General features: G+C 41.2%; 3 protein-coding genes across 13 annotated transcripts; 2 read left to right on the forward strand and 1 right to left on the reverse strand.

Moving 5' to 3' along the window:
• Positions 1-12793: 12793 nt before the first annotated feature.
• On the forward strand, positions 12794-49615 carry MLH3 (mutL homolog 3). 2 transcript variants are annotated; one of them, XM_078596252.1, is made up of 14 exons: positions 12794-12853; positions 35710-35875; positions 37640-41261; positions 41785-41991; positions 43250-43326; positions 43425-43529; positions 44098-44167; positions 44812-44883; positions 45977-46091; positions 46453-46606; positions 47043-47066; positions 47910-47988; positions 48174-48331; positions 48765-49615. In XM_078596252.1, the coding sequence occupies exons 2-14, from the start codon at positions 35717-35719 to the stop codon at positions 48837-48839; spliced, it is 4917 nt and encodes a 1638-aa protein (XP_078452378.1). In that variant the 5' UTR covers positions 12794-12853; positions 35710-35716; the 3' UTR covers positions 48840-49615. The 2 variants fall into 2 exon arrangements, with proteins under 2 accessions (XP_078452378.1, XP_078452379.1); XM_078596253.1 differs by lacking the exon at positions 12794-12853 and adding an exon at positions 33074-33203.
• On the reverse strand, positions 25705-32876 carry LOC144719922 (uncharacterized). Its single transcript, XM_078596254.1, has 3 exons — positions 32646-32876; positions 29453-30907; positions 25705-28268 (listed from the first exon to the last, which is right to left on the reverse strand). The coding sequence occupies exons 2-3, from the start codon at positions 30890-30892 to the stop codon at positions 28032-28034; spliced, it is 1677 nt and encodes a 558-aa protein (XP_078452380.1). The 5' UTR covers positions 30893-30907; positions 32646-32876; the 3' UTR covers positions 25705-28031.
• Positions 49616-53150: 3535 nt separating the features above from the next.
• Positions 53151-59288, forward strand: SUPT7L (SPT7 like, STAGA complex subunit gamma). 10 transcript variants are annotated; one of them, XM_078596257.1, is made up of 6 exons: positions 53151-53263; positions 54965-55042; positions 55474-55966; positions 56135-56509; positions 56742-56896; positions 57075-59288. In XM_078596257.1, the coding sequence occupies exons 3-6, from the start codon at positions 55482-55484 to the stop codon at positions 57347-57349; spliced, it is 1290 nt and encodes a 429-aa protein (XP_078452383.1). In that variant the 5' UTR covers positions 53151-53263; positions 54965-55042; positions 55474-55481; the 3' UTR covers positions 57350-59288. The 10 variants fall into 10 exon arrangements, with proteins under 10 accessions (XP_078452383.1, XP_078452387.1, XP_078452388.1 ...); XM_078596264.1 differs by having other exon boundaries at positions 53164-53463; XM_078596256.1 differs by having other exon boundaries at positions 53165-53313.
• The last annotated feature ends 12801 nt before the right edge of the window (positions 59289-72089 follow it).

Raw genomic sequence — 72089 nt, forward strand, 5'->3', positions numbered from 1 at the left:
CTCGAGCCCACCTGCGCAACCAACCCATCATCCCCAGGGACCTGCGCCGCGTGAGCCAGCACGGTGCCCTGCGGAATGACAGCTGGTCGCGACCCCGCGTTCAAAACCATCACAAACGGATCCCTGTCAGCCCGCACCAAAGTGTGAGCCACCGATAAATCAAGACCCCCGACAGCCTTGTTAGAAGGACCCAAAAGCATACTCTGTCCCGAAGCCTCCCTCACCCATGGTTTCCGCAACCGGAGGGGAATCAACATCTGTGAACCCGGGGGCACTTGCACTGTCTGCGTCGCCACCGCTTGTATCGTAGCGCACGCCGTCCGAATGTCAGTAGGGCCCGTCAAAAATGAAATCCGGCGACCCGATGGCAGTTCAATGCATCGTTGATCGATAAGAATTTTAATGGGCATTTTAGCCAAAAAGTCAGTGCCCAAAAGACACGGAACTGCCAAAGAAGACGAAACGAAAACGGGTCCCGACAATTTGATATCTCCAATGCAAATGGACGCCCTAACCTGACCGATAATGCCCAACGATCCCCCATTAGCGGCGTAAAATGGCACATCCACTGGAAGCAGCGGACAACATTGGACCGGAAGAATATTATAAATGAGGTCCGATATAATAGTTGCCGATGCCCCCGTGTCCACTAACACCCTAATCTCAACCCCATCAATAGATCCCGTAACAACGGACGAACCCGCCGAAGCAGCCACAATTCTATGCCCCAATTCCGCCCATTCAATGTCTCCCTGGTCCCCGCCGAACCCCCCTCGCCGAACCGAATCCCCGAACCTTAACCGGCCCTCCTCCGCCGCAACGCGGCGTCCCATGTGTGCCGAATAAACAGGCCGAGCGTGTGAGGTGCCGCGACTTGCCGGGGATTGTAGAGATGACTTGGGCTCTCGGTCGTCGTCCAGCCGAGCTCCCATGGCGCGCTGCCGCGGAGCGCGGCACCCGGACGCCACGTGGCCCCGGAGGCCGCAGTTATAGCACGTGACGAGGGTCGGAGTAGATCTTGGTTGCTCCGACTTTCGGCCCGATCGCAGAGGCGACCGGGCCCCCGGCCTCCAGTCCCCTGGTCGTCCCGTGGCGAACGCCTCCTCTCGTGGGCTGACGACTTGGGGTTCGGCGACCACCAAACCCGGGGCTGCGACGACAGCAGCGTTGCAACCAACGCCTTGCTTCCGTTGTAGGGCCTCGTGCGCTTGAATACTCGTGGCGACTCTCAAAGAAGAAATATCAATCTCGTCAGCTGTGTTGATAGGGACCCCCAGGTCCTGCGCCAACTTGAGCAGCTGCTCCAAAACCATCGCGTCTTGGCCCTCCTCGTCCATCCGAGGGAACGCAGCATCAGCAAGAGCCAGCAACGCCGTGCGATAGGCCAGCGCGGTCTCCGTGGCCGCTTTCCGTCTTGCGTAGAACTGATGGCGGCACGTAGAGGGAGGCCCGTAGACCCTGGCCAACAAACCCAGCGCATCCTTCAGCGTGGAGCGGTCCGACTTCCGTGCAGCCCTGAAGGCCGCGAGCGCATCGTCGTCCAGCATGGCGGGCAATGCCCGCAGCGCCGTAGCATCGGACCACGCTGACATCTCTTGATGCGCCAAAAACCTTCGCTGAAATTGGCCCCAGTCTCCGCCTTCCGCCTTGAAGGCTGACAACGTGGGCAGGCGCTGCTGAAAAATGAAGTCATCCGCCTCGTGGTTCCTCTCCGCCTGTCCGTCGGTGTCTAAGATGGCGGCTCCAGCAGCAGACGTAAGATGGCGGACCCCCTCGCGCGCTGATGACGTCGATGCGCGCGCTTGGGAACCCACCACCACGTGGCGCTCGCCGTTCCCGCCAAAAGTAGGCCCAGGCGCAATGGCGGGAATCCCCCATTCGTTTTGGCGGGAATCTGCGGGGCGACCTTGTAAAATGTCCCCCACCGTCCCCGCTCCTCCCGACGAGCTGATCTCCGCCAAGATGGACGCGGCGGCGAGCAGCAGCTCCGCCAGTCGGGAGTGCGCCTCACGAAGCCCGGCGTCTGTCCCCGGTCGCTCGGCCGGCGCCGTCGACGGACCCTGCAGCGTGGGCAAGTCCTCTTCCTCACCCCCCGCCACCAGCGGCCCCGAGTCGTCCAGGTCTTCCTCGCGGTCAATCCCGTGGGTCCTACGGGTCTTCCTCGTCTCCATACTTGGAAGCCCGTTTCACTTCTGACGCCAGATGAAGTATTGGAAAATGACGGCAGGAAACTCCTTGACGGGAACACACTTCTTTTATTAAATCTTGACTTGTAACAATACAACGCGTGGCCTCTCTTCTTCACAATGCGCTTCTCTTGACTCTGGATTCTGTGCTGCCGGCTCTCTGTGCCTCGTGTAGACTCCGCGCCTCGGCTACACTCCTCTCTCGCCTCGTGTAGACTCTGCGCCTCTGCTACACTCTCCACTCGCCTCGTGTAGACTTTGCATCTCTCTCTCTGGCTACACCGTATGCATACTCGGCTCGTGTAGACCTTCCTCTCTCTCTGGCTACACCGTATGCATACTCGGCTCGTGTAGACCGTTCTCTCTCGCTGGCTACACACTATACATTACTCAGCTCGTGTAGACCGTTCTCTCTCGCTGGCTACACACTATACATTACTCAGCTCGTGTAGACCGTTCTCTCTCGCTGGCTACACACTATACATTACTCAGCTCGTGTAGACCGTTCTCTCTCGCTGGCTACACACTATACATTACTCAGCTCGTGTAGACCGTTCTCTCTCTCTGGCTACACACTTATACCTTACTCTCCTCTACTCTCCATTACTCTCCTCTCCGGGCTCTATCTCTGCACCTTCGTCTTCATTCTTAGATGGTTCCACTTCTGCCCCTGCTCCTCTGTGCATCACCTTATATACCCCTTCTTTCCGGGAGACGGAGCGGATGCGGACCTCAACGTCGGCACCGCTCCTCAGTTACCCAATCCCCACGCGCTATCCCTACGATCCGGTTCCGCTCAGCGCGTGTTTCCACTCCCCGACCAATCACACCGCGCTGCTACCCGATCACTCCCTCTGGGCGCGTCACCGGCACACAGCCAATCAGCAGCACTACCCCCACCCGCGCACTGACGCCTGCTCCTCCCCGTCAGCGCGCGTCACCACACACACACCCGTACATACGCGCTGGCACACGACATATACACCCAGCGCGTATCACCACTACACATGCGATAGCATGTGGATCAGAAACACGAGCTGTTATAATTCATAAAATAAAATCTGGCACGTACCCGAGGGCACATGGTGTTCAAGACGTCCGTGTCAACCATTGGTAGCACTCTACACTCTCAGTGATGGTCAGGCAACAAATATGTTTATACAGCTCACTATAGAGCTGTTTATATATTGGCAATTAGTCATTAGGGCCACTTAAAAGGCAAAGTGCCAAGGCCCCTTACATCCAAATTGAGCTCTGTTGAGCACGCAGATACACTTATTGTGTGACGTAACACTATAAGAGTATTTTGTGTTCCGATCTAAGTTAATTCCGGTAAACTCTTTGAAAAAACAACAAATGCTATTAATTCCTACTGTAACATGGCATTATTTTAACTTAATTTACAACAGCTGTGGAAGTGTTCCAACGTGTCTAACACATTTCAATAATAATTCTCGTTCATTTCTGTATTTTTTCCGTTTCTATATTGTACTGTGTATATATAACACAGATGTGGTTGTCATAGTACACGATTATTATATATTTGCAATGTATATAACTAAAGGCAGATCACAGATATCTTAATATCACAGTTGCTTATCAGGGCTGTTTTCTTTATTGTGATGATTGTCCAATGGCAGTTTTTCAACTGTGAATATTCTCAATATTGTTTCCTAATGGAATGCATGCTGTGCAGTCTGCCTTTTGAACAATTTAGCTTCTAAGTGCTTTTAGATCCTCTAGCCCCTCTAAGAACCATTATATAAATATGGGTGGTTGCCATAAACGGAATTTCTATTTTTACTTTGATCAGCATTGTAGGAAAAATGTGCAAATGAGTCGTTGCATATTTGTGCTTGTAGAGAGAGAATAACCCTTGCGACTTCCACTAACACACATATGCCCAATAGTGTTGAAAATGCGTTTTTTGAGAAGATTTTATTCGGAGAAGAAGTCATGGTTTATGCTCCTTGACGAGAGCAGCGAGGTATTATGGTTCATTTGTGGCAACCACTTTATACTGGTAGGAACCTCCTGGTTACACCAGCCCACAGGGGATTATTGTGTCCGTCCGTCCGTCGTGCATCCAAAAATGGGAGGGGTGGGGCTGGGTGGAGAGGGGAGGGTGGGGAGGGGCTGGGTGGGGAGGGGCCGGGTGGGGAGGGGAGGGTGGGGAGGGGCTGGGTGGGGTGGGGAGGGTGGAGCTGGGTGGGGCTGGGTGGGGAGGGTCTGGTCACCCCGTGGTGCCCTTATAAAACTCAACGTTTTACCTACTCACGCCGGCTTGTGCCCACCCTCATAGTCGGGCATATTAGCGGAATACACCACGCCGCCGTTGACCCTGGCCATTGACCGAGCAACCCAACGTTCCTACCAGCTCCCTCCGCAGGAATGTGTTGTGTACTGATTGTGACCTTATAACGTATTCGCTCGGCAACCGGAAGCCAGTGCAGTTCGGCGAGCACTGAACAGGCATGGTCGGATAATTTTGCATCTTGGTAATGTTTTTTTACCCGACGTCCTGTAGAATAGTGAGTTACAATAATCAAGCCTTGTCGATGCTCTGCTACACGTGTTGGCTATGTTACAACTCAATAGTGGTCAAATGTGTTGTAGAGCCCTGATTTCAAAATTGCAGGCCCTGACTATATTTTGCACGTGGTGATCAAACGACATTCTGGTTGAGTATGGTGCAGAGGCTCTTTAGATGAAAAGGAAACTGAGGCTGCAACCGCCACACCTGATCCTCCCACAAATGTTTTCGCCTGAGCAGACAGTTTTATTTGTGCATTACATTACCTTTTCAATGGGAAGCTCAATTAGGTTTAGGTCTCCAGCATTAATTGACAGCATAACTTATGCATGTGCAATTTGACAGCTGCAGTGCTGCGGATTTGATTTTCATTAACTATCCACATTTTGAGTACTATAAATGTTGTAATTGTTCCTCATTAATGCAATCACTATTTCTGATCTTACATCAATAAGGCATAACACAACATTATCATTATTTGGTGTAATTATATATATCAGGTCCATTTAAGGAAGAGGCTAAATGTTTTAGTTCAAAGCAGTAAGGATTCAAAGCACCTAAATTTTCACTGTCAGTCCAGGAAATACAGAATAGTCTAAAAGGGATTTTAAAGTTATTGTGTACATTTGGCAATGTAAAAACATTCAGAGGGATTCCACACAGCATTGATTTTTTGTTACTATTGCTATCCTACTTACATTTAACCTGTCATATGATTCTTTTTAACAAACCATCACGAATCATTATTGAATCAATCCACAATATATAATTTTTTTCATGTTATGGAATTCCATTAAAAAAACATTTTATTAAAAAAATTTGATTTTCTGATAACAAATGATCTATCACCAACTTATGGAATGCCTGACAGATAGGACACCAGAATTTACCGATCTTTGGCTTTCATTTGATTAAAATGTCATGCTGGTTTTTACAAGATCACATAAAACAAGTGAACAGTCGCACAAATAAAGTCTTATTTATAGCAGACCACTGCATTTTTGTGTATACAGTACTTCATAGATTTGGCCTAGACTTGTATGCAGAGCACCATGGAGCAATGCCCTTCACAAAGGACATTTTAAATAGTTCATTTGTGGAAACTAAAGATCTTATGCTCCTCTCTTTATGTTGTCGAGCATTGTGGCTGGTGTCCTTGGAAAAAAGTTGTCAATGCAACATAAATGAATACAGAAAATAGTTTCACATTCCATATGAGTGTCATGACCAGTTCTTCACGCAAATGCGTTGCTATTTTAGTAAAATAGGTAATCTATTACCAACTGTGTTTGCATTAATCCTGTGGCAATGAATGAGGACGCAAATATAAACCATAACCTCCAATTAGCACGGTTGGCTACATCTGGTGCAAAACAAGTTCAACATACATACATACAATATGTTTGGAAATAGGAATTCCTTGTAGGGCTACCGCAGTTTTCAAGTCTTATTCAATACTGTTATTTTGTAACTGGATTAACTAGTATTCTTAAACGATAACTCCCATTCTGAAGATTACAGGCATCAATTTATGTCTGTAATACATTAATGCACATTATTTGGGGGATTATATGAGAATGTTAAGCTCTTGAAATGTAATTACAACATTTCACTTAAGGTGTCTTACCCTGTGACATTTCAATCATATTCAAAATGTTTAAACTTAGCTATAGGTGTCCTGAATATTCATATTAATGCTTCGTTAATGCATGTTCATAGCTTAACTATGGTGTCGTAAATTTTAAGCAAAGGAACTGGCCTGGAAAGTGTGAAGATCTCAAAGAAAATAGAATATGTATAGGCTCCTCAATAATAATGTGAATATCCTCTGTACCTCCTGTAAGACAATGTATCCATGCCATGTTTTTGTTGCATACATTTTTAGTTGAATATTATTTTGATTTTGTAGTAAAGTTGAAAAGTAAACTTGGAGACCTGTGATTATTTATGCCACTGCTGGTGGAACTACTGGAGGATGCTCTGGACAGCATCTTTAGAGGGTATTCGGCCTACTCTTTCATTCTGGCCAGACATTTTGTAAGAGGTGATAGTAATGCATATCCATGGATTGCAGTGTACTGCATTTAAAAGGGTTGAAGTACTGTACTTACAATAAAAACTCATGTTTCGAATACAAATGAAAAGTTTCCTTTTGGGAAAAAACCTGCATGTTCAGTTTTGAGTTATTCATGCTTGAAGAGTGGTAAACAGTTAACACCTCAGGGTTTCCAGCGCTTTAGCTTTTCATACAAACTTTCATTGTAGCGGTATTGCCCATGTCAGAGCGTGTCATTTATATATGAGGAATGGCATACGGTAATTCCTTTGAATAACTGTGTAATATAATCATGCAATTTACATGCAAATGTTTATTTGCTTGAGGCAATAGGCTACACACGTAAAAAAATGTTTTTTACAAACCAGGGGGTTTGTGATGTTTGCGGCAGTGTTATAGGGGCTTCTCTTCGCCAAGCAAGTAGGACATTTTTTATGATAGATTTTTACTCAGTGACTTCACTAATGAGAAACAGCCTCACCCGATGGTAAGTCAGAGAAGTGCTTTTCCACAGCACTTGCCATTTCATTTCACGGATTAGACCCTGTTCAGCGTCGTCATTAAACATTTCTGTATACACAGCAACTGGTATCTGGCAAACGTAGGAGGCGATGGAGTTTTATCTCATAAGATGTTATGTACAGTACAGTAAAACAGGACTCTCATTATATAAACGCAGATTTCAGTAGCATTTTTTACATTTAAACAAGTGTTTAAAATTGTGTTTTTGCTTCCGAGGTAAAGGCTTGTGCTAATATTCTCTGAAAACTACTGTCATGTCCTTGAATGTTTACCTTTCCATTATGTAGTGTGGTACCATTAGCTCGGTGTCTTAAAAACTAAGGCTTCTCATTCCGCCATCTAGTGGTTACGTCAATTGGTAGGCATTTCCCTCGGCCATTTGAGTCTATCAACACAATCAGTGTGGGTGGCATGGGCGTTGATCTAACGTTGGTTGGCATTTCCAGGAATATTTCAGGAATGTGAATAAAAAAATAAGATGAAGCGTGGTTAACTATTCAAAGGGAAACAAAAACACTTGTATGACCAATAATAGAAATGCTTCTATGCTTACTCCTTCACAGTCGATACCATATGTCATTCGATGGTGCAACATGTACATGCAAATACAACTCGGATACATATGATAATAACAAGTCTAATTCTTTACTCGATATGCAATGGTTACGAATGGCTCTCAAATCCATTTCCTTTTCTTGTCAACGTGATGTCTTTGAATTGCGTGTCTTCTCTGATCAATGTGATTATATATTTTTCAATCTCTCAGTGTATTTCCAAGCATGCATTTCTCCATGCCTCCTTGTGCACTTTTCAACTTTTGTTCCACAGCCAACTTAGCTTAATTGCATAAATAATTTGCTCTTTCAGTTTACTGTATATTGACAGTAAGTAGTTCCATTATGTATCATTGTTAATTAGACTATCCATATATTTTTTAGACAATATAATAATGCAGAGTGTCTATAAAACAAAGCATCCCATGCCAGGATATAAGATTGCATATTGTAACATTTCAGAGAAACCTTAACTATACAAACAGCAAGGATGTCCACTTTTATGACAATGATTTTCACATTCAGCACATTTTATGTTTTGAGATGTGTTAGCAAGTCTTGCTTTTGGGCAGAGCTCACAACCTGAATTCTCATAATGAATTAAAAACTTAAATATTGAGTACAATGATAATTTTTTTAACTGGAGCAGTATATTTAATGTCTTTTAATCTGGTTTAAATATTTTTTGTGTAATTTGCCATATTATTGAAATATCCATTGTTTCTTTCCAGTGTAATTGGTGTGTATTGCATTGTAGATAATGTATGCAACATTCCTTGGATGAGTTGACCTAAAGTGTCTAACATAATCCAGTGGCCTGAATTGGCTTCATTGTTTCAGACAACACTAACCTTTACAAATTAGTCCCTACTGTTTAAAGCCTGCATATTTGTCCATTGCTGCAAAAATATCTCACTGGTGTACCTCCAGTTCTTTGATGGGTCACAAGGTGTTTAGAGGCCTCATAATGTAGTATACAAGCCATGTGTTTTGCAAGTGTTTAGATTGACACGGATTGAAAATGCAGTTCAGCCAAGAACGGAACCCTCGTAGCCCGTGGAGTGTTGTTTTACATTCGTTGGAGTAATAAAACATTTTAATTGCACTTTTCAAATTCAATACAATTAGACCATATGGCACCAAGACGAAAATGACCTACATTTGCCAATGATGTAAGAGCATATTATATTTCATACCCACACCACAGCATGTTGGGATCTGAGAATGCTCTGCAGAAATTAAGTGTTGAGGTAGGATTCGAACCATTGAATCATCTACGATGCTACCTTAAATCCAAGAAAGTAGAGTACAGTATTAATCAAAGGAAATAAATCATTAAATAGTAGCCCTGTGAAGAGAAAGTACAAAGAAGAAGTTTAGATTCATATGCAAAACAGGTATTGCTTGCAAAGCAATAATGAAACACCTTAGGTCAAATGAAATCCATCAAAATGAAATTAATTGTATAACAACCGAGTTAATTTGATTCTTTGCCAAATATATTGATAACTCACTGCTCCCAGCAACCTTTAAAAAAAGTAGCTTTCAAGAAATGTTGTTATTCAGCTCTATAGAAGTCAATTACAATATTATTGGAATATACAGCAAGATTTCGGCATTACAGTATTCATTATTTAAACAATTGGCACAAACAATGATGTCGGCTTTAGATGTAAATGAGTTAATTAATTACGGGCGCATGTGTGTGCTTTTGAAATGGAAAATATGGGCAACTGTGCCCTGTTTTGTACAAATATATTAATAAATCTAAACAAAGTGTTATTTTCTCCGAACAAATAACATTATGCATGAAAAGAGCAATAAAAAATAACAATTGGCCATTTTTCATTTATAATTGCTTTTGCACCCATGTTGACATTTATTGCATTGCATTATTTGCATAATGAAAACATATTATTAGTTCTTCAAAGAGTATGCAACAGACATCAATAGATTATTTGAAATGACTGGTAACCCTTTTGTCTCCTTACCCAATTGACAGAGTATGACCAATAAATACATAGACGCAGAACAGTGAATTTAAAACATGTTTTGTTGAAATTTTCCTTGTGTAAATCAACATATTAATTACAAACTTAAAAGTTTATGAATACTGTCACTGAGAGGAAAGGAAGATGTCGATGTTTCAACTGACTGGCCTTTTTCAGGATGTAGAGGTTTACAGAGAGATAATCTTAAGGTCTTGGAAGGCAAAGTTTTCCTTTGCTGCATCATCACTTCATGAAAGCAGTCCAGCTGTAGTACTGATAAAATAGTTTTAAACAGCTCTTAAAAAAAAAATTCCCAGTACTAACGGTCTTGCTCCTATAATTTGAATTTAGTAAGGCATTAATCAAATTTTAACATTCATCTTTTATGCGTTATGTAATTGGCTTTTAAGACTACTGGAGTATAATAAAATATCCTCCCCATTAAAGCCTGCAAGGGATATGCCTTGGGAACTATGGCTCAGCAAACTAATACCCATACTCACAATTCACCGATGATAGGAGCGTAGGCACTCCAACCATTTGGAAGGGCCTTCATTTGTTATGCATTCTCTGAGCGCCCATTACACGTATGGAATGAAAAGGATGCCCACAGTGACAGCACTATAAAGGCATACAATTCTACGAGCCACACCTGGCCAGGATTATAGCAAGATAATGTCTCATTTTTCTACGCATCACAGAACAATGCATCCTGCGTTGCTGCGTGGTGTTGTGCTTAGGTGTCTTCTTTCTATAGGGGTTAGCTTACTATAGGTTGTCCACCATTCAGCCCCTGGCTGACATCTAACCCGGTACACCTCCATATCCGCAACAACTTAACAGCGCGGGGAAATGTCTCATTAATCATTTAGGCTTGTGAAAAATGACCACCTACTCTTCAAATTTGCATGAGAGCTTCTGCACTGTTTCACATATATATGTGAAGGTTCCATCCCCAGCATGCATTGGGACTATCAGTGGCATTTATCAGTATATACTGTAATGGGGAATCTTTGTTCATGTGCCCTTTGGTAAGGAGGCATTCCGTAATTTCAGAAATTATAATTTCTTCCGTTTTGATCTCATTATTACTGTTTTGTAGTGTTATGCTTCACGGCCATGCGTTTGTTAATGATCCCATTACAAAGTGAAATCTGCATTTGCTACAAGTCTGCGCAAGTCATACATTTTATAGTTTTATTATCGTTAAGTGATATTTCATTACATTACTGTGCAATTTTCACTATACATTTCTTCCATCATGCAAATTTTGGAGTGTGATGCAGCTGCATTTTTAATAATCATCATCATCATCATTCATGATCAATCCACTGCTGGATAAAGGCATCCCCAAGCTGTTGTCATTTTGCACGATCCTGCACTGTAATAATCTACTTAGAAACTAAACACAAGCTGATTTCACTGCTCAATCTTAGACGTGGACATTCTCTCGGACAAATTTCATCCTAGATTTGAAGTTTTCGTGACTGCAAGGATCCATACTCTTTGGTTCTTTCGGTAAAGTCACGTAGGTGGAAAATAATAATAATAAAATAACTAAAGATGGCATAAAGATGAAAATAACTAAAATTTAGTTATTTTAATTTTATTTTCATTATTATTTTTTATTTTCATATTTCATCTCTCGGCTGCCACTCTGCCCTTATTCTTAACCGTCAGCCATTGCTTTATCTAAACAGTTTGAATCGCGTCATTAACTTGCACATGTTTTCTAATCCAAGTATTCCTCATTCCCTCTCAGTATCATTCTAAGCATGCATCTCTATTTTTTGCGTGCACTTTGCCGTCGTTCCATTTATTTTGAGTTGATGACCTCGTCTCTCTGCACCATCATATCACAGAGCCAGTAGCGGGAATACATTCAAAACTTTATTCTTTGGGTCCATTGCTCTGCTTAGGGACCGTCCATAAATGACGTCACGCACCTAGGGGGGAGGAGGTCAGACACTTGTGACGATGTGTGACGTCACATCAAAATGCGTAACTTTAAATATAGACACGTTCTATTTAATTAAATAGACTTTTGAATAAATGTTTTCTCCTACATCAGAGTGCAGCGGCATATTAAATACGCACTACAATGACAATAGTTTAAAGCGATTTGAAGCATGTTTTATATATTTTTTGGGGGGGAGGGGGGGGCAGAGCTTTGTGACGTCATATTTGAGGGGGGTCTAACTTTTTGTGACGCCGTGTGACGAGGGGGGGGGGGTCAAAAATCGTCCAAATTGCGTGACGTCATTTATGGACGGCCCCTTATGATCAAGTTCAGCTTTCCAAAAAATCACCCCATTCTGTTACGATTCGTATTTTAATGTTGCACTTTTGAAAAAACTAGTAATGTCACATCATAGTGGAAAGCTGTCGTTTTTGGTGACCCAGGTTCACCCTCGTAAATTGGACTACCCTGATCGGTACGTGGCCAAACCCCAAACGCAAGCGTGGATCAGTGTATTGGCTAGGAACGCCAAAGTTGTTTTGAGACTCTTAGGTTTTTTCGGTAAAGTCACGTAGGTAAAAAATAAAAATAATAGAAGGAATAATAGAATATTTTATTTTATATAAATAATAAAAATAATAGAAGGAATAATAGAAATAATATAATATTTAATTTCTATTATTTATTTTTATTATTTATTTTTTCCTACGTGACTTTACCGAAAAAACCTAAGAGTATGAATCCTTGCAGTCACGAAAGCTTCAAATCTAGAATTGTTTTGAGACCACAAATTGAACCCGAAGACCAATTCAAACGTTTTGGGTATAATCGATTCTAACGATTAAAACCAAACCTAAAAAAATCGACATCGGATACAACGTTATGGGGTGAGGTTTTTTTTGTTTAAAAGCCAGTCGATTCTCGAATCTAATGCTGGAATCGACCGCTGTGGGCAAACCTGCACCGCAACTCAGCGTCCGTGAATCGATCGCCAATTATGAGAATCGAATCGAAGCTTCTCATCTGCTCGGCCAAGTGTCGCCATCAAACGGTAAAAACGAGCGTGCGCTTCATTTAACAAGTCGATGTTTCGGTGGCGCGGAATCGGGAGCAAATGGCATATTCTCAGCGATATAATGCATTAATCGATGCTGTTATTTCCCACAATGTTTCGCTAACGCAAGCGAAAGTGCCGTGCTAATGCAATACAGCACGCGAATTGCACTGTACAGTGCCGTACAGTGTAAATACGTTGTTTTTTAAGAGCACCGCGTAATATTCGCGTTATAAAGTCTCTGCCGTGTAGCGGTAACAGCATTGGGAACGATACCGAATAATATAAAAAGCATGCGCATCGGTGAGCTCGGAGCATCTGCGAGTCCCTAGCGGGATGAGGCTGGCCGCTGTCCAGCAGTTGATAGACTCTGGCTGGTATTGAAATTACGAGAACCCGGTTCGATAAAACTCGGGGACGTATATACTCTTAGTTTTTTCCGGTAAAGTCACGTAGGTAAAAAATGAAATGAAAATTAATAAAAAATAAAATAATAAAAATCACGACGTTTCGGAGGCAACACAAGTCTCCGTCATCAGGTGGGACCGTCACAGCCAGATTTGCTGTATCAAGTGAGGCAGGGATTCCAAGATGCAAGTTCTTAAATACAAGTTGAGGGGGGAGGAGCTTATCAGAATGTGGTAGCCAATGAATGGAACGTATTGGGAGGTAATTTGTATTGGGGACGTAATTTGTGGGATTCCAAAGAGTTTGCCGGTTCTCCTTTCCTATGATCACTGTTGCATTGCTTTTATGGATTTATTTTTGGTGATTTCGAAAACGTTTGGTTTAGCCACGTTTGTTTGGTTGAAGTGCAGAGTTAGCCTGATAACTTTCATCTAAATTGTCTCATGGTTTCATATTATTGGTTCTTTCGGTAAAGTCACGTCGTGAGAATTTTTATTGTTTTATATTTTTATTGTTTTATTATTTCCCTTCTACTTGACTTTACCGAAAGAACCAATAATATGAATCCCTGCAGTCACGAAAGCTTCATATCAAAAATGTGTCTCATGGTTGTTATTGTTTGACTTGCATCCCACTGGGATTTTTGCACACAGCGTTGGTATACAGTGGCTTTTTCTGGAAGATTTAGCTGTTTTTTTCCTTCATTGGGACCTCATTTACCAGTAGAAAACTATGATAATTGGTTTTTTACCCTTTTATCTGGCAACAATGGTGTAAATGCTTACCCCGAGCTCTCATACTCTGATGGTGCATCGTCTTTGAGTTGTGCGCCTTTTGGCGTCATCTGGTCCAACACCATGTGAGACTAGGCTCTAAGGAAAGCTGTCTCGGGTGTGGACCAATCAACTTCAAGGACTGCATGCATTATCAGAGTTATGTTTTTTGTTTGCATTCCGACTGCAGGTATTGTGGTCTATGCATACATACCAGTTTTGTTGCCAGATAAAAGGGTAAAAAAACTATTCTGTTTTTTCCTTGTTCATGTTTTTGTTTGTTGCGGTTGCACCCGAGTCAAGAGCCGCATGGCTCACAGGGCTATACCTAATACATGAAGCTGAAAACTGAAACTTTAGCGGTGACAGCGTGGAACGAGTGCTGACCCATTGTTTATTTAAGCACGGCGATACTTTTGAGGCGTTCCCAAGAGCACTCACAAAGTGGACCGACTTCTTTCACCAACCGGGAAAGTCACTTGGTCATACATTGGTCCTTCACCACATAACCGTATTGCATGCAGCGGTATTATTCGTGGTCGTGGTGGGGTTAGCGCATTGTCCTGTGTCACTTAAACTAAGTTCTACTCCTGGCCACGGCTAACATGATTGGATAGCGGTGTCTGAACTGGTCCTAGTCTCCCCCCCCCTCCACTGTTCACCAACCTGCACTGACCGGCATGACAAATTATGGTCAAACCCCCATTGACTGACACGGTATTCCAAAGGCCTTCATCATGTATATGAATGAAGATGGTTCATGCCATTGCATGCAAACTTGTTGAATTAACAACCTTGCGTGGAGTTGGTCTTAATAGGTACTCCATCGCAGCATTTTTCCTATCCATACGGTGGAAGGGAAATCGTTCTCTCATTTTGTTCAATTTGCATGAAATCTATATCCATGTACAATTATACACGAATACAGTACGTTTCCAAGAGCATCAATGATTATAATTATTGAACTTAAACTGATTTTTAAATACAGTGTATGGTGATGCAAGGAGCATGCATAGTAACAAAAATTTGATGTACAATCGGCAAGTAAAAGCAGATAATTTACCATTCACAGGAAAGCAATTAAGCAGTGGTGAATCTTCCAGTCGATTTAAACAAGGTCGTCCCCTCCATAATCTTCCCTTCTTTGCCTTTTCGCCAGTAGCGTTGTCTTTTAATAGACTTTTCCCGCATCGTGTTCCATATAAATATTTTGTCTTTCTGCATTTATTGCTGGGTTCTATGACTCATGTGTGTGTGTTTTTTTTTCAATTGCGTTATTCTTAGGATGCGTTTCACATGCCCTTTTGGTGCCCTATTTTTGTAACAATGTTATTGCCATTGATCATGTTTGTCATCCATACGTCATGGTTGGTTGGCGGTGCGAATTGATCGAAGGCCACAATCTTCAAATGCAGAAGCATTTTGTTTTTTGCACTCCCAAGTCGCTTTGATTTTCATTTTTATTTCATCACTGTGGTTCATAGTCTGTCTTGAAAAGTTGTCATAGATAGACATTTCCATGGTTATTATCATTGAGTTTGTCATGAGCTTAATCTTGATTTGAAGCTTTCGTGACTGCAGGAATCCAAAATTAAACAACTCCCTGGCTTTATTTGCATCCCATTATAGCGTTCATGATTTTGGTAGTTAACTATATTCGTATGTCTTGTGCAATTTTAATAAAATATTATATTTTGCTCAATAATTCTACTTTTCGTAAATTACTTTCAAATCTAGTATTGGAAAGCTGGAAATAGATTTTACTAAAATGATTACATTTGTTTTAAAATACATGTTTTTCAAAAATAGAGATCATGTAGATCAACATTTGACGTTGTTTTGTAGATCATTTTTGACGTTACTACAATACAATAACTTGCATTAATAGTTCATGCGTTGTGGTCCTTTATCAATACTGGGCTCGATTAAGGACACAACTATGCCATATCAGTAATGGAGGGAATGCTCATTGCAGGTTTATTAAGGGGGTGGCAGGACCGGTTCAGATATTACCACTGCTATTAGCTTTGGCAATTAATTGAACTCCAGTCATAACAAACTTCAGTGGAGGCCATGGCATAGTGCGCTAACTACTGCACCACTACTCCGACCAATAATGATTAAACGGTGACTTATTTGTGTTGGTTGTTAAACATAGAATATTACGTTTTTCCACAGCATTGTAACTAAACAGATTCATGAGTCACAATATTTGGTGCCATTTAAGTATACATTAGATTTATAAACAATACGAGAGGTCGATCTTTTCAGTTTTTGTACGTGCCAAAGATAAAATAAATTTGTGCTGTCACCTTATAACTGCTTTTAGACACAGAAGGGTTATCCTTTAAAAAACAGAAACAGACAATGTTGCCTGCAGGGACCAGGGCATATGAAAACCCCCAAGGTACTCTACAGTGCACATTCTCAATTACAATGAAAGGACAGGCACACAGGCTCTGTGTGATCAATTCACATATTCCAGTTTTTATTACACATTATGGTGAATGATAAAAAAAAATCCCTTATTTACAGTGCATGTTGAGATGTGTATATAATCTAATCTAATTTTATATTTATAGAGCGCCTTCGCTCAAGGTGCTGAACATGATAAAAAAAAAGTCAGAGAGTAGAATTATTTTGATGGCAGGGGCGTGCAAGGGTTGGGGAATGAGTGCCCGTGATAGAGGGTAATTGGGGACCACGAAAGGGTAGGGGAGGGAGGGGAAGGAGTGGAGGGGCGAGGGAAGAGGAAGAGAAATTGAGACCCTGTACATGTTTCGATTTAAAGCTTTCGTGACTGCAGGGATTCATCTTCTTGGTTCTTTCGGTAAAGTCACGTAGAAGGGAAGTAATAAAATAATAAAAATAAAACATAATAAAAAAAATTTCTCACGACGTTTCGGCCACAACGCAAGCAGCCGTCCTCAGGTGAAGACCAGGTCTGTCGGGGAGACAGCGTCATTTTATTTTTTATTATTGTATTACTTCCCTTCTACGTGACTTTACCCTGTACATGGTTCTGTTCAGAGCCTGAATGTGTGTGTATTGTAGTACTGAGGAGCGGTCATGTAGCAGATCGTGCACTGGGCCACGAGCCCAGCCGCCCGAGTTTGATTCCCACTCACGGCCAACACCGGTGACAATTATCTGAACCGGTCCTGGGTTTCCCCTAGGTTTATTTAGCCTAAAATGCGTTACTGGTGCATTGTACAATTATCACCACTCGGGAGACAAAGACGGCTTGGCGTGGTGCTGGCTACCCAACCCCCTTGTGTGCCGTGCCGGCCTTCATAGGTGCTCGCTAACAGCACTTGCCTCAAAAGCAGGGGCGGTTTCTTCATTAGGGCGATTGGGCGACGCCATTCATGTCATTCAACCACAGAGTCACGCTAGCCGTCACTGTGCCTCTGGATATAGTCCAATCAGCGTCATGTCACGTTCTGTGGAGTACCGCCTCTTTTTGGGCGATTTCACTCCGGCTGAGAATCGCCCCGAGTGGCCCCATAGACTTACATTCAAAGATGTTTTTTTTCGAACGGGGGCGCTGCAATGCATTCTCTATGGCTTCCGGGAGGGCTCGCCCTAACGTGCTTACGTCATCATACGTAAGCACGTTTCATCCAATAATATAATTTGTCGCCACCTAGTGGAATCTTTAATATAATAAACTTGAGTGGATTGTATATTAATAGTGAGTATAGAAACAAACAAGATGTATTGTAAGAGTCACTTTATTTTTCATTAATATTAAAGAAGTGAAGTTGCCTTTACATGCTTAAGCTGTTAATTTATCCATTGCATGGGTGGACCTTATCCTTATCAATCATCCAGACATTTGCCCCCCCTGAGAGATTTTGCAGGAGCCGCCACTGCTCAAAAGTCTGTTAAGGCTATACGGGGGATCTCTGTCTTTGTTGTAGTGCTGTAGAACATGTAGAGCTAAACTAATAATACAGTAATGTGGTATCAGGTTTTTTTTTTTACCTGATTTTGGTCATTAAAACCTTTGGAAAATTTGTTTCCGTCCATCATTCCAAGGATCAAGTGCGTTGGCTCAACTTAATTGCAATGGTGGTTCGTTTTTGGTAGGTGAAATGTGAGTGAGGTTGACCGGTGGAATAGTACTGTAGTTAATGCACTTTGCCATTTAGTTTGTTACCTGAATTTAATTTCCAGTCATAAGTAACTTAAGTGGAGATAGATCTCTGAACCTGTCATGGTCACCTCCCCATTCAACATTAACTTCTCAGCATGGTGAAGTATGGTCAACAACCCCAACATCATGAGGAGCCTTCATATATGTGTGTGTGTGTACAAAACAGGCAAGTGTTTTTTGCATCGTCCAGCCTGCCTGTTGAATGTTAAAGAGCAGATGCAACTCTACTGTGTAGCTTTGTGGATGTACTGTGTAGCTTTGTGGATGTGCTGCATAAGCGCTCCGATGTGTTTTTCTGGGTTGTACCGTGTATTGGGTGTGATGTCTGACGTTTTTCTCCACGTGCTGGGAGCTTCAGAAACTGAACCATTCATGTCCGTATGTATGCGTTTACAGTAACACATTCCTGCGGAGGGAGCTGGTAGGAACGTTGAGTTGCTCGGTCAATGGCCAGGGTCAACGGCGGCGTGGTGTATTCCGCAAATATGCCCGACTGTGAGGGCGGGCACAAGCCGGCGTGAGTAGGTTAAACGTTGAGTTTTATAAGGGCACCACGGGGTGACCAGCCCCTCCCCACCCAGCCCCTCCCCACCCCACCCTCCCCTACCGACCCAGCCCCTCCCTCCCCACCCAGCCCCTCCCTGCACGACGGACACAATAATCCCCTGTGGGCTGGTGTAACCAGGAGGTTCCTACCAGTATAATAACACTACATAATGCCGCGCCGTATACAAGGAACATGCAGTGTGAATATCGCGAGCAAACCAAATATCTCTTGTTGGAGATGTTAGGGTTGAGTGGCGCACTGGGAGCGGAATGTTTGCGTGCACTTGAGTCTCCACGAAGTGAGACGTGTATTACGTGTTGGGAAGGACAAGCCTGGGCAGGCACAATGAGTTCATTTTCACCATTTGGACACGAAGCTTTGCTTATACGAATACATATCTACGTGTGATCTCCAAGCTTCGGCACATGAATCAGTATGCTGACGGTCGTGTCACCTTAACCATGACGGTCATTCAGGACCGAACCTCATGAGGAACGAATATACAGTGGCTTCCCTCACTGTACCAGTTTTTCATTTTTATTGGGTAATGATAGCGTTTATACAGCTCTGTGCGGAACGTCATATTTTAACCATTTATGATGTACACGTGCCATTCTCTCAATGCATGCTGCAGTTCGTAGCTGTGTACAAAATAGTTGTAACATCACACCGAATTATAGAATGCTAACATTGTCATACCTGCAAATGTGAAAGTACACATCCAGTTTTTCCAGTGTTTTATTAAAAGCCTACTCGTATCTCTGATATCTACATTGTGTATTTTGCAGAGATTCTAAAATGCAGTGTGTTTTCGATGTTCCTTTTGAACATTATTGTAAAAGAGACATATTTATCCAGAGTGCTCTTCAATCCTTTGAGCTGTTTTTGTATGCTGTATTAAACTGTGGCTCTTTAGAACATGCAGAAAGACGGAATTTAATATTTTTTTGGTGGGTGATCAAATAGCGTAGACCATAACCCCCAAGTCGAGGGGAGAAGATAACACAGTTGGGAGAACAGGTGCAGAGGCAACTTCTATTGATTACTCAGGAGGCCTCTGCCTTGACTGAGCCAAGATAAAATTCACGCCTCGTGTCATGACCTTGGCTACGTATTGGACCTGAAGGGACATTTTTTGCAAGATGGTTCTGATCTTTAGGGCCATGCAAAGCATCTAATTCCCACGCTGCCATTTCACGAAGCATTAGCCCTTAAAAGAATAATAGCCCACACAAGCACAAGACGCTGATCTTCCCTTAGGTCAGGCATACATTAATACAGGCCAAAGAATACAATACAGTACTTTCTTGTGAAATGTTATTTGGAAAGGTTTATCACAACAAAGTAGCTTATGTTTAAATTGTTGTAATGTTTTATAATGTTTACTCGACCGTTACTATTATTAAAATATTACAAAAGGGACCGTCATTCTGAGGCTAAAAAAAACATTGTTTATTGGTATCTTGGATTGTGTATTGTAAGGTTTGTGGGGTTATACAAGTCATGTTTATATTGTAGATGTGCAGTATATTGGTATCTCAATTTTTTTTATGAATATGAAATATAGTTTAAGGATATTTTAGCAATTTTGTATACTTTTATTGTGTAATTACCTCCGCGATTACAAATATATCATATAAATATAAAATAATACCCTATTATAAGTTTGGTTTAAAATGCCAAACAAGACATGCTGCATGAATATTTTCTTTGGGAGGCTGAATTCAGAAATATTTGTACCGTACTGCTTGTAAGAACTGGAATTAGGATTATGCCTTAAATATTTCTGGTGTTTGTAAACAGGCTTCGTGTTTCATATTGTTTTGTAATGTTGACACTGATAATAATTAATACCTTTATACTGCCCTGTACAGCTTTGATTTGGTGCTGAATTGTGTTATGGTCTCGTGTAATCTTGCCAAAAGTGATGTGAAGCTCAATTTGTTGTAATCAAATTCTTCCTGAAGGAAGTTGTCATGCAAATAAATCAATGAATGCATGTATTGGGTTAATCATCTGGTGCCACAAGCATTAATGACAAGCCATGCTAAGGCTGACCATTCTCTGTCATGTCAGCCAGGAATTATGTGAGCATCGAAAACTTCATCATAGACAATTGCTGCAAAGCACTGAATAATATTGCACAATAATTCAAGTTTGGTTGCTTCTCAGCAACAAATGGTGGTGGATGAACTGCATTTTGATAGTGTGTGTGCATATTGAGTGCCTCTTTTACCATCGTGCCTCTGTTACCATCTACAAAACCACATGCCTGGAAGTTTCCAGAGACCCACCGGAATTCCAGGAACGCCATGGGACATTTCTGGCAAGAGTCTCGTTATATCTGACAAGGTGTGGGTGCACCTTTGCGACCTCAAAACAAAATGCTAAAGTATGTGGTGGATGTCTCGCTTCATCCCCATCAACCAAGAAAACCAAGACCGTTCCACCTGTATGGAAGGTCATTGCTGCTGTATTTGGAGATGCTGACGGTGTCATCCATAATAGCCTTCTTCTGAAGGATGAAACGGAGAGTGCAACTAGTTACGTTGCACCCTGCAGAGGTTTACACACACGTTCAGGCAGAGGCTGCCATTGAAGAATATCAAAGATGTTTTCCTGCCCAATGATAATGTGAGACCGTATGTTTGTCATTCAACAACTGCAGCCATCACACAGTTGGAATTGACAACAATACTGCATCAGCTGTACATCGCCTACTGTGCCCCCCTGTCATTTCTTTCTTTTTGGACCTATGAAGCACTCTCTTTTGCAGAAGACATTTCCCACGGGATGAAATAGTGCAGTGAAGTGTCCGTCTTTGGCTGGCGGTAGAGCCACAGGAGTTTTCCTGCACCAGATTTGCCGCCCGCGTTTGCAGTCGGTGATGCTGTTTCAATCATGTGGTTCAGTGTGTCGAAAAATAAGAGTGTATGTGGGTAAATATGCAGTCTCCCAATCACGTCATTTATACCTTTGGTTACTATAGTTTCCAACAAAACACATTTCGTGATATTACTTGTGCATAACCCCTTCTCTGTATATAAACAACAACATAATTATCCCCCCAGATATCCTTGAACAGACTTTAAGTTCTGTTGGCAAGCACCTATTCAGGCCAGTATGCCACAAGGGGGTGAGTGGCTAACACCATACCCGGCCACCTTTGTCTCTCCAGTGCTGATATTTATACACTGCACCAGATACTCTATTTAGGCTGAATCGACCTAGGGAAGGCCACTGTTATTGGTCGTGAGCGGGAATCGAACTCGGACACAGCATGTTAACCACTGTGCCACCATTCAATATACACACCTAAAACAGAGACACTTGCATGAAATGTGAATTAGACAAATATCTGCAGGACCAATTTATTACAATGTGCATGGGCCATGACATGCAGCTAAACTACATTGAACCAGAGGGACCTGGCATGAAATCTGCAACAACAGATGGCAACCTGAAGATGCCTCATTTTTTTGAGACCTCACGGAGACCCCTCATTTAAAGGGGATGTTCAGCTGTTGGCTGCATCTGCTGGTGAATGTTAAATATCCCATGATACCCTTGGCAAGAGTAGGTCGTTGTGTATGATGGTTGTGTTATGACCAAATTAACAAGTGATTTTAAGATTGATTCCTCATATGCATAGTTTTAACATAAAAAAATACAATCCCCAACCCATATGCATAGGTTTTGCATTTAAAAATCCAATCCCCAAACCAATTAAGAGGTACCATTTTCGTCTTCTGCTCATGTTAAGTACATGCATTGATTTCATTGTACATTGTTTGGTGGGCTTTTCGAATGCCATTGGGGTAATGTGCAGCGAATTTGTCCTAAAATGCAGTTCTTTTGTTAAACTTAGAAAATGTAGGGGGGGAAAATGCTTAATTCTCAGGATCCCATTAAGTGTCATTAAAGAGTCGCAATGTTAATGATGGTGTGCTGCAATTTTACCCCATCTTGCTAATTGCAAGGAAAAAATGATATTGCCTGCATGTTTAAAACATTCTTCTCACGCCACCTACAGTAGGTTAATACCCTTGCCTCGGAGCAGAAGGGGGAGATTTTAATATTTCAATGATCTGCTTCATATCAAAGCAAGCCTTGAATGTCATGTTGCGTTTACTTCCTTTATGTTGAAGTTTCTAAGCCAATATTTATTTTATACGAAGTTCAGTGATTGATTTTGGCAAGTGAATATTTCTGTAGTTTTGTCTCTTTAAAAAAATATGCTTCGGTCATATTTTGGTAAAATCCATGACTGAATACTGATAATTGTTTTCTATTAAATACAGTTACGTTAGTATTAAAAGCTCTGTTCATCTATATGCAAGATGGTAAATAATATTCCATATGCAACACATAAAAAAATGTGAAAGTATGAAAATGCATGTTTGTATGCACCGTCGGCAAATGTACTGGATAACTGGCTGAAAAAATATCTAAGTTATGCCATGGATCTCTGGGGAAACGAGTTGTTTTTGGTTCATAGCGCCATTAATATGCTGCAGTGACCCTCCTGATCGGACATACTGCATCATAATCGGTGTGGCTTCTGCTGCAGTTTTTGCAGAGCCCATTGGAAAATAATCTGTTTTATGAACCAGTGGAAGTCGTGTAATTTGAAAAACTTATGGAAGTGCAGGCATGACTTTTTTTGCACAAGTTTACGGTGATAAACGAATAGAATATTTATTGTTATGTTGAACTTGATGTCTTAATGGCTAACATTGTGGTATACAGTTTTTGCTGATATTTAATTATGGCCTTTATTTAGGAATTTACAAAATGTAACAAATTACAGTAAATGATACAACCAATCTTAAGACATTTTGTAATATTAAGCATAATTGATTCCAAACACAACTTAAACTTACCTATGATAATTAACACAGCACACTTTGACAATATATTGTTCGTAATTTTATAAACATTGCCCTTTTTAAAAGCAGAATTTTGTCATATAACATAAATATTTGTGATTTATGCCTAACAGTTTCATGAACTATGTTTTCTGTTCAAAATATTACGTCAAATCGTTACATTCGGTTGAGCTCAAAGGCGGAGTTCTACTTTTATATTTGGGGGGGGGGGCAGGGGTTCGTTTGGCCCTCACATTAGGAATCGCGGGTGCATATAATTACTTTTGAATTATAATAGTAAACTACTGGAAATAAGTTCATAAAGGTGCTCAGTTTGGGGGGCGGGCGCTTCACCCCGCGTGCCCCCCCCCCCTCCAAACTCCACCCATGCTTGAGCTCCTTTTCCGCAATATATGTGGGGGGGGGGGGCGCTATTGGCAGAACTTATTATCTTCAACTTTGGCCTGGTGGCCCAGCGTGAGAACGAGCAGCTCACAATAAGGTTTAAGCTTATGGACAACCACCATCGACATGGGAATGTGGAATTTCCACCACTGTCTTGGGAATAGTTAGTTTTAATGTTAGGATCACTTAGGCTGTGCTCTTCAGCCCTAATTTAATTTGGTTAAAATAGGGCTATTGGCACGAGACGAATATGCCTCATTGATTATTTGAACAAGATCTCACTTTCACATTGACTATCCATTAAAATAATTCCATTATCTTGGCCAGAAAGTCAGGATTAGTGCACACAATATAATAACTGCCATGTGACTCTTCAGAAAAAAAAAACTGCGAATAGATTAATGGTGCACTTCTCGTAGGCAAATTCTGGGTAGCCCTTTTTGGGGGAATTTGTTTAATTGGATTAATTTGTTATTATCTTAAAATGTGTCTTGAATGCGGAAGTGGTGCAATGTGTCCTTTACCTTGTGGCTGCGGTGGCATTAGCAGTGACAAGACAGTGGCAGCATCAAATTGTGGTCATCTTTGGTATCTTATCATCCATGGTCTATTAATGCTGAAGGCCTTTCTTTGCCGTCGTTATCACTCATGGTCCCGAAATGCACGAAAATTGATCTTGCCATTCTTTCTCCCATGGTGGTTGTCCTCTCCTCATGCAATCTCTTTTCACCATTCTCGTCCGTGCTCAAGCGCACGATGGGAGACTGCGCTAATGCAAAATGCGTGACTGCGGGAGTGCACAGCAGACCACACGAACACTAGAAGACTGGCTAATGCATGGCGGGAGACCACACGCTTACACAGCAGGAGACGACATGAACGTCAAAAGCAGGGGACTGTGTGAGTGCATGGCAGGACGCAGAACGAGCGTTATCGCCTCGATGATCGTGGGTTTTCACCGGGTACTCCTGTTTCATCCCACATGCAAAACAATAGTTTATTATAAGAAAAAAAAGTTTTGCTAGCTGATGCGTGGGTGACATCACGGCGCAAATCTGTGATGACGTCACCGACATTCCACAGCGTTGAGCCGGGTTCGTGCGTTGCAGGTCAAGCACCACGAACAATTGGATGAAGTTGCTGATGGGCTCCACTTATTCGTTTATGCTGCGTGTGCGATTGCACTCGTGCACAGACCGATGATACCCTGACCGATGGGCACGTGGGTGTAGCACAGGTGCAGCCATGCATGCTGCATAAATGCCCTGCCTTGGATTATTCATGAGCATGTTAATGGACATTTGAATGGGCACTGCTCTACCCATGAATGAAGTAGATTTGTTAAATAAGAAACGTTCACCACTTCTGGATAAGAGCACCTTGAATAATGAATTGCTAGTCGATGAAAGGATTAATTATGTGATCTACTTCCCTTATCCACAAAACATTCATAATAGGATTTTAGCGAGCCCATGATTCAAGATTGTTCCAGATGAACACGGATAATAGGATTAATTTGCTGAGCCACAATAAATATGGACAATTGGCAGCCGTTCCAGAATTCAGGATGGATAAATACGCAGGGCATGGATAATAGGAGTCATGGGTAATACAGCAGATACATCGAGTTCTCTATGTAGCTGCAGTGATGTCGAATGCATTAAGTATGTATAGTGTACATAGACCAGTTGTATTTTTACATATACAATAGTTAATATTTTAATAATGCAATTTATACAGTCACAATGTATTCACATATGACTAAACAGTGATTCCCATTTAAAACGGTCAAGTTGAAATCTATTTTCACGCAAATATCTTAAAAATACATTTTCAGTTGAATAAAGATCCCTACATTTTAGTACAAAGTTAGCAAATAGCAATGAAACAAAACTGTGAATCTAATGTACCTCATTTGTCACTGAGTAATATGCAACTGAAACAATTTATGTCAAAGACAGACTAGCAATGGGGTTGCTTTCTAACTTCTAAAGCTGTTATCCCCAGCCACTTCATCACTGCAGTTTTGCTGTGGTCGTTTTATAGAAAATTGAGCAAGAGATTTTTCAGCCTCACCCAAATGTACTCATTACTTTCTTGCCCTCATGATATTGATTTTAGCTGCTGACATTTCGTGCACGGTGCGTATGGTTATCCATTGAATGTCAAATGCCATTGCAACATTTACAATCCCAAAAATGTACGGTGGAGCAGAATCCTTGTGATAGTTTAATATCTATAAGTTTAGGCGTGCAGACAGTACATATTGTCAGAGGGAAATGCATTGTCCATTTTTTCTTCATGTTCTGAAATATATATGGGCAATTAAATAACTTACAGTGCATACATATTTACCCTTTAATACAAACCCAAACTTGAAAGTGCATACATTTTTGATAATTCAAGCATTGAAAATGCAGTGTACATTTTTTTAAAATACAGCATTCTGTATATCAATTGAATGCAATTCATATGTGCATCTTATAACATTAACAATTTAAGTCTACAGATAGAATTTCAAAAAGCGTAGTAAATGTATCCTATACAACATGAACACTGCACCACAATCAATCCATGTTACACCCTGAATTTATAATTACATTTTTACAATCACTTTCAATATATTTACGTGAGTTATTACGTCTTAGGCATATTAAAGCTATTTGAGGATTTTTATATCATTTGATAAATTAAGCAGTTTTTCATAGAATTAAAATCCGTGAAAAAGTATAGGGTACACTTAATTTAAAAATGGGTGTTTTAATAGTCAGATGGCTTCTTATTTTAGTATACAATCTTATGCTGATCCTGACTTCAAATGTCCCGTTTGAACACATTTAATAAATAAAATCAATCAATTATCTTATTGAAAATTGGATGGAGGCACTGAGATATATATTATACTTATGAAACTGACCTGAGCAGGAGAAATACTCAAGTTCTCAAACGGTAATAAAATATTAAAGACGCATTAGGATAAAGAACATGCTCCCATAAAAAATGCAATTAAAAACACTGCGTTTATTGCTTAGTCACCTAATGCATATCTGCATTATGTAGGTATGATTTAAGGCTCTAATTTAAAATGTTTTCCTCGTCTACACAAATTACTAATGTTAATTCACGGTTGCGGTTGTGTATAACCCCAACATTTGTGGTCGAATAAATATTTCATATACTGCAATCGCAGGAAAGTTTTCATTATGTTTGTTGGTGTAAGTTGATCGTTCTTGAATTGTGTTTTTTGTCAACAAATATACATCTAAACCATCGGCATAATTATTAAACGGTTTCATGGAGTTTTTGATTACGACAATTTCAGCGGCCTTATTCTAGCTCCTGCGGAGGGCTTCTCAGTGCTTCGTGCCTTGCCCCCACAGATGTCCTCTTCCCTCCCATGTGTGCAGATACTATTGAATGTAGCATGTTGTAATATATACCTACACACCCTATGCCTACAAAATAATTTGAGGGGTTCGACAATTTTTGGAAACCTTGTTGGATCAACTTTTTACCCCCATATCTGGGGAGGGTCCGCTTTCTATAACTTCTTGATTCAGCCTTCTGAATGCCTCTTATAATTTAGTTGACGGATATGCTGTCATGCTGTTGGTTTGCCTTGTAAAAATGGCTACTGTTATAAATATTTCCCTGGTACCTGGCAGGTTATACGCGACGACCCAGTGGGCTGTTGAAAGTCAGCCTGGGAGGGAGTTGCCAGGGCCTAAATAAATTGAAGATGACTGCCCCTTTTATTAGCGTTTGTCTTCGGCTCAGCCTTTATGCTATGTGGATATAATTGAGTTGGTCTACCTTTGTAAGTTCACATATGTAGCCATTATTTTGCTTGCTATATTTTTTTAAAGGTTCAGCTCTTAATTTCATGAATAGGTTTTATTTCATGAACTTTTAATATATGCCTTCATTGAAATAACGTAAACCAAATCAGTTTTTGAGCATTGTTGATATAGGTAGTTGTTTTGTTCTTGTTGTACAACGTTTGATACTGCTTTTATTATTTTCTTTTTGGAGGTGCTGGCCTGCTTCTCAGGTTCTGACACTTGGGCACGTGCCTCTCGGCCACGTCTGGCGCGAAGCGGCGCTGGCAATGTGGGCAGGACACGTAGTCGGGGTTTTCTGCGGGTGCTGGAGGTGGCAGATCACTCAGCTTGCCACCGTGCTGCGCTATTCTCGCCTCCCGGAGCGTCCTCTGTAAAGCTTCAGACTTGGCTCTCCAGTTGGGTTTTTTGGCCTGAACAGAAACAAATCGTGCACACGTACAGGTGCCATCCTTTACGAAGCACTGTAATTAGACAAGTAATTTTAATTATGTGGTTGTAGGTCAAGGGTTGTGCGAAAGATAAGGTGTCAAAAAAAATCTGAAAATTTTATATTTTCCAAGGGCACATAGCACTCATTCGAAACAATCGCTGTCGAGTTGTTGGCAAACTGAAATCTCTAAACAATGTGTGTTGCCAACACCATGACGACATGGGGAGGTGTCGAGAGATGAAACCCATATTATATAATCTTCTAACTACTACGTGTGTCGTTTTTATCAACCTAGCTCAAACTGCTTAGTAAGAATGATTAAATAATGGAAGATACCTTCATGGTCACCATATTTTTTTAGATAAAAAAAATGATATACAAATTAACAAGAATTAAGTTTACATACGAATGGGCGGCATTAATTTGTTTAAATATCACAACCAATATATTAAGTTGCATTTTATCTTCATCTTTGTGTTGCTGAGGATAATTGATCTGGACAGCTAAAAAGAACCTGGAGTAGTTACAAAAAGTTGAAAGCTTAAGCAGTGAAATGGGCAGTGCATTACCATTAAGTAGTGGGTGTGGACGTTTGAGAGTGGAAACTTTTTTGGAGAGGACTTAATGTTTTATTTTCAAGAGGGTACAAATGACACAGCACTTCTATAGCAAATATTTAAAAAATGTTTTATGTAATATTATTTGGTATAGTTTCCACATTATTACTGAAACAATTGCATTCTTTTTTTACACCCACTAACTTTTAAAGAACAATTGAACAACAGTATCAGTCAATTAAAACCTGTGTTGAAACTCTCAGTTGATATTATAGGCTATAATTTAATGGCTGACCAATAAAAACTGTTTGGATGTTAATATTTATTTGTAGCCCTTTTGCAATCCACTGCTGGATGAGAGCCTTCCCATGCTTTGCTGGTCATCGGGATTGTTTGACCATATTTTACCATGCTGGATATTGTGGGTTCCTGAAGCGGGGTACCCAGGACCAGTTCAGATGTCTCTGAGCACCAATGTTAGCTGTACCTGGGAATCGACCCCGGGCTGCTGGATATATTGACCCTCTGCACTAAACGCTGAACCATTGCTCCACCAAATGATTAAATTGTGCTGACTTAATAACTCGTAAAGATATTTTTCACATACCTGTTCGGGGGTTTTACTTTTCTTTTTGCAGAATTTTTCCATGTCGGTTCCTTCAACTCGAATCTTTGAAAAGTCAAACACTTTTCTCTTTTTCTGAGTGGTCTTGGTGCAGATCTTTGCATGCTTTTCAAGCCTGTCCTTCGCAAATGTCCGTCCGCAAGTGTGGCACTTGGCAAGATCGAGGGTTTCTTGGTCGGCAAGGTAGTCTGTCTCATCTGTGAAATTCTGTTGATATTCATAGTCCTGTGTTTCATCAATAATAGAAATGACATCATCTTCAACATTACCACTTTTGTGGTTGGTCATGTTTTTTGACTTATTAGAAGTTACTACTGAATGTGGTGTATTAGATTCCTCCTCATGATGGGTTTCTTTGGAAGTTTTATTTTCAAATTGATCCTCTTCCATCCCTGGTTGATTTTTATTGTCATGTTGATTCCCGTGTAGTGATGGTAGTTTTTTGGAATCGCCAGTCCTTGTTATAGCAGGGATGACCTTGTGCCTGTCCATGAAATGCGTTTCTGTAATGCCCTGGATTGCAGGCTCTAAATGCCTTTCTTCTTCTTCTGCCATTTGTCTTTCTCTCTGAATAATCTGCAACTCTTCCTGAAATTTATTGAGTTTTGCCAAGATCTCGCGTTCCTTTCTTTGAATTTCTTCTTCAATGCTTTCTTCATCATCTTTCTGTTTCTGAACCATCCAGTGAGGAGTAGTTAGATTGCTCCTTTCTAAAGGAGCATGTGCTTGGTGAGATTCAATCACCTGCTGTTGGTAAGACTGTGGCAGTAGAGGTAGGTTGTCAGAGGTATTTGTGGCGCCTGAATTCGCGTCTACGCTGGGTGTCGTCTCTATGTATTTTGCTTTACCAATATTTGAAATGTGAGCAACATCGTTCTGACATTGGCTTTGAGTTGTCCAGTTGGATGGTTGCTTGGACTTGTCCACATCAACCGGTGGCAATTTTAACGGTCCACTTGGATATCGGTCGGTCACCTTTAATGTATCTCCAGCCTTGTAGTGGGGGAATGCTGGTTGTGGTGTTTGAAATATATTGTGTAAGCTCGAGCTTTTCTTTTTTATTTGCGGCAGAGGCTTGGCTCTGTCAATGCCAGCACTTCGCTTCTGCATGCCAAACTGTGTCTGTCGCAGATAAGAAGGTGGAGGCTGTGGAGGAGGCTGCGGTAAAAACTGCAGTGGTGGTCGTGTGTTTGATGGCATTCTGGGAAACGTGTGAGGATATTTCCACCCCGAAGGCATGCGTTGCATTTTTACGTATCTTTGATTTTCGCTGAAGAACGCAGTCTGGTACTGGGCCCCTTGCATGGCTATAAGAGTGGCCTCCTTCTCCCTTAGCAGTCTCTCCTGGAACTCTTTTTGAAGCTTGAGCAACCGAGAAGGCTCTTTGGCCATGGGATACCCAAGCTGACCCGCCGGCTTCATGATCTTCACTCAGTTCTGTAAATCAGAATAATAATCTGTATTTAGACTGGAGGAATCCAATGAGCCTATGAAGCTCTTTTTCACAGATGTCCAGTTTCAACAACGTGCAGAATTTTACAAGGATAAAAGCAATTCTTAATACCGTATTCTTCGGATTCAAAAATGCACCCCCCAAGTAATGGGTCATTTGGAATAAAATACATTAGTTGCTGCTGCGGTTATCGAATGTAGTTGAAATAATTAAGGATGTAACTTTACATTATAATTGCTTGGCATATTGTCTGTAGGAAAATACATTTAACGTATTGGCCTGACCGAGGTTTAAGTGCATACATGGGTTATGCAAGTTTGAACTTCATAAAAAAAAACTTTGACAAATATTTACTTAGCGTTATTTGCATTCCAGCATGGCTTAGTGGCAGTGTTATCTTGGAAGTCAAATAATAAATAAACAATGCATGCCAAATGGCACTGTTGTAAAACTTCTCTTAAATGGCCATTGGACATGCTCTCCGTGTGCGCTTTCAACTTGCCACCAGCAATAGTTATCACTTAACATGTATGGCTTTTTGATGGAATGTGGTAAGCATATTGGCTGCCAAGGGAGGCTTACGAGTGCATTGACTCCAAGAGCATGCATTACAACTCTGCCGGGGAATTTACTGAATTATTAACAGAGTCGGCAGCATTTTGGCATGAGTCAATGTACACAATGCTTTGGTGGCACTGAAATGTCCCAAGTTAACTGTGCAGTTTTGAAGTTCTTATATTTTTTATTCTGCAAATAATAGATTGTATTCCACATAAACCACCACTACATGTTTTTTTATGAGTTTGCTTCACATTTCCGTGATGTTTTCACGTTTCAAAATGTTGGCACTTATTAATGATTTGCATAACTACTGGATGAACATCTCTGCACGCTATGTTTTTTACCACGCTGGTGCTCATCATTAGCATGGCAGAGTGGTGCTTAAAAAAACAACTGCGAATTGGTGATATTTTCTTATAATTTTAGTTGTATCAATGTAAAACAATCAATGGTGTTCGACTTCTGCAGTGCAATCTACATCGTCACTACAGTAGTTAACGTTCACGTAAAATTACATTTGTAATTACATTTAGATTTTTCCGTTTTGGACGGGAAGGGAATGGAAAATTAAATGAGTGTCCCTCCAAAGGTTTGTGTACCTGCAATCTATGTTCCTATTGCGCCAATTACACTGTGTATGTTTGAAACAGTCTTGACAATACATGCGGTGTGTATTAATAAGCCCATAAAGTCAATGGCTTTATGTTAAATGTACACTATATAACTTTTATTTCCGAAATATAACATTCGGATTTCCCCCCCCCACCCCGCCGCAAGTTTATGGCACTGACCGACTTAGAACAAATAACACTCACACCGCTTTAAAACAAACTACACGTTAACAGTTACAAAACTACGTGTAAGAGTATGCTGCTCCGCTCTTTATACTGTCCCACTGTTCATATCGTTACCACGATCGTACGTTCGACCCCCCCCACAACCACCGCCGTGTTAGTGCGACATTTCTTACAAATCACACAATGTTTTCTTTATATATATCGCGTAAATGTGAACATGTCGTCAAACCAGTCACCCACCAGACAGCCAATTAGTAAGGTTTGTCACGTAAACCTGTATTCTGGATGATATTGGTCGCGAAAGCCGACGTGTTAAACCGACAATCACACGAATCGTAACAACAAACAAACAATTGTTACTCACTTCGAAAGACGCCGACGAAATGATTGGACGTCGAGACAGACGGACTTTAATAACGACGACGATATAAATGAGCAGCAGCAACAACAGCAACAAAAAAACGCCTTCTATAAAAGTTGCGTCAAAACTTTGAACTTAAAAACTGGCCAAACGCGCACCAAACATCTGCCAATGTTGGGTGCGAGGTTGCTGCCACTGCTGCCGCTGCACAGCCTAGCAACGCCTAGCAACGCCGTCGCCCCACCCCGCCTTCGCCCCGCCCCCACCCCGCCTTCGCCCCACCCCTACCCCGCCTCGCCCCGCCCCCACCCCCCCTTTCGGCCGCCCCCACCCCGCCTTCGCCCCGCCCCCACTCCGCCTTCGCCCCACCCCGCTTTAGCCCCGCCCCCGCCTCTCACCCCCCGCCCCCTCCCCCCCCTGTCGCCGCTGTGTCGCTACGCGTCGACGAAATAGTTCCGCGCGCCAGTCGTTGCAAAACAAAAAAAATTGACGATTTCAAGCGGTGTGTGTGTTGGCCACGCGGTGTTGTTGCTGCTGCTGCTGTTGTCGTTGTGTGGGAACGTACGTTCACTTTAAGATGTTTTCTTGTTCATGTTTTTTGTTTGTTGCAGTTGCACCCGATTCAAGAGCCGAATGGCTCACAGGGCTATACCTAATACATGGAAACTGAAACGTTGTTCAGTGTTTTTGATTCGCGTTTACTGGTGGTCAAAAGGATGCGCGACGAGATGCTTTAAAACACGCAGGCTTGCGTTTGTCGAATATTAACATTGTACGCGTCCTTAACAATGTCCATTCACCGCTGGCTGTTAGAGGCCTGTTGCACGCCGCGTCGGTCATGGGCCTCTGTTGACGGGTTGGTGAAGGGGGCCAAGATGGCCAGTTCGCATATCGCTCATCGCAGCGTTCTCTGTAGCCAGGACTCAAACTCAGGTTGCCAGGTTCAGAGGGCAGCCCGCTTAACAACTGCGCAATCTATTGACCCCTGGGTCTATTTAGTACTCTGCCATTCTTGAGATGTATAGTAACTCACATCTGTGAACTTGTATTCAGTAAGAAAATATGGCGTTTTCAGATCAATCAACATGAGGTTTGTATAACCTTTTTTTAATGTTGCCTCGTAGTGGCTGCGTGTATGCATGTGCGTTGACCTTTCGCACCGTACATAGCCAAACCGTGCTAATCGGAGGTGGATTTGGTCCTTATCTGTATAAATAAAGACCTTAATCTGTGTCTCCAAAAACCTATAGGGTACTTCCGGACCAGGTAGATATCTGAAACGTGGTATATAGGTAGTGTGGGGGGCGGCGTCTACCCCCCGCCCTCGCCGGGCAGGTGGGGTGCGATGTCCGCCCCCTCAACTCCCTTCTCCACCGCGTCGATCGGCCCCCGCCGGGCCCCCTCTAAGGGACATAGCTAAATCGCTGGCTGACCGCCGCACGGGGTTATTCCACACACGCACACACACCAACACTCACACCAACGCGGCGCACAGCTGTACGACCGCACCCAAACCTGCGAGCGGTTTCCTCTTAACCCACTACAGCTAGTGACTGCGCAAATGCACGCGCTCCTGCAGGCGGTTACATTTAAATCCGCGTCCGCACAAAGACTAGTAGCGCTACAGCGGCGGCGCGAACACGCGCGCGCTCTTGCAGGCGATTATCTCATCGAGCACTCGTGCTCTGCTCTCGCTGCGCGTCTGCCCACGCAGCGGCTCCACACATAAATCACTCGCACCACACCGAGGCTCTGTGCTAACGTTTATTCACGGCGTAAACCCTGCACTGCCCGGAGGGAATATTCTGTGAGCAGAGCCTGTCCTACTACTATCCGATTCCCTAAACACTCACACGCCCTATCACGTACCTCGCAGCTGCACGGACGCAGTGAGAGTCGGAGGGAAGATGACGAAAAAACCTTGCCTATCACTGCCTCGTAGCAGCACTCGCTGGCATCACACGGATGCTGCGAACGGCTTGAGGAGACAGTCGGTCTTAGCGGCCAAGAGGTTGGAGAGGAGAACTGACTTGAACCGTTTCGGGCTCCCCTTTTTATTCCCCTTGATAAAAAAAAAACATCCGGGGTTACGTTATCCTGCCCTTACGTGGAGCGTTACGTTATTTATCGGCCCATTGTCTCTGCTCCCTTACTCATTAATCTCTAACTCACCCTGTTTAATATGGGAGGGCGTCCGGCTGGCGAATGCACACCTGGCTAGTGTGTAGTTGGTCTAGCGCTGGGTTCCTCCTTTCGCATAATATTTTACCCCAGCCCTCTCCCCGATGTCGTGCGTGACTCATTGCGGCTGGCCCGGTGAACCTTTGTGCTCTCATGCAATTTTAAGCCAATTTAGGGGCGCCGCAATGTGATTTGTTCTGGGAGGGTCGGCCAATCTCCTGGCACCGGGAACCCGCGGGACTTCCCACCTCGGGGCCCTTCGGATGAAAACCCGTTGTGCCAGGCGATCCCCCGCCAGGACACTACGTGTGTGTGTGTGTGGTGCGTGCGTGTGCTCAGGGTGGGGGGTAGGGGGGAACTGCGGCGCTTGCGGAGTTGCTCCGTGGTAGTGGCACCACAGTAGCTTTTATGACACAACAGGAAATCTGAAAATCCGAGATTTTCATTTTAAGGCCCATAAATCTCGATTTTAAAGTGCCCCATAGACACGTTTGTGCGTGTCATTCACAAACCATTAAAATATAATATCGTGAGGTTTTTTCGTTTGATAGAGCGTTAAACAGCAAATAACATTAAAGCGAAAACCATCTTTTATTGTTTTTAAGATATTTTGGATTCAAGCCGGTTTAAACCACAAAACATGCACATTTTATGATGTTAAAATCTGAATATTTCAAAAACGGTCAAACATAGGAGCTTCCCCTAAGAGTATTACGTTAATAATTTTTTTGTTCCTTCTAGTAAAAAATTTGCGGTATTCGATGGGTACGTCTTTATCACGTAGGAGATGCACGATAATCACCCCCCTTGTGTAAGCCTGAACAAGTTCCCAGAAAAGTGCGCGGAACTTGTCGCTCACCAGTATTTGACTCTGTCATGTTTGCAGTGCACCCATGCTGCAGGAGCTGCCCCCAGAGGTGCAGGCGAGGTTGCGCTCAGGAGTGGCCCTAAGCACGGCCAGTCAGTGTGTGGAGGAGCTGCTGCTCAACAGCCTGGACGCGGGTGCCAGCTGCGTAGCGGCACGGCTCCACATGGAAGACTTCCGCTTCCAGGTTTGTTTGTGGAAGCTGCCGAGCGTTTCCACTCATAACGTACGCTTTTGAAGGAATGGGTAAGCGTTGGCGTAATCATGAGGTGGCTTTTTTAGTTTTTTACACGTTATATTATCATTCAAGAAACCAGAATATAGTGTGGATTTCAACAGGAGTGGTAATTGATCATTTGTAACAAGCTTTACTCGCACTCCTGAAGTGGCTTTTTTTAATTGGGTGTACTATGTCATTCAATTAGCACTGTAATTCATTAATCAGACACGGGCGTACTCAGAAAAAAATATGTTTGCATCCACACTTTGATGATGCATGTGTCTAACGATTTTAATATTCTATACTAAATCTATATACAATTACATTCTAAATAACACCACGTGTTATTATGATTTTGAATAACGTTGCCCAATATTATTGTGGAACTGCTATACTTGGCATGGAACACTTTTTGGGGTCACAGGCGACTGGTCCAATCGTGAATCGTTTATGCCCACCGCATTACGACGACGATGTTGACATGACATGCCTTTTCATCACTAGGGTCGCTTGGTTAATGAGGTGTTGAGTCTCATCTGTACTCGCCGGATAAATGTTTCATTATTTATGAGGTGCGTGCAGTTGTTTACATGTTGTGCCTGGCAATCGTGACAAAACGCAGCCATGGATACGCCATGCCACTCATTAATGAGTAATGTTCCAGTTAAAATTGATAATAATGTGTAGTGGTTCATACTTTCTTTTGTCTGTTAAAAAGTGTATAATTAAGCACCAATGGCTATCTATATGAAGCCTTTTCTAGGTAGTATATTTCCCTTGATAATAGTTGGAGGTGATATATTTAGTGAAATGCATTTTTTCTGCGGGCTTCTTATTCATGACTCCTAGGTTGGACTTATCCATGATTATTTCCCATTATCTGCAAATAGGCACTCAGACTGTCCATGAATGTCTCAAATAGTAGCAAGGAGTCACGCACGGCAACCTAGCACTCCATACATGTGTTAAGGGGTAGTGGTAGGTCTGTTCATGAGGGGTGGTGATAATGTTATCTTAAGTCTACGCTGTCATTTCCATTCACTGCCGCAACTGCAAAACACAACACCCTATACCACGGTTTATTACACAAAACTGTACAGAAAGGAACATTCATTATTTTATTCATGGCCATAACGGATAACATTTACGGAAGTGCACCGAGTGCTAAGTTCATCCCATTATGCATGATTTTTTTTATGGTGGATAATAGGAATAATGTTTGTGGGTAATGAGATGGACACTATTATTCATGAATGTTCTTATCTGATATGGGCTAGCCAGCAAAATGTTACATATAATAGTTTCACTTTGTATTGCACTTCAAAAATAATTTGTATTATTATTACTCTTCATTTATTTACATTGTGGTAAATGTAGCAACCTAAGGTTTTCATGTGGGTCACTTGGACCCATTGCAATCAACCTATTAGAATAGAACAACATTGATTATTATGGAATTCGATGCATGTATTGTGAGCTTAAAAGTTAATATTAATCAATGAATCAAGTCCTAGAAAATGTGTAGCATATGTAGATGCATTTAGTGTGAACAAATCATGTTATGAACTTAGCATACTTTTTTGGTTTCAATATCATTCTGACAGCCAAAGCAATACTTTGTTCCTTTATCAAGTTGTATTTTTAGATGATCGCTTTATGCATGGGGCTAATGTAAGGCCTAATTGATTGCTTTCACCTTTTGAGATGCGATTTTTTTTTGTCATTTTACAGGTGGTTGACAATGGCAATGGAATTACCAGTAATGATCTTGAGGTATTAGGAAATCGCTACTTTACAAGCAAGTGCCACAAAATAAAAGATCTTGAGAACCTCCGCTATTATGGATACAGGGGCGAGGCCCTTGCTAGCATTGCAAGTGTATCGAGTGTTGTTGAGATTACTTCCAGAGCAACATCTTCCTCAAGAACTTACACCAAAGTCATTCAGGACATGCAGTCGGTGATTGTTCATGAAGCAGAAAAAATCAGACCAAGCCATGGAACGACAGTTACTGTACACAATTTCTTCTATAACCTGCCAGTTAGAAGGAAGTGCATTCCACCAATATTGGAATATGAAAAGATTCGTCAGAAAATAGAGGCAATAGCTCTGGTTCATCATCAAGTTTCGTTCACATTGAAAAACGAAAACACTGGCACTGTTTCTGTTCAGTGCCAGCGTACTAACAGCATGCTTTCCCGCTTTGGACAGATATTTGGGCAGACCAAGGCACAAAGACTCTCAGAGATAAACTACCAGTCTGAAAAATTTCAGATCGCTGGATATATTGGTCGAGAAGGCCATCACAACAAGAACCTGCAGTTCATATATGTCAATGGAAGGCTTGTGCTCAAAACAAAACTGCACAAACTTGTTAACATCTTGATAAAGAAGTTGAGCATTATTTGCAAGCAGAAAATCTGCCAAAAATGGGCATGGAAAGACCCTCTTATAAGCCCAAGCAAGAAGGAAGGTAGTCTGCGAAATTCAGAGCTTCATGGGATTTTTGTATTGAATATAACTTGTCCCTTGTCTGACTATGACATCTGCTTGGACCCTATGAAAACATTAATTGAGTTCCAAGATTGGGAAAATGTTTTGGGCTGTGTGCAAACGTCAGTGAAGGAATTTCTTGAGAGGGAAAATCTTTCCGCTCGGGAAGATATCTCGAGAGAAGACATTAAGCAAGAGTTGCTGGATAACGACTTTATTATAGGCCATTCTTGCACAAAAAATTCAACGGAAGATGCCAAAGAGTTTGGTGTTCTCGGAGAATCTCCAGTTAGACCAAGCTTTGCTTCTCTTGAGATATATGGCCCTGAACTTCAGTCACACAGTGTGAAAAGGAAATGCACATTTGTTAGTGAAGTACCAAGTAATTGTCAAGAAACAGTGGTGGACTTTAACACGGACAATTTCAAGCAGACAGAGGTGGAAACTGCAGCAGAGCAAGTACCAACAACTGATAAAAACATTAACAGTAAAATAAACATACCTGCAGAAAGAGAAATATTTGTAGATGAGGAGTCCAACCACGATTCACCTGACAGAGAAAGCTTGTGTGAAACGAGCACAGGAAACAGTGGCAGTGTAATATTGGAATCAACAAGCAATTTGCCTACTGATAACACAGTGGATGAAGATAATGTGATTTGTGATGATCAAGGGAGTGTTGGAATTTCTTTATCTAGTTCCAATACAGATGGCATTGTCTGTAGTGTCATACTTGACAAGTCTTCTGAACATACAAATAGTGAATCATCCATTGCAGACATTGCAACGCCGAATAATGTTGAAGAGTTTAATCATTTATTGGATATTGACAATGAAACTTGTATTGGCACATGCAGTTGCATGAATAAAACATGGGCACATCAACTTTGTAAGCAGAAAAGACATCTGGACACTGAACATTTTTCTGTGAAAGACACTGCTTCTCATAACCATACTTTACAATTATGTGGTGTACAACAGCATATTAGCACTACCATACCTGAAGAATCCAAGTTTGACCCTATTTGTAGTACCGGAAAGCAATCGGACATTTCAAATCCTGGTTTTCATCAAGAGAGAAGTACTCATTTTAATTCTGCTCAATGGGGTCCTAAGTCTACACAGGATATAAATATGGATTGTTGTGACTTGCCAAGAAGTGAAAAGCTGCACCGTTTTGAAGGAAATAAGGCAAAACAAGTTTGTCCAAACAACTTACAGGCACACATGAAATCAAACGATTCTACTGATGGATGTCATACTACAAACATTTGTCATCAATTACATTTAAAACCATTGAGACCAGGAAATGCTTGGGAAATTTTAAAAGCAAACACTGAAAGGATGGATGGTGGTCAAAATGTAGCCGATTATGAGGCCAGTGGTGGCAAACTCAATTGCATCAGTAGAAGTTGGAAGGAAATCAGACTCTGTCCAAAGAAACCATGTGTGAATCATAGCCTCTCTCAGTCCACTTCAGAGAGTCTAAAAGGAAGGCTCACAGAAGATATTCGAATTGACGGTGATATGCGCCGACAGTGCTTTCAAACGGCTGTCGGCAAGCTGCACACTGACTACTTTGACAAATATAGGCTGGCTTTGCCCTTTCCACCGAGCAGCACAGTTAAAAAACCAAGTTATCCCGTCAACATTTCTTCTATAACAAACTCTTTGGGAAAGTTCAGAAGAACTTCGGATGCAAAGTGTGCTACACAGATTGCGATTCCTGAAAATAAAATGGGCAGTTCCGAGCATGAAAATGCTAACAGAGGTTCGGCTATTTCATGCCCTTTGTTTCCACCACTGAGTAAGAACATTGCTGAAGGTTCTGATAATCCTGACACCTTGGCAAATAAAATAAAACCAATATCAATTAAATGTCAGCAATTTTTGTCAGCAAAAAGTTCCCACATTTCATCCAGGGTATTGGCGTTACATTCCAGTGATGCCAAAACAGAAAGAACGTTTTTGCATCACAATAGCTTTTCTGAAATTGCCACAAAGGAACACATTAAAGACAGTAGAGATTTAAATCTAGCAAAATATTTTGAAAAGAATACAGTAACAAATGACACATCTTCAATAAGTTTGTCAAAAAAGCTTTCCAAGTTAAAAGGCTGTACTCATCCCAAAGAGCATAGACCCATTTCAAATTCTTCAGCAGGTATACATTCACTTGAGAAGATTAATTTATCAGAAGATGTTAAAAAGAAACAAATTATTCAGGTTCACTGCAGTGAAACAACTCGTAGTGTGATTCAAATCCACGGTGAAAAGGAACAAAAAGAGGAAAAAGTAATCATGGAAAACACTGACACCACATCACCTGCCATGTCCTTGACAAAACACTGCCATGTGTCTTTAAAGGATTGCATGGCAGACTATTTAGGTTATTCTAAACATGTTGATGTGGCTGATAAAGGTGATATACAACCCTTTGACAATCAAGTATGCAAACAGGCTTGTAGTGAAGAATGTATAATTGATTCTGTTCAACGGTGTACCGTTCAGCCTACCATCTCAGAGACTGTAAACATTTCTGAAAGTGCAGAACGTGAGAAAACTGCTGCGTTGGAAGATGAAGGAACTGTAAACAATCACAGAATCAAAAACGTGAACACAGAGGTAACCGGAGACAATTTGAATCGTGAAAACAAAAAAACGGAAATTGGATCATCTTCATCTGGTACGCAAATCAAATCCGATTGGGTGAGCCATTATGATAGTTTGTTGGAAAAAAGGGTCTACGTGAATTTAAAAACAGGATTAAGCAGCTACAAGCCGCCACCTTCAGCTGATCTTCAGGTTGCATGCGTCCAAGGATTCTGCACCATGAATGTTTTAGTCGTCAACTCATCTGGTGAGTTGAATCGTAAACGTAATACAACATTTCTTATCTAAATGGATATGTGTATTAGTAATATTTCTGCAGCATGTAATATCAACCATTAGTCCCTTTTTTTACTTAAAAAAAAACTGTTATGTTAATGCAGTTTGGTTTTATACTATTAACATTATTTAAAACAATTTTTTTTTCACATTTCTTACGCATGGTAAATTCCAAGATTAGACAATGGCCTACACGTTATGCACGTCCCTATTTCCACAGCTCATTGTTGGGAGTTTACAGAGTTGGCCGTTCTTTTGTTAAAATGAACATGTGAGGGGTGTGAAAAAGGTGGGGGGGGGGGGGGTGGCAAAATATGGGAGATCGGAGCTGTGTGTGTTGGTTGCGGACGGATATTATACAATTAACAAGGTGCGTGACCTGGTGAAGCTGGGCAGTCCACTATTAACATAAAAAAATACATTGCAACTGGTGCCAATATCGTGTGCGCTATGTGTTGAGGTGGCAAGCCGTCACTCTGTGTTTCCGCGTGAAGGGCGTTCCTCCAGCTGTCAGCCATTTATCACCGACTGCGCGCAGCCGTTTCTACCGCGGCCCAAGGAGAAACGGTTACGCAACTTTGGCAAAAATCACACTGGCGGAAACGGGTCTGACTCTACTTTAACGGAGGAATGGAAACGGCACGTGGCAGACTGTAACGCTGAGGTCGGCAGCAAGTGGAAGGAAGGAGAAACAAAACATGGTGAGGCATAAGGTGTTTTTCAAATCTTCATAAGATAATGTCCCTCAGTTCTGTTTTGCATTCAGTTGCTGTTCGTACCTCCGATTACCACGGTTGGCTACGTATTGTGCGAAAGAAGTTAAACATGCGTACATTTTACTTTTCAAAGTCTTTGTTAATTTCCCCAATTGTATCCCGAGTGTGCTATCGGAGTCACGTCATCAGAAAAAGTGTCCCATTCAAATCTCTCGGAGAGCAGTGTGACCCTTCGTTTTTGAGAACGTTCCCACGTTAGTGGATAGCGCAGAGTTCTCTCTGAGATCGCTTCAAGTTTCCTCTGGTTCACACAGTAGGGGGCACAACTTTCCCACTCTCTTGTCCCTCTAGGAGTAACACTCTTCCTTGGCTGCTCTCAACGTTACCTTTAACGCATTTTAGATTTGAAGCTTTCGTGACTGCCAGGATACATACTCTTTGGTTTTTTCGGTAAAGTCATGTAGGTTAAAAAAGAAAACAAATTAAATCACGACGTTTCGGAGGTCTCTTCACTTGATGCAGTGATTTTGCTGTGACGGTTCCACCTGAAGACGGAGGCTTGTGTTGTCTCCGAAACGTCGTGATTTAATGTATTTGTTTTCTTTTTTAACCTACGTAATTTACCAAAAAAAACAAAGAGTATTTAACGCATTTGTTGAAAATATGACATGAAAGATGTGTCTCATCTCAGAATACACCCATGAAACCTTCGTTTACTCTAATTATAATACGTGGTGATGAAAAGGAGAAAATGGAAAATAATGAGAAAAGAAATCGGATGGCGGAACACAAATAGCATTAACAGCAAAAAAAAAGAGTTTGATGATTGTCAATTCACAAATGGAAACACTTAGGGAGAATGATGGAACCATAACTCATGATAGTGATATTGACTGTTAATAAAAGTAAGTAGGCCTTGGGCAGGAAATGTCACTTGAAGTGATGATGGAAGATGCACAGGAATAATTATGAAGTGGCATGGCAGCCCAAGAATGGAAAGTGCCCATGAGGTCATCCACTGTGGAGATGGAGTGATGAGGTCAATTTATGTGCAGGTGCTGGATGGATTGTTGCATTGCAGGATCAATAGGAGATTGATCATGGCTGATGACAATTACATTTGATCAATTCACATTCATTGTTGATAAGCCACAGATATTGCAGGGATGGGAAATCTTGTCATGTTAAGAACAATGTTGTAAGATCATTTTGTTAATCCATAATTCACTTTTATGTTTTTTAGGTGACGATTCCAGCATAAATTCAGTTAAAGCCTTGTTTTCCGAATGGGAAAATCCAGTGTTTTATCGACCTCCAGAAGTAAGTTCAAAGCCTAATTTGCATTGCCAAAGTTAAATGTTTCCTTAGTTTTGAGTATGTACTATAGTCATGTATAAAAACATATTTCTATTTCGCAGGTAGCAGTGGATACTATTGCAAATTCAATGAATGCAAAGGCTGTCAAAGTTCATAATATTCTGAACCCATTCAAGTTTACAAAAGACATGTTTGCCTCTCTGCAGGTAAGAAAATGTTCGTCATGTATAGATTCTGCTCTTTAAATAATGTTAGCAAGACGTTAATTACAAGAGTGTACCTTATCACCTTAAACAATGACATACTTTCTGAACAGTATAATAACATTTCATATCATAACTAAACTCCAGCATAGATGTTTGTGCTACCCTTGTGTGCATTTACCATTTTTTTCAAGCACATTTAAATATCTAAACAGTGTATAGATAACGACAACCAAATTTAAATTAATACAAGGGTTGATGTTTGACACTTGAAATTAGTGGAAATGTCACTTTATTGGGTAGCTTTCCTATCTTTGCTCAACATGTCTACCAATCAAACCCTATTACAGTGCTTTACAGTTTTCGTAAAAAAACAGAGGTTGAACTTAAAATCTGCCCCACCCCACAAGACTTTATGCCATAGAAGGCCACTATGTATCATTGTCATGACAAAATTAAGCAGCGGTGATTAATAACATGTCCTGAAACAAGGCAGTGGCTCTTCTTATTAGCGAAAGGTATAAGCCTGGGTTAAATAAATCGTGTGATTATGCCACATTGATTTTAACAGGTGATTCAGCAAGTTGACAAGAAGTTTATTGTCTGTCTCTGTACCGATAAGGGACCTGAAAGACAAAAAGGTAAGGTATATTTACATACCACTGTTTTATTACTGTAAATGAATTGATTAAATGATTAAAACAAAGTATATTTCTTACAAGACATGTATAGAATTGTGGGTGGGACCATTCGATTACTTATGTGCAGGCTAATGGAGTGGTCAGAAATGAGAGACAAAACAATGGTTAATAATATAAGTAAGATGGTAAAAACGAGACAGGAAATAACATTTTTGAATTGAATCACAACCCTGAATAATTTTTCCCCCCATGTTCCACATTCAGCTTCCCACTTCTAGCCCCGCCCAATCGGATAATGAGCCTTTATGAGTGGTAAAAGGGTCATCGACTGAAAAGTTAGATAATATGTTAATATAAGGCAATGTTCATGGAGATGTGGTGGATTCTTGAATTGTTTTGCACACTGCAATCCATTCAGATCCTTAATATGCATTTGATTTTTTTAAAATCACCATTTAATTGGCGCATCATTTGTTTCATTAAATTAAGGTTATGAATTTAGTAATGATTTGTATTCTTTTCACAACCTTGTGAATTATAATTTACGAAAATGTATAATCTTGGTGTTGTGCTAATTGTAGCAATGATGTGTAAATGTAATGCCTTTTGAAGTGCATGCTCTAAAAGATTGTCTTGTAATGTAGATCTGAATATTCTCATTCTGGTGGATCAGCATGCGGCCCATGAGAGAGTACGACTGGAGCAACTGACAGCTGGTATATAGCATCACTTATATTACTTTGCCGTGCATTACCACTTGGATGTGCCTTGTGCAATAGTTCATATCTTACGATTAAAAATTATGACAATACACTACACGTAACTGGTGTGGACCGTGCGCTATAGACTGGACAACCTGAGTTTGATTCCAGGCCTTGGCTTAAATATTGGGGCGAGGAATATCTGAACTGTGATTGGGCACCTCCTTCACCAACCATCCACCCCACCTCGTGCACCCTTCCCAAGAGCCCCCCTCCTCCCACACGCTGGCCGGAATGTGGGCTGCAGCCAATCATATTGCTGGGAAATTACTGACGTCCATGACCTCCAACCAATCTGAACCCTGGGAACAGACAGAATGACAACGCCGTTAGATTTACCACAAGTACTTTCCACCTGAACAATCATGCAGCAAATGCCACCGTTGATGCATCATTCTGTGGTATTCCAGTGTCTAATTACCCTCCTCCCAAAATATCTAGCAGTTATCATGGAGAGTAGCCTGATGTTCAAGCCACACATAATTCAGATATGTGAAAATACCTACACAAACTCTCCTGAACCCCTCTCGTGGCTGGCAGACCTCAACATTGGCATTTAACTACTGAACATATTTCTTCCATACACAAGAATTGAACTGTGTTTATGAGTGCATTTACGCAAGAATAACTTCTGCTATACCTTGATCGCCTTGTGTTAATGTATACATTTTCTGTAATGAGCAATGGCAGCATCTAACATGTGAATACTGAACACCATTGCATTTCTTCGTTACAATGAATGATCTATAATTAATAATAAAAGTAATTTTAATGTTTTACTTACGTGACTTTACCGAAAAAACCTAAGAATATGAATCCTTGCAGTCACGAAAGCTTCAAATCTAGAATCTATAAATAAAATGTTTTTCATCAATGCCTTAAATTTCTATATGAACCAACATCTAAACCATTTTGTTGCAAACAGCAAAATAAGTACATTAAAAAGTGTGTGGAACATTTAAATTTGGTAAGAAAAATGATGATTATGCAATTATAAAATTACTCATCTAATTCATCATGTTTTGACACATTTTATTTGCTGTCACAGAACTCTTTGAAGTGCCTGAGGATTCTGCTGATATTGGAAAAAGAGTGATGAGAACATCACTGGTTGTGCCTCCCATGGCATTAGAGTTTAATTGTCACGAGATCAGCCTCATAAGGTATTACTTACATTGCACTTGATTCTAATTATACTACAAAGAATTAAGCTTGGCTAACACCCCATGTTTTATTGTACCTAAAACACCTTTGAAGCATTTTCAACCTGTTATTCAATGTGTTTGCAGAAACATTTTTTTCTAAATAAGCAAAACAACTATTTGTGTGCATGTGTTGTTAATCCCACCAATATGTTGCAAAAAAAAGAATATAAAAATTTGCATTGCTTTATGCTCACATTTTGTGATCGAATATACTTAAAAAATGACACCCTGATTTCATGCAAGATGGAAACAGCTGTACAGCTCGGGGTTATTGCACACCTGACTCCCATCTTTTATACACATTTGGCATGGTTCTTAGGTCATACCAAGGGCACTTGGAGAGGCATGGGCTGCAGTTGGCTTTCCCAGCTGAGACCGTGGTGCATGTGACCGGAGTGCCAGTATGCCTGGTGGAGCGTGAGACTGGAGAGGCTCGTCGTGGCCGGCCACCCATCACGTGCACCATTCTCGAGGTGCCCTGTACTATAAATCACTCATGTACTGGAAAGAGTTTCCCCCCCCCCCGTCCCCCCATCCCTATATAAAATGCCTGCATTTGTTGTCGGTGAAATGGCTTAAAACGCCATTGGGGATAGTATTTTATTAATGTTTTTTTAATTAAATGTATGTCCGCGAATAACAAGTGTGGTGACGTATGGTCAAACAACCCCCATGGCTGACGTGACATGGGGTGGGCTTCATTTGCAAAGGGCTCTAAAGAAGAAAAAATGTAGGCAAGAAATGAGGGGGTTTATTTAACGTACTTTTCAATGTGGCTTTTTTGTTGAAATGAAAAGAATATACTTGTATTCGTCATTGTAAATTAATAGTTAAGTGTGATGGTATGGTTTAATAATGCTGTAAACTCTTATTAAAACTGGAATTGTATTTTTTTTCTATGTTTTACAGGAGCTGATTAGAGAAGAACTTGAGGTGGCATTTACTTTCACATACGTGGTTTACTGGGAAAATGTTACAAAATCTCACCTGAGAATTAGCATTTTGCGATTAAAAAAAAACTCTTTTGGTTTTATAATTTTGAAGATCAATTATTACAATTCCCAGAATGCCCTACACATTTGACATGACAAACCCAATCTGGTGAATCTTTAAATTGAGTGTTAGATATAAAAACATGTTTTATTATTGTAAATATAATTGATCAATATTAAAATTGTAATTACATTAAATATATTAATTAAATTATTATTTAAGCGTATTGTGGCTGTTTTATCATATTCTGGTGCTTCTTTTCAACACCAAATAAGACCTAAAGTATCTGATTTGGATGATTTCCTATTTTAGTTTTATTTTAGAAGGCAATTGGTGTCATCAGTAATTGCTCGTACTAATCATGACAATGCAGCTCTGCTGATATCGTAGAAACATCCTATCTTATGCTAGATTTTCCAGCCTCGTTCATTCATGTAGATCATTTGTGATTTTCTTTTATCTTTCGTTTGATCTTCCTCATTCTAAGATGACTTTCTCACACACGTTAAATAATTTGATGTGACCAAAATATCCCAATTTCTGCATTTTCACGAATTTGCACAGCCAGTATGGTTATACATTTAGCTCCTTTGAAATTTACAAGTTTTCGTGATCTGCCACCCATGGATCTCAGAAAATATTTTGGTAACATTTCAGCTGATATTAAAGTATGCAGGATGGCGATGTTTGAAACAAAAATGCATTGATGCGAGAAAGGGAATATGATTAACATTTCAGTAATGTTTGTGAATAAAAAATCTTGGCTGTGTTTGTCCTGCTCAGCTGCTGCAGCAGACTGGAGGTGCCAGGGGAACGTTGCCTCGAGCCATTGTCAGGATTCTCAACTCCCAGGCCTGTCATGGTGAGAATAGACAAATACTAGCCTGCTCTCTTGTACAAACAATTGAAAGGGCTGTGTATAATATAAAAAAATCCTGCATGATGATTATTTTTTGACGTGTTTTTATACGCCTGCATGATGTCATTAATTTTGACAGATTAACCTGCTTCATTGGGCAAAAAAATAACATTTTATGTTGTCGACAGGTGCTGTGAAGTTTGGGGACAAGCTCTCCTGGGATGAGTGTGCAAGTTTGATGCGTGATCTAGCCAAGTGTCAGCTGCCCTTTCAGTGTGCCCATGGACGTCCGGCCATGATGCCCTTAGCCAATCTTCACCATCTGCCTGTAGTGTGCAACATGCAGGTGATTATCAAAGATGATTTAATTCTGCATATGTTTAAGTTTGCTGTTTATATCTTTTATAAAAAAAATATACAAATATACATTTCTATGACACATACTTTTGACATCTGTACTGTTAAATCTACATGAAATTACCATTAAAATAAAAAAAATTCACGTTACATTTAATATGGATGTCATCCATATGGTGTTTTTACTGAAAATATAATTTAACCCAAAACAGTAACTTTATGTTGAATAAACTCAATATTAAAATTCCACCAGATGGCAGCCTTCACTGCTGTAATGAGTTTTGCAACATTATCCCCCTTTAAAAACCCCATAAAAACAATATAGTTGGCAAATCTCATGTATATTTAAAATAAAAAAACTGCATCATCATAAAAGTAAATTTTAACATCAATAACATTTACCAATTTATTTATCTTGACAGAAACCGTGCAAGCCAAATCTATCAGGACTAAGAAAACAGATTGGATTACCAAAGAGTGTCATGACGAAAGACTAAATTTCATTATTTGCATAATGAGATATCGATCATTTGTATGAAAGCAGCACTTTTGTGTGTTATTTTTGGTATTTGTGGGAATACAGTGCAATACAGTATTATATTAAGATTAAAGAATGGAAAAAATATATTCATTTAGAGAAAAGCACTTGTTGATATTTAGTGGTATGAATTGATTATGTAAATACTGTCTGCAATTATTACTTTCTAATTTTAAAGAATGTATATTTCCAGTGATTGAATATTCATATTTTGCTTTTTTATTATCAAACTAATTTAAAATAACCCGAGTAGCTAGTACTATTTGCTGAACTCATGGAGTGTTGAGAATAAGTTTTTGGAAAGGTAATGATTTCACTGTCATAAGTTATACCTCCAATAAAAAAAAATACTTTCATATTGTGCGTATTTACAGTATACACTTCCATGTACTTATAATCTTTTGTTGACGAGTTGTGTTAAGGGTTATTTTGTTTTTTGTAGTTATATTGCACATACAATGTAAAAAAATAATTCAAAACATGGTACATGTGAGACTTTTCAGGTATATTGAAAATTAGTTATGAAACACATTTCACCAACTCTCCAAAAACCCTTGTACAGTATTTTGTTATCATTGAATCAGGATTCACATTTTTCTACCAGAATTTAACTCTGCAACGTTGACGTTCGACCTGGAAATGTCACCCTTGTTTTGATACGAGCGTTTCTACTGTATACGTAAACTTTGTGTGTTTGTGTACCACAAGAGTTCAAATAAAATTGCGTCAAAAGTCTGGAAATATTTTCTACACTAAAAATATCCTGTCGTTTCTGAAACAGTATTGGTGAATTAGCTATGCTGTCTACACAATTCACTGCATTAATTTCTATTGTGGGGTGAATGGTACGGGTACAGTGGTGGGTGCAGTTGTCAGTGCTATGTACCCGGTGACCTGAGTTTAATTTGTGGCAATAGCTAACTTAAGTGGCGAGTGAGCTTAGTCATGTGTTCCCCACCACACACTTGATTAACCTGCACTGACCATCGTGGCAAATTATAGTCAAACAGCGCATATGATGTGTGGTGGCCTTCATCCAGCAGTAGGTTAACAAACGGCTTTAAACATGTATTTAATTATTCACGACACATTGCATTTTACATGAATTAAAGGAAATTCCAAGATCGTGCAAATTGTCAGTGTATTGTAAATTAATAAGCAGTTTGGGTGAATAAGCTGTTGACACAGATTCAAGTGCTGGCTACAACTTGATGTCATATTTTCAGTGAAAGCCCTTTCAGGTCCATATGTAAGTGCAATTGGATATGAAATATTGCAAATATATGATTTATTCTCAGTGTTTGGCCATGTCAGCAAATCGGATAGGTATGACAGTACCAGCTGCTGGCATATCTCGGGTTAATTGAAATGGTGCTTTGTCATTGTAAACTGCCTACTGTGACATTTTTTGGCATGAGCCAACAGGGAAATGGGAGTATACTGGCATATGTTCACTGCTGGTTGAAATGGCAGTTTAAATATATTGGTGGAATTGCATGCACTGAATTTACCTTTAATACAGTACTCGACGTGCATTTTGCTTTTTTGGCGCATATTACAGCAATGCAAATGGGGAATAACTTAATGCAAGTCGACGTAAATAAGCCAGCTTTAAATATAAAAATTAAATGGAATGGGATTTTTTTTTTATTTGAAACCAATCAGTGTTAAATTACTAAGAGAGTAAGAAAGCTTTGATTATTTAAAAAAAATGCAAGAGAGCCTTAATTTAACTGAAAGACATGAATACGAACATATATTTAGGTCATAAAGGCTATAGAAAGCTTTTAGGTGCTGAGCGGTATGTACCCATTTTTATATAATTGTAGGCATATTGCATTGCATTGTTCAGATGCCATCAGTATACAGTCGAGATAAATGTACATGAACTGTACATATACACCAGTTTGTGAATAAAATTGGTCTTTTTATTATTACACGCTTTTATTTAACTCACTTCGTCTGTTGTATCTTCAAAAAATAAATCTTGGGGATGTTGAAGAAGGGGAGGGGCGATGGGGGAAGGAGGCAGGGGGAGGGGCAGCTCGGACAGTACATTTCATTAAAGCGTGTTTTAACAAAAAGTATTTTTAAATATTTTATTTTTACATTTCAAACTCGACTACAATTTTGAGTAAGGTATATCATCGATAAGCACATTGGGAGTCTTGTATCACATGCACCCCTGCTTCCAAAATAAGTACAAGCTTGTAACATGACACGCTTTTGTGACCGTGCATTTCAAGTCGATTTTGGATGTACTTGGCTTGAAATATTACGATTACTGCATTTCTCTATGTCAAGGCAACAAATCTGATAGATTAATTGGTCGTACATAAATGGCTGCATTCCATCCGGTATTTCGATACGATTACTTACGATAATAGAAGCAGAACATTTTACATTATACGTTTACTTGCACAGCGTTTGCATTTGCAAATACAAAATGTCACTCGTTAAAATAAACTTTTAAAAAAATCCGAACTGAATTTTTATTTCTCAACGTGCAGAGGCGTTTTCTCGGGGGTTATACAAAAACGTCCGTGTACAATGTGTTGAAATTGAAGGCCATCAGGTGGCATTTACTGTCAACCAGTTGCACTTATTCCGAATTCACGCATCACAGATTGCTCGCCCGATTGCTTCCTCTCTCGTGTATGTTATTCACCTCATCTCCACCGTCACATTCATACGTCGTGCCGTTCTTAATTCTGTGTCAAGTGCCTTAGTTAAGGCGCTATATAAATTTCGTTAAGATATGCATTTTCTGACCACACAATGGTCAACCTATGCAGTCACATTTCCTTTGTCCACTTTCTCTTGACACCCCAGGTCAAGTTTCAGATTGAAAACTGCTCCAATTAATGATTTTTTAAATGAGATAATGGTATACAATACTTTTATCCAATAATATTGTACTCTTTAGCATAACTCGGTGGTTTAGCGAGTACCACCGAGTTTTCTATTTGGTCTGACAGCGTGAGTGGTATATGCGCTTTCAAAATTAAATTACTTGGAGGTACTGGGTTGGCAGTGGTGGCACAGTTAACTAAACACTTTGTCAGTAAGTATGCCTTAAAAGGAACAAATATTTAATCGGCCACGTTTTTGGACAACATCCCCTCATACATAACATTTTATGTTTTCCCATTAAAGGAAGCGTTATTGACGAATGTGTTGAGGTTGTTTCTGTTAATTGTGCACGTTAAGGCACGCTTACAAAATACGCATGAAAGCGCAAATGTAAGCGGCACAGGGCGAATTTAACAACCAGTAAAGCCATCTCGCTGAAGACATTAAACAAGTAGTATAATTTAACGCGTTATTAGTGTACAGTGGATGAGAGGCACGTGCAATTTCTATAACTATCTGGAAATATGCCCCGGAAACCACAACGAACTCTTCATTTTTATTCTTGGTTCTTTCTCTCCCCCCTCCTCCGTTCCGAGCATAGATGAATGAACTCGTCCGTCTGAACAACCGCAAGTCGCTGTCCGTGGTGCTGACATACTCTTAGGGTTTTTTTGGTAAAGTCACGTAGGTAAAAAAGAATACAAATAAAATAATAATAAATGAAAATAAATCAATTAAATCACGAAGTTTCGGAGGCAACACTAGCTATCTTCATCAGGTGTAAAAAAGGGCACAGCAAAATAACTGTAGCGAGAGTTATTTGTGGTGAGACATTATATCGGGTAAGGAGAGGGGGAGGAGCCAATGAAGACGGGTGCGGGATGGGGGGGGGGCTAACGTAAAGAAAGAAAACTGACACTTAAAAAAAAAAATCTTGCTGTGATTTTCACACCTGATGATGATTGCTTGTGTTGCAATCAAAACGTCGTGATAATTGTATTAGTTTATTTTTATTATTTTATTATTTCCCTTCTACGTGACTTTACCGAAAGAACTAATAGTATGAATCCCTGCAGTCGCGAAAGCTTTAAATCGAAATTTAACTCTTCATTTAACCAGATAAATGATGGTCCTGTATTACATTAGCTGTCAGCCCACACGGTTTACCCGTATCCTTGTACGGGGAAATTGAGTTTTCTTGTCCATACGCGTAAAGCCGTTTCAATACGAACAACACAATCATTGTCTTATTTGTTTGTGTTTCTCCCTTGTGGGGGACTTTGTAGGACGAACGTTGAGATTAATAAAGGGGCACGGGGTGACTAATAAGGTCTGAATAGGTCTGTAATAAGGTAGGGCAGTGATAACGGGTTGCAAAGATATTTCTTGGCTGTGCGTTTGACCTCCGGACTGTTATCGGCCGGAACCTTTCCACGCACTGGTGGGGCGCGCCGGAAGATTTCGCTGCGCGGACGCGTGCGGGGCCTAAGGCCCAAGTTCCTAGTCTGCGAGAGGCCGTGAGCTCTTAAAGTAATACATTATCACTGACGTTGAAAGGCGCAACATTTGTATGCAATAAAGTAAGATAAGCAATGATAATCGTAGCACTGCGCGTCTGACAAAGACGAGGTCGAAGCGCTCAGCCTATCTTGGTTTCATGTAATGTAAAGTTTAACAATGATTTGGAATCGTTTAACATAGCAAGTAATGTACAATGCTAAGCTATGTATGTACGTACTGCACTCTATTTGATATTTTCATGGTGGTATACGTAAACATGTACTAGCACGACTGTAAAGTGCCACGGTATTGCATAGTATATGAGTTGTGTTGTATAGTTTATAACTACACTGCGGTCTTACTCTCGATTACGGTGTGTAAACTGGTGTACTGACTTATGCACGTTTATGTACCTACAATATTACTCCTACCAACCTCAATCTGTGCACTGATCGTAAAAGTTAAAGGGTGCAGCCCTGCAACTCAGAATCGGAATATTGACATAGACTGGAGGAATCCGATGAGCTATAAAGCTCTTTCACATGTTTAGTTGGGGCGGGTCAGACAGTAACAACAACAAACATTACAGGAGGGCAAATATAGAATTTCCCTGCTCACGCCACTGCTGGATAAAGTGCTTCCACTCGAGGGTGTTTGGTCTACTCTTCCACGCTGACCAGACGTCTTGGTGGGAGTGCCCACAGTGTTAGAACTATAGTTTAATGCGGTACTGTATGCGGGTAAATGTATACTTCATGTGCACATCTTTGATGCGAAACTAAATGTAAAGTACTGATGCGTACAAAAAATCCAACACTTTTGTCAAAATTACACATTGCCTTAAAAGGGAAAACCATACATAGGCGACGATTTGGACAGTGGCCCGTTTATAGCACATACAGAAATATTTATATCTATCTGTTTTACGCAGTGTTATTGATGAACGTGATATTTCTTTGTTAATTGTGCACCTACATTGTGTATACACCTCGATTTTACTAGTTATTTCTCTTTTTTTGTATTTATCAAAATTTTATTGGTTGCCACAGTTATTCCATTTAGTCCAGACACTTTATGTTTTTCATACTATAAATAACGGTTGTTTTTCGTCTTCAAGCGTGGCATCTAGAACATTGTTTTCTCAGATATATTAATGTGCTATAACTATCTCTGTATTAATCCAGTGTTTATGGGTCTTTCTTGCTTTTATGCTCCCAGTTATTAATGACGTCTGCAATTGCATTTGTGTTCTCTGATATTTCTCATTCTTTTCCTATTTACAGAGTGGTTTCAGATAATGTGTTCTCTGCCATTTTTTTTCCTTGCCCTCAATACGTGGTATACTGTTCATTCCTGTGGGTGTTTCTTGATTTAAAGTGCTGACATCCATTTAATCATTTTACTTCTCGTGGTATTTTAATCTGTTGCGTATCGTATATATTTAGGTACATCCTATACTATACCACATGATATTAATAATCTTGTTTCTGCATGCAGGCGGTGTTGTCTTCTCTGCTGAAGTGTACCTTGCAATTCATCAGTCTAGTCACTTCCGATGTTGAAATTACTGACATTTTACAGTCTGGTGTATGTCCATTATAATCAAGTTTTAATTCTCATTGTGGGCTCTTCCATGTCCATTTACAAGATTCCTTCTTTTTGAAAACGATGTTCATCATCTTCAAGATGCTGCTAGCTACAAATTCTAAGCACAATTCTCTTTCATTTCAGAATCAGAATCTTTATTTATACTGGAGGAATCCGATTTCTCCAATGCAGTACAAATCTTACATATATCTCTCTTGTCTGGTCATTTTAACTACTTTTGTTTGAAAGTCACATTCACATTATAAACCGTGTTATTGTTTATTCATATATGTTTGCTTATTAATGTGCAAATACTCTATATGCCACAGCATGTTTTTAATTTATACATATTACCAAGTGCATATTAAAATATCCAGTCCTCGGTATATAATACTTTGTTAAATAACACAACCCTGTACTGGGCAAAATACTTTACATATTACTTCAACTTTATATTAATTTTTGTAATCCTCTGGACATATAGATCACTAATATTTTACATAGCACTGTGGGTGATATTTTTGACATAACAGTTAATCGTAATTTTTATACGTGTAAACCTGTGAAAAGAATAAGGCATCATAATTAGCCATTGCTTTTTCAACACTGCTGAATGAAGTCATTAACAAAGCAAACTCTTGTAAATCTTTCAGGGCTTTGTATGCCATCACGTTGGAAAAACAACGGTAACAACGAAAGGCAAAACAGCAGGGACAAGATGATGAGGTACTGGGGGGAGATCCCAGTGTCTCCCAGTCAGTCACTGCGCAGTGCTGTGGAGCTGCTCCAGCCTGAGCCCCGTGCGGCAGAGGTGCGGGAGCCGGCAATGCTGCAGCCTTGCGCAGTCAGCCCGGCCCGGACCACTGACTCTAGGGTCCCTGGACTGCACGTCACACACACCATCCGCCTGCTGCAGTACAACCGGCGCCTCCGTGGGCTTATCAGTAGCGCCCAGCAGCAGCAGCAGGGGGCAGGTGAGGTGGTGAAGAGCGAGGAGGTGGAACCACTGCCCCCACTGCCCAGCCCCCCACCACTGCCCGAAGAGCTCGCTTCCATGGGCACTGAGCTTGGCAGCAGCAACCTGGGGGGCTCAACGCTCAGAATGCGGCTCCGTGACCCGGACATGGAGACGGGTGATTTTTACAGGTCCGTTCACTCTTTATATTGCATCTTTATTATGAAATAAGTGTCAGCATTGGCAGCTCAGTATGCTGGTGGTCATAGCCTTTGCGAAGTGGTGAGCCATTTTGTACAGTGAATGGTTGAAGTTGTGCATTCCCTGTCTTTAATTTTACATATAATGCGTGTGTGCAGAGGCTGTGGAGAACCAGTGATGGAGGTGAGCTCTGCTGAGAATCGCCAGCTGCTGCACAGAGCTGTGGTAACGGCACTGGCACATGCTGGCTTTGATACTGCTATGGAGTCAACACTAGAGACCCTGACGGACATTACCCATGAATTTATGCTCAAACTGACGAAGCTGCTTCGTGTAACAGTGGACCGGGAAGCACAGACGGGCCAGACAGGCTTTCCCGATGCCATAGAGCAAGTGTTCCAGGAGACGGGGCTGGGCAGCGTTCTGGATCTCCAGGAGTTCTGGCAGGAGCGTGTGGTCGACTACCACGCTTATGTGCTCTCGGCGAGCAGACACTTGGCAGAGGAGTATGAGAGGCTGCTTAACCCTGAAAGGTGAGTTCCAGTACAACTGGCAGTCATTGTCATTATATCATCAAATAACCCTAACTGGTTGTGCTGTACGGACTACCAAATATTGGTTACAATGGGTGTATACCACCATATTTTTATTTTTGTACAAGAAGTCCTGAAACAACAATGATCTAATTTAGTTATTCTTTAAATGCCTGCGATGTAATGTTAATAATCTTGTATTTCATAAACTGCTTTTTTTTGGTGGTGTTAGGGTATTGTCCACGATGCTACGCGTGAAGGAGGAACCATTGGGAGAGCAGATCAGTTTCCCTGTGAGCGAAGAAAGTGAAACTGAGCAAACAGCTACTGATCAACAGCCGTTGCAGTTAGAAATTGAGGGCCCAGAACAATCCAGCAGCAATGCAGGTAGAGCATCGACATTCATCATTGTCACTCAAAGTAAATTGTTGTGTATTCATACTTTGTCCTTAATACTTTTAGCATAACGCCTTGTACCTGTCACATGAATACGTTCCATATTTGACATCTTTGATTAATGTACTTGCAAAAATAACTTACCGTAACATTTTGTTTTACATAACAGGCACAGACAGTGGAGGGGATGTGTCGCCTATATGGAGCCTGGTGCAGGTGAAGGCAGAGCCTCAGGAGTCAGATGAGCCTCCTCCAGGCATGTTGGTTGGCTGTGAAGGTGCCTTTGATGAGCCAATGTCAGCTCTGAGTGAAGGTGGCATTGCACTGACACCCAATACCACTGCTTCAGATGGCAGCCACTTGTGTCCCACACCGGACAGCATCGCAACAGCATCTCCACCTATGTTTGGACAAAGGCAACGTAAAAAGTTCAAAAAGATGTAAGACAGTGGTAGAAGAATGCTGGCCAGCCTCGTCATGCTTGGCTGTGCCAGATCAAGATGGACTCGGGTCTCTCTGCTCTGGTGGCAGGAACAGTTGCAAGTGACTGGCTGGGGTGGAGGGTGCCACAAGCCCATTGCTGGTCAAGCACAGATGCAGTAGAAGTAGGAATTATAGAAGAAGTAATGCATTATCATCATCATCTGCCATTATCATTTCACTACTGGATTAAATTCTTCCCAAGCCACCACTATCTCCCATAGTCCTGCAATCGCAGCATGCCATATAGCACCTACACATGATCTGATGTCATCTGCACCGCCGTGTTCTTTGCTTTTGCTGCCACTCCGTTGTGAGTCTTGGCTACTGGCCATCATTCCTTCTTGCATTGCCCTTGTTTTTCTTTACTGTCAAGATGTCTAACCTGCCTATGTTCACTGATGCAGGCTTTCGGCTTCTTTTTTCTGTAAATACCAGCATGCACCTCTCCATGCTTTTAATGTAACATATTTGATTTCAGATAAAACAAAGAAAAACCTGATCATAGCAAATTATACATTTCCCATGTAATATTATTTCGTGTAATGTCTAAATTTGTTTTACATTAAAAGAACAGTTTTGTTTTATAGTATAAATTCATCTATAATATGCATACTATTTACGAGTCAATTGTCTGAAAAACTGGTAAAAGAAACGCAAGTCATTTCATTGTAAAATATATTAGTGAAAATGCAACCACTAACAGTCAAATCCCCACTTGGAAAAATGCATGATTACCTGCATAATTCACCCGATGTGTTAAAGTGTTATATTCCTTAAACCGATTGTAATGGGTGATATTATGCAACCCTCATGAGTCAATATGTATTGTCCTTTGGCTTCTCTGGAGCGAGTAGATGTGGCTTAATGGTTATCATTCTGCTTTGTCTTGGGTAATACAGAACAATTCTTACATTTTAAGCTCTCTTTGAAAATGTTGAGGAAACGCCAATTGTAGTTAATGGCGTTATTAATTGTGAACTGAGAAACAGCTTTGGAGATGTTATTTGCGCCAATTATTTGACATTAAAAAGAAGAGCTTGGATGCTGCATAGATTTTCACCGATTCCACTTACAATACCACAAATCTGGCTGTCGCCTTATGAAGCTAGTTGTAATAACTGGCGAAACGTCGTACTCCGATTGTAAATGTTGTGGCTTGGCTCTCCAACACATCGGTGTGCTGTACTAGTAACGAATTGGCATGTTTTGTTTACGTGACAACCCTTACTAGTTGGCTGTGTCGGGTGGTGGCGGGTTTTAACGACACATTTACGCGATCTCACCCAAAAACCTCTTATGGATGATATTGGTCGCGAAAGCCTACGTGTTAAAGTTACGTGAAATAAGTTAAATATTAAGGTTTGTAAGAGTGCAGTGCACACATCTATATTAATTTGTAACGATACTTTTAAATGTTGTCTTTGCCTCTTGAAGAATTTGTGGGCGTTGTACTCAAATGGAAGTTACTGTGTTTATTCTCATCTGCTCTCTAGTGCCTCCTTATGGTTAATAATAATTGAACCGTTGTCGGCCAGGTTTATTTTTATGATTGTAACAAGGATTTATTCAAATGGGAGTCAAAGGAAATAGAGAAAATAATTCTAGTTCCATTAAAATAAACTAATTAGATAAATGAAAGTGTCTAGCATGTACATTCTCATTAATACTAAAGTTTTGCATTAATAATAATTATATTGTAATCATTGATTAACTTAGGATCATCAGGTAGGTTTCATAAAATGCCAGTTTTTTGGTCAGAAGCAACATTCATTTTACACTTTGCTGCTCAGTTTGACCTGAAGCTCAGAAATATTCATCATCTCGGTGTGTTGGACTGCTACGATGCATTTCCAATTTGTGTTCATAAATAAAACAGTATGGAATGATTTCCGACAGCGCATTTGACACGGTTCATGTGTTTTGTATTTATTGCTTTGAACATATTTTTCATAATAATGCGTTTCTTTCAAACATACCATTTTTCTATTAGTAATTGTCGTAAATCTATTTTGTTTAGGATCCTCGGATCGGTGTATTAAAAGGAAATAACCAGATGCTTTGCATTGGGATTTGTGCTGTAAAACTCTTTAAAGAGCGCTGGCTCCTGATTGCAGCGCAGTAACTGTTTTTGACAGTAGATGGAGCACAACATCAGCCTGCAGAGCCCCAACCACGCCGAAGTAAAAATCCTCAGATTAGCACATCTGTATAATCATATTAAAATATCACAGCTATGATGGGCGTCTAAAAAAATGCGAGCACGTCTGTAAAAACTGACGACTTATTTTAGCTGTTTGTACGATGTGGGAATCCAGTGTTAAAACCAGCTACAGTTAACGCATTAGCGGCTTAGTCTGAAGACCCACACGTTTGTACTCCGTTTATATTTTATACGTCAGTTCTAGATTTGAAGTTTTCGTGACTGCAAGGATCCATACTCTTTGTTTTTTTTTCGGTAAAGTCACGTAGGTAAAAAACTAAATACAATTAATTAAAATGAAAACAGTTAAATTAAAACAAATCACGACGTTCTGAAGGCAACACAAGCCTCCGTCATCAGGTGGCTGCTACATCAATTGTTTCACACGACTTAATGTGGCATACTGTGACAGTGTTATGCAAACGGTGATGCACTGTATTGTAGTGGCATATGTCAAGATTTCTGTACTGTATTTCTAAAAGGCTACAGGCACACCGTCTACCCGTATGCTATGTGTACTATCCTATAGCATTGCATTGTGCATATTGACATTTCAAAAATTATGTATACAGGAGAGTGTGGGTTCGATCCCGACCCTGACGCTTGTATATTTGAAGTTTGCGTGTCTCTCTCCCCGTGGTCGCGTGAATTTTTCTCCGGGTCCCTCCGGTTTTTCCCTCCACATTTAAAATCAACTTGCGTCTCAAGTGTTATTAGCTGCCATAAATTTCCAGGTGATAAGCCACTAGTTTGAGCTGTCATTTGTGATAGCGAGGTCGCTTCTGCGAAAGAGCTATAACGCTCAGTGGGCCTTACCCGGGGAAATAGAAACAAATGTTTAGGTTTAGAAATATCCTTATGAATGGGAATGCCATGATGGTCCGCATTAACTTTTACAATGCAACCTGCAATATAGTTGCAGTACCCTGTAAGTAAATAGCAATCATGAACATTGTCTATTTTCAGTCAACAACATTTCCTCTAATATTATCGGGGACTTGATTTTAAACAATCCCCCTCTCTTCAGTCGTTGTTTTTGACTACACATTGCTACCATGAAACCGATTGTCTTGGTTGCATTTAGCACAACATCTTCGTCATGTTCTTGGTTCTTTCGGTAAAGTCACGTAGAATGGAAATAATAAAAATAAAACATAATAAAACATAATTATAATGTTTTATTTTTATTATTTTATTATTTCCATTCTACGTGACTTTACCGAAAGAACCAAGAAGATGAATCCCTGCAGTCACGAAAGCTTTAAATCGAAAAATCTTCGTCTGGTGCAGTGCATACAATAACATACGACTGCTGTAGCAATATTTTGTATGTTTAAGTCTATGAGAATTTAGACATCAAATCTGAAACGAGCAATCAGCTATATTGCACGTGGAACATTCTACAGTGTTATTACTTCATACTCTCACACAGTTAAAATTAGGTAAAAGTGTTGGCAATGTGCTGTATTATATGTTTCAGTGCGTAGAGTATTGGGTCAGTTGCCCGTTTACAAAATCAAAATGAGATTTTACACTTGTGAAACGTGTTTTTATAGTTTTTCAGGTAAACTTTGTAAACATTACAATCGAATGTTTAGGTTTAATCCCTTTAAAAGGGGTTAAGGTATTTTCAGTGATGTTAGCATGCAGCTTATGGAAATGCGCCCACTTGCCTTTTAATACAACTGTATAATTTGTAGATTAACATTTGTTTGGTGGTAATCTGAAGAATACAGTGCACAAGATCAATAGGGAAATGTTTATAGCATTCTAGTCACCAACAGACTTATCTGTAGGGAAGTCCACGTTTCCATTCAGTGCACCGAAGAGCCTTTACAAGACAATAACAACCAACACACGTATATATATTTGTCAATTTATTAAATAATGTATTTGGTAGTAAAGGCACCCTGAGAATGTTGACAGTTTTACGGCATAAAATATACGTTTACATAAATCTTAGGTTTACATGATTCCTTTATTTATGGTTTCAAGTAAAGCATATATTTAAAAGAATGTTTTTTGTAAGATGTATTGCTTTAATGTCATAGGTTTCCATGTGATTGTCGTCTTAATGTAGATTATTACCATATGATGATGAAAAAAGTTGCTTATTTAAAAGCACACATTACCACAACAATTTTCTGTAAAAAATAAAATCGCCAATGAGCTTACGATGTGTGTGTAATCCATGGCAATATCATTACTATAATTCAAAGTTAAATATCTAAAAACGTTGCATGTATTACTATAACATAATTTAGCAATTTAATTTTTTACACAGTGTTGGTTCAGTATTAAGCAGTTGTACACGTTTGCTTAACAATTGAAGATATCTAAAGCAATAACCAGCAAGTAAATGCATCACAGTATTTATGCCTAGGGCAGGTATCTAGAACGGTTATTAAAGGCACACAAACATCACCTTAACAAAATAAAAGTGGATAAGAGCAGGTTGGATTTATTTTAGATTACTAATTTAATAATACAAAGAAACAGACCAATGTGCCTCACGAGGAAGTGTTTAATCAGTGTATATTACCTGCTTTTGATATATCGAACAGAAGCATGGACATTGACAAATAAAATTGAACATACCTGAAAAGTTGCAGCTTGGAAATACACTGATTTTATTACACTGCTTGGAATGACACAGAGAAAGGAACACATGAATTCCAGGACATACAAACCAGAGACAATAATAATAATAAAAAGTGGTTTTGGTCAGGACACATCGCTAGAAGGGATGGTAGGGAACATATCCAAGAGACCACCACCACCATAGAGATGGTATTTAAAAATTATCTTGTGTGCATCGATTATATTGCATTGCAAGACCATGAATTGATCATGGCTGATGATGCAATTGCACGACCTTAAAAGATACAATCTGAGCCATTAACTAATTACTAATGCTTTGTAGTGTAACAACTTTGCACAGATGGATGCCTAAATAGGTTTATTATAATTTTGGAAAATGAGGACACAATTCACTGACACTGAAGGGCTTTGTGGCTGCAAATGCAGAATTTAAATATTCCATCATGCACGATTAAGCAATTAACTCATCACTGACATACACGGTTTCAGAGTGCATTCATCGCCAATTTGAAAAAATTGTTGAAAGCAAATAAGAGCTGCTCGATTCTAAAATATGAGTCGACATCGATATGTTTTGTTTATTTAATGTAACTACTTCCCTGAACGTGCAGTCTGTATAGTTTTTCAACGCAATTTTAGTTTGTTGTGACATGAAAATTACCGTTTGAAAAATCATGCTATTTTATATATTTTTAGAGATATTTCCGGGATAGTTTAGTGTTTGACTACTGTATACCCCTACCCAGGATTTAGTGGGAAATTTATAATTTGGTTGAAACCATTTTTTTTCATGTTTATCCACATTTATATTTGTTGAACTTTTATGTAGCCAACACAAAATGTAGAAAACTGACGCCGTTATTGAAAGTGCAATAATTTGCTTATTCAATAAAGCTGTGCATTCCAATATTTGTCAAATTTGAACACTTGTTTTTAAAGAATACGATTAAGCATTAAAATAGTCGACTATAATGCCAGCACAAATAGATGTAGGATTGAAATATGTATCGACCGTCACCCCCAGTTAACACTACACATATGAACATCGATTAATTTGGAAAATACAAATTCACTTCATTGTGTTTCACAATATGGAAATACAAATATTTGCAGTCATCAGGGACAAATGTAGATAAATTCAGCTTCATTGCTTGTTTAAGCAGGAATACTATTGGCCTTTTAAATGTACGAAGACTGTCTTTCTCAAATTTGTTTACCAGAAACGGTGTGTCATGTTTCCTGGCATGTAGACTTCTACAATATACTTGAAGTCTGGGTAAACAGTAATGAATGTGCTTGATAAACTAGTCTTCATGGTCACAGAATATCAATTCCAAGTAGGTAAACCTTTGGGAGCTTATTGCCAACAAGTCAAGATATTATCCCTCGATACGATGGCTGGCTCAATCATACAGTGACTACTGATGAGGCCTGCAGTGCTCTTATGGCAAAGCTACAGACATCCAAGTATTGTAAGCTGATACATAAATCGTGTATTATACGGTATATTGAAATGTTCACACGCCTTAGATGTTTTAGCAGATTTTTAAGTTATTCCAAGAGGTGTATGCTTATTTTTCTATACATTTTCAGAGCGAATGTAAACATTCTTTTATATATGCACACTGATTAGATACCATAAACGTTCTAAAATGTAATTGCTTAATATATAAGAAGCAAATACAAATATTAACACCAAGATTAGTATTTCTGAAAACATGCATTTTAGTTTGAATTACATTTTAATTTTTTTTATTATATACTACAATACAATAATGCAATTAGATTAATGGTGTCTAAATATATTTGTGTTTGTTATGGAATAGTCCTTGTGTCTTCATTTATTTGGCCTCATTAGGAATGCTATCTAAAAATAGCCTATCTCAACCATGAAAGAAATCGAGATCAAAAACAGTCATTCATGAATATCTCAAACATCACCAGCAGCCAGGAAGTGGTGCTACCTTATCCTAAGTAATCTCGACTGACGTTGGTTGTCAGCCCCTCATGATATATTCTTTTTGAAGCACCTCGCTACCACAGTATTCCCATTTTGTAGCACGAGTGGTAGCATGCAGGAGTGTGTGTGTGCGTGCCACCGCAAAAGCTGTTCTAAATGAGCACTACCCTTCAGGAATTTCCGACAACTGCTTCACCACTGCAATAAGGAGAATAATATTGGAAAGTGTTATACTTAGGAGTGATCATGACGGGCAGCAGAATTCTGCAGATGTGAGCCCCTGTGGCAGTGTTTTGCATCTTGACCTCTCTAAGTAAATATTCCTGTTTGCACTATAACAGTTCAAAGGGTCCATAACGCCACCTTATATTTATGGTGCTTTTATATTCGCTATCAATTTAATCTGAGTTGTTGAGAATGCTGGATGACACTCAACGTCTGTGATGATGTACTCAAGAGTCTGTGTGTACAATCAGCCTGACTGCTGCATTTAAAAAAACGCAATGTCATCGACACAATTTTAATGGTCGTGGAAATGCATGCGTTTGCAGACAGCTTAAAAAGCATTTAAAGGAATGCATCTTGAATGATAAAAAGCTTTACCCATTCTGGTGTAAATACAGGTATTAAAATGTTCAAATGCACAACACAAGTACAGTATATGTGGTCAATGCAGACGATACCTTGAATTGTTGTCTATTTGGTATTTGCTTGTTTATCATTCAAACTATTTCTACTGCCGAAAGACATGTCATAAAAATAACGGCAATTCCAAAACATCAACATATTAGTCAAAATGTAGCTTTTAAAAAATTCCTTTTTTGTTGTTGTAAAAACACGATAGGGTGGGATAAGAGGTTTAGGTTTATTTTTTCCAGGTGGTAACAAATGATGTCATCAGTCATCAGGTTGAGGTGTGGGTTGGTGCCCCCTTCGAGAGGCTGCTTGTGTCTGCAACCCAACAGACAAAGCATGTGTGAGCACCAGGACACAAAAGCCTTTTACTTCACCAAGGCCTCAACCCATGCTCCTATAAGTAAAACAAGTAGTGCATTTGGCACTTGGATATCTAAAGGCTATTTGTATGTATGTTGAACTTTTGCACCGTATGTAGTCAACAACGTTAATCGGAGCTGTGGGGAGAGGACAACAAACTAAATAGAAAAAGCAGTTAAAAAGAAATGAGATTTTAATCTAGATGTAAAAGTGTATATGTTGCTAATTTTAGGAATATATTATCGTTTTTCCAAGTAATTTAATAATTTCTTATACTTCATTACCATTGTATGTTATATTGTCTGTTGATTTTAAATACTTTACCATGTATCTTCATGCGTTTATTTCTCCAATCCAAATTTCAGAAAATAAATAAATTGAAGAATGTGACAAAGAATACCTGCAACGTGGATCCGAAGGACACATTTAGGCAACTTCAGTCGCATGCAACAATATTTCTGAACAAAAATACACTTTTTGAAGGGACAAAACTGTAACATAACACCGTATTGTATGTATACAAAGGGCGATTACTGAATAAAGAAGTGAGAGCAGGCCGGAGGTGCTTGTTGAAATGTTATATTTAATAATGAATATCAATATGGAAGTAGGTTTTTACCTTTTTAAACTGGTACCAAACTGACACCTTTATACAAGGCATCATGTTTGCAATAACCACAACACAAACATGATGCCTTGTATAAAGGTGTCAGTTTGGTACCAGTTTAAAAGGGTAAAAACCTACTTCCATATTTTGCCACTGGTAAAAAGAGATCTCATAGTGAGAATGAATATCAACTTATCAATGTGCCTAAATAAGATCATTTTCTAAATCTGAAAAGTATGCAAAGAAGCATGGGGGAAATGACACAGAGAGAAAGAGGGACACGGATCAAAGAACAAAAGCAGATTCCATGCACAGAGCTAGAAGGAATAATAGATGGGCAGGAGTGGTAACGGAACGCCAACCAAAGCAGAAAACGCGGCAGAGGATCACTACTGGTGATAGTGATGAGATCAGCTCATGAGCAAAAGTGAGATGGATTGTGGCATCATTGAATCATATTAGCACGGCTGGCTGCGTACGGTGTAAAATAAATTCTACATACATACACAATGGATGTTGACAATGTTCGGTATGTATTCATCCAGCAGTGGATAGAACACATCTACAGCCATTTTTGTGAACCCACTTTTGATGGGGGCCTTCCTACTGTTTTTGCGGGTCGTGGGGGTTATTAGACTATACTTTTAACCATGCTAGTCTGTTTGGGTTGGTGAAGGTGGGGAGCATAGATGTGGCAAATAGAAGTAAAGTACAGCAATAGATTATTCTGCACTATTACTGCCCATCACCGAGGCACGCAGCCTGTTTTATGCACGATGGTCACCTATCCAAGCACTATCTGGACACAGCCCTGATTAGCGTCTGATATGCGACAAGGGCACATTCCTGGTCATTTGGTTATTGGCAAAACTATGAATTGTATGAAAACTAAAATTGTGGAGACACGTATAATTGGGCTTAGACTGAATAGTGGATTCTTTAATGAATGTCTTCTCACTTTTTTGTCAAGGATTATACTATTTTCGCACGAACTTTATGAATGTATGTTTTCTAATGCATTTCCACTCATGCACCGTGTTTGGCGTTGTCACATGATTCATGCGATATCTACAACAAATGTAGTCAGCATTAGTAATTTATAAAGAAATATGCTTTTGTTTAAGTTAAGACACTTTTTATTTTGTTTATACTCATTTGAGTCAACCATCGCTGCTAGCAGTTATTGGGAACTTTTAACATGTGTTATTGGTCTATTAAATATGGTGCACAGCTTGACAACGATAAATGCAACAACATCGCAGAAGGATTTACACAGGCGTGTGTAAACACGGGAAGAGAGGAGCGAGAGAGCAACACTGCGGCATAGCACCATCAGCAACAAGCAGACGTCTATTCTAGTGTAATAAAGGTCGTTGAGGCAACTTCTGGAATCCGGTCTTTTATTCAACTTGCATTACAGCTTTCCTTCACGCTGCTGACAGGCAGCGTGAGAGGGATAGAGAGAGACGCACTGCCACGTGGCAACCCGGAGCCCCGCTCACGCGTGGCCCCTTCCTCCGTTTGTTCCCGTTCTGACCACGTGTCGTTCGTCTCCACCCCTATTTAATACCCAGGTCACGTGGTACGTTTCCACCAATCCTGGTTAGCCTCCATAGAATATTCCAGGCTCCCTCGTAGGCTCCCGGGACCACACCCCTGACTCGTCTCCCCATTGGCTGTGGCCAAAGCCAGCAGAACCAATCCTCTACTTACAGCTGTCACCTTTCCATTACGTCAGGGCCACGCCCCTATGCTTCCCCCCATCTAACCTATATAATTCATTTTTTGTCTGTCTATCTGTCTGTCTGTCTGTCCGTCTGTCTGTCCGTCCGTCCGTCTGCGTACGCTCCCTTGCGGGGGATGTAGCTCTCGGACCGTGGGGTTCGCCGAGATTAAATTTTGCAGGTGGGCACGCCCCCGGCCCCGCGGTAAACTTAGGCATTTCCGATTTTTCGTCTCTAAACTTTAAATCGGCCCAATTATCGAGTTAGTGCGATATCTCTTTATTTATTTATTTAAGTATTTATTTATTTAATATCGCCGACCGGCGCGGACCACGGCGGTTGCCCCTGGCAACAGGTAGCAACAACTTCGCTGCGGGGTGGACGCCATTTTTAATTCCCATTAAAAATATGCGCACGCATTAACACGCGACTCTGAGGTAAATTCATCAAAGTTTCACGTCCTCTTCACTCCCCCCCCACCCCAATGTGTGCAATTACTATTATAGGGTTGGTAGATAATAAAATTATAGCGATTAGACAGTATTATTGTAGCGCGGGGGGGGGGGGGGGGGGTTAACGGCCCCAGTACCCAGCCTCAGCCGGGTGGGCAATCTAGGCGAGGCCGGAGGCTCTGCACGGTACTAGGCCTCGACACGCAACTCTGTCACGCGACGACTTTGTGGTATAAACTCGATATACCCAGCGTTGCCCGGGGGAAAAATACATTTAAAATCTTCTGAAAACTTTAAAACATAACATCCCAATGAAAATACAACTGTGTAATTAAAACTCTAAACCCGACCGCGCCAAGAATCGATTCTCTAAATCGCGAAAAGGAATCGAAGGTTGTAGATTCATTTAGAATCGCCTTATTTCCGTTTAATATAAGTTGGTTATAGAGTTGATATAAACTGCTACGAATGGGAAATATCCGGCGTTGACCGGGGCTAAAATATAATTAAAAACTCCTTAAAACTTTAAAACATAACATAACAATGAAAATAAAACTCTGTAATTAAAAATGGAAACCTCCTATGCGCCAGGAATCGATTCTTTGAATCGCGCAAAGGAATCATCGATGGTTGTAGATTCCTTTAGGATCGCCCTTAACATGTGGTGAGGGAGAGGGAGAGTGGTGAGGGAGAGTGGTGAGGGAGAGTGGTGAGGGAGAGTGGTGAGGGAGAGTGGTGAAGGAGAGTGGTGAAGGAGAGTGCTGAGGGAGAGTGCTGAGGGAGAGTGGTGAGGGAGAGTGGTGAGGGAGAGTGGTGAGGGAGAGTGGTGAGGGAGAGTGGTGAGGGAGAGTGGTGATTGGTGAGGGGGAGAGTGATTGGTGAGGGTGAGTGTGAGTGGTGAGAGTGAGTGTGAGTGGTGAGAGTGAGTGTGAGTGGTGAGAGTGAGTGTGAGTGGTGAGAGTGAGTGTGAGTGGTGAGAGTGAGTGTGAGTGGTGAGAGTGAGTGTGAGTGGTGAGAGTGAGTGTGAGTGGTGAGAGTGAGTGTGAGTGGTGAGGGTGAGTGGTGTGGGTGAGTGGTGAGGGTGAGGTTGAGTGGTGAGGGTGAGTGGTGAGGGTGAGTGGTGAGGGTGAGTGGTGAGGGTGAGTGGTGAGGGTGAGTGGTGATTGGTGAGGGTGAGTGGGGAGGGTGAGTGGCGGTTGTTAGTGGTGATTAGTGAGGGGTGAGTGGTGAGGGTGAGCGTGAGTGGTGAGGGTGAGGTTGAGTGGTGAGGGTGAGCGTGAGTGGTGAGGGTGAGGTTGAGTGGTGAGCAGTGAGGGTGAGTGGTGATTGGTGAGGGTGTGATTGGTGAGGATGAGTGGTGAGGGTGAGTAGTGAGGGTGAGTGGTTGTTGTGAGGGTGAGTGGTTGTTGTGAGGGTGAGTGGTGAGGGTGAGTGGTAAGAGTGAGTGGTGAGGGTGAGTGACGGTTGTGAGAGGTGATTAGTGAGTGGTGAGGGTGATTGGTGAGGGTTAGTGGTGAGCATGAGTGGTGAGGGTGAGTGTTGAGCGTGAGTGGTGAGGGTGAGTGGTGATTGTTGAGGGTGTGATTGGTGAGGATGAGTGGTGAGTAGTGAGGGTGAGTGGTGAGGGTGAGTGGTGAGTGGTGAGGGTGAGTGGCGGTTGTGAGTGGTGATTAGTGAGGGGTGAGTGGTGAGGGTGAGCGTGAGTGGTTAGGGTGAGTGGTGAGGGTGAGCGGTGAGGGTGAGCAGTGAGGGTGAGTTGTGATTGGTGAGGGTGTGATTGGTGAGGATGAGTGGTGAGTGGTCAGGGTGAGTGGTGAGGGTGAGTGGTGAGCGGTGAGGGTGAGTGTTGAGGGTGAGTGGTGAGTGGTTAGGGTGAGTAGTGAGGGTGAGTGGTGAGCGTGAGTGGTGAGTGGTGAGCGTGACTGGTGAGGGAGAGTGGTGAGGGAGAGTGGTGAGGGAGAGTGGTGAGGGAGAGTGGTGAGGGAGAGTAGTGAGTGGTGCGTAGTGAGTGGTGAGGGTGAGTGGTAAGTGGTGAGGGTGAGTGGTGATTGGTGAGGGTGTGTGGTGAGGGTGAGTGGGGAGGGTGAGTGGCGGTTGTTAGTGGTGATTAGTGAGGGGTGAGTGGTGAGGGTGAGCGTGAGTGGTGAGGTTGAGTGGTGAGCAGTGAGGTGAGTGGCGATTGGTGAGGGTGTGATTGGTGAGGATTAGTGGTGTGGGTGAGTAGTGAGGGTGAGTGGTTGTTGTGAGGGTGAGTGGTTGTTGTGAGGGTGCGTGGTGAGGGTGAGTGGTAAGAGTGAGTGGTGAGGGTGAGTGACGGTTGTGAGAGGTGATTAGTGAGTGGTGAGGGTGAGTGGTGAGGGTTAGTGGTGAGGGTGAGTGGCGGTTGTGAGTGGTGATTAGTGAGGGTTGAGTGGTGAGGGTGAGCGTGAGTGGTGAGGGTGAGTGGTGAGGGTGAGCAGTGAGGGTGAGTGGTGATTGGTGAGGATGTGATTGGTGAGGATGAGTGGTCAGGGTGAGTGGTGAGCGGTGAGGGTGAGTGTTGAGGGTGAGTGGTGAGCGGTGAGGGTGAGTGTTGAGGGTGAGTGGTGAGTGGTGAGGGTGAGTGTTGAGGGTGAGTGGTGAGTAGTGAGGGTGAGTGGTGAGCGTGACTGGTGAGTGGTGAGGGTGAGTGGTGAGGGAGAGTGGTGAGGGTGAGTGGTTGTTGTGAGGGTGAGTGGTTGTTGTGAGGGTGCGTGGTGAGGGTGAGTGGTAAGAGTGAGTGGTGAGGGTGAGTGACGGTTGTGAGAGGTGATTAGTGAGTGGTGAGGGTGAGTGGTGAGGGTTAGTGGTGAGGGTGAGTGGCGGTTGTGAGTGGTGATTAGTGAGGGTTGAGTGGTGAGGGTGAGCGTGAGTGGTGAGGGTGAGTGGTGAGGGTGTGCAGTGAGGGTGAGTGGTGATTGGTGAGGATGTGATTGGTGAGGATGAGTGGTGAGTGGTCAGGGTGAGTGGTGAGCGGTGAGGGTGAGTGTTGAAGGTGAGTGGTGAGCGGTGAGGGTGAGTGTTGAGGGTGAGAGGTGAGTAGTGAGGGTGAGTGGTGAGCGTGACTGGTGAGTGGTGAGGGTGAGTGGTGAGGGAGAGTGGTGAGGGAAAGTGGTGAGGGTGAATGGTGAGGGTGAGTGGTGAGGGTGAGTGGTGATTGGTGAGGGTGAGTGGTGAGGGTGAGTGGGGAGGGTGAGTGGCAGTTGTGAGTGGTGATTAGTGAGAGGTGAGTGGTGAGGGTGAGCGTGAGTGGTGAGGGTGAGGTTGAGTGGTGAGTGGTGAGGGTGAGCAGTGAGGGTGAGTGGTGATTGGTGAGGGTGCGATTGGTGAGGATGAGTAGTGAGGGTGAGTGGTTGTTGTGAGGGTGAGTGGTGAGGGTGAGTGATGAGGGTGAGTGGCAAGTGGTGAGGGTGAGTGGTGATTGGTGAGGGTGTGATTGGTGAGGATTAGTGGTGAGTGGTGAGGGTGAGTAGTGAGGGTGAGTGCTGAGCGGTGAGGGTGAGTGGTTGTTGTGAGGGTGAGTGGTGAGAGTAAGTGGTGAGGGTGAGTGGTGAGAGTGAGTGGTGATTGTTGAGGGTGTGATTGGTGAGTATGAGTGGTGAGTAGTGAGGGTGAGTGGTGACGGTGAGTGGTGAGGGTGAGTGTTGAGGGTGAGTGGTGAGTGGTGAGGGTGAGTGGCGGTTATGAGTGGTGATTAGTGAGGGGTGAGTGGTGAGGGTGAGCGTGAGTGGTGAGGGTGAGCAGTGCGGGTGAGTGGTGATTGGTGAGGGTGTGATTGGTGAGGATGAGTGGTGAGTGGTCAGGGTGAGTGGCGAGGGTGAGTGGCGGTTGTGAGTGGTGATGGGTGAGTGGTGAGCGGTGAGGGGTGAGTGGTGAGGGTGAGTGGTGAGGGTGAGTGCTGAGTGGTGAGGGTGAGTGGTGAGAGAGTGGTTAGTTTTGAGGGTGAGTGGTGAGGTTGAGTGGTGAGGGTTAGTGGAGAGTGGTGAGTGGTGATTGGTCAGTGGTGATTGGTGAGGATGAATGGTGAGTAGTGAGGGTGAACTTGAGTGGTGAGGGTGAGTGGTGGTTGTGACGGTAAGTGGTGAGGGTGAGTGGTGAGGGTGAGTGGTGAGGCTGAATGGTGAGGGTGAATGGTGAGAGTGA

This window comes from Lampetra planeri, chromosome 7, assembly GCF_965212315.1.
Source record: "Lampetra planeri chromosome 7, kcLamPlan1.2.h2, whole genome shotgun sequence".
NCBI lineage: Eukaryota > Metazoa > Chordata > Hyperoartia > Petromyzontiformes > Petromyzontidae > Lampetra > Lampetra planeri.

Coding starts and splice junctions, on each gene's coding strand:
- LOC144719922 (XM_078596254.1), bottom strand. CDS start 30,892: ATGAAGCCGGCGGGTCAGCTTGGGTATCCCATGGCCAAAGAGCCTTCT. Junction 28,269..29,452: donor AAAGTAAAACCCCCGAACAG/GTATGTGAAAAA, acceptor GTTTCTGTTCAG/GCCAAAAAACCCAACTGGAG.
- MLH3 (XM_078596252.1), top strand. CDS start 35,717: ATGCTGCAGGAGCTGCCCCCAGAGGTGCAGGCGAGGTTGCGCTCAGGA. Junction 41,262..41,784: donor TTTAGTCGTCAACTCATCTG/GTGAGTTGAATC, acceptor TTCCGCGTGAAG/GGCGTTCCTCCAGCTGTCAG. Junction 43,327..43,424: donor TGTTTTATCGACCTCCAGAA/GTAAGTTCAAAG, acceptor TCTATTTCGCAG/GTAGCAGTGGATACTATTGC.
- SUPT7L (XM_078596265.1), top strand. Junction 55,967..56,134: donor GAGACGGGTGATTTTTACAG/GTCCGTTCACTC, acceptor GCGTGTGTGCAG/AGGCTGTGGAGAACCAGTGA. Junction 56,510..56,741: donor AGGCTGCTTAACCCTGAAAG/GTGAGTTCCAGT, acceptor TGGTGGTGTTAG/GGTATTGTCCACGATGCTAC.